At 37.7% G+C, this 72,089-nt stretch overlaps 2 protein-coding genes across 2 annotated transcripts in view; both read left to right on the top strand.

The window, feature by feature from the left end:
- The first annotated feature begins 22,874 nt into the window (after positions 1 to 22,874).
- boca (LDLR chaperone boca) lies at positions 22,875 to 51,803 on the top strand. Its single transcript, XM_089253775.1, has 6 exons — positions 22,875 to 23,110; positions 25,592 to 25,745; positions 27,808 to 27,889; positions 30,407 to 30,554; positions 44,640 to 44,730; positions 50,383 to 51,803. The coding sequence occupies exons 1-5, from the start codon at positions 22,961 to 22,963 to the stop codon at positions 44,694 to 44,696; spliced, it is 591 nt and encodes a 196-aa protein (XP_089109901.1). The 5' UTR covers positions 22,875 to 22,960; the 3' UTR covers positions 44,697 to 44,730; positions 50,383 to 51,803.
- A 13,601-nt stretch (positions 51,804 to 65,404) lies between these two features.
- Positions 65,405 to 72,089, top strand: part of LOC149065796 (uncharacterized) — a 22,366-nt gene continuing 15,681 nt past the window's right edge. The window contains exons 1-2 of the mRNA XM_089253987.1: positions 65,405 to 65,919; positions 66,016 to 72,089. The exon at positions 66,016 to 72,089 is cut by the window's right edge and continues 15,681 nt beyond it. Coding sequence (XP_089110113.1) covers positions 65,410 to 65,919; positions 66,016 to 72,089 — 6,584 coding nt within the window. The 5' untranslated portion in view covers positions 65,405 to 65,409. The remainder of the gene's footprint in view (positions 65,920 to 66,015) is intronic.

Genomic DNA, 72,089 nt, shown 5'->3' with positions numbered 1-72,089 from the left:
CCTGCAGACTGTCTACAACTGTTTGATGATCATTATAATATATCATTTTACATTCATATACAAAAATAAAATAAATGTAGATAAGAAATATCTACACCATATCATATTTTGTAACTGAGAGTAATCCATCTAACTAAGGTGGATGAATGTTACTAACTTTCAACAACTTCTTTTTTTAAAAAGAAAGATTGCTGAAGTCAAAGTTGTAGAAATTTATAACAGATAGAATCAGTAGAAGAGCTGTCAACAAAACATTACCTCCGTATAGCTATAAAAGGGGGGCGACATTACAGATAACACACGAAAAGAAGTAGAAACTATATGAAATGAGAAGTTGGTAAGGGGAAAGGATATATATACCGTGAGGCTACACTTCTCTCTGTTTCTGTTGTGGAATGTTCTGGGAAACTTCTTTTTTAGAAGTGTCACTGACAAGTTCCGTTAATTATCTGACTTTCAAGATGACATATTACTGTGAGGAGAATCACGGCACACATACAAAAAAAGGCGTTGGTGCGGAGGAAGAGGTGAAGAGATTCTGTGTTTTAACCAGAAACAAGCGAAATTAGATGTGAATCTACTTCCAACCCTCTTTCATACTTTAAAAGCAGACAGAAAGAAATCTGAAGAAGCGTGGCAACAACTGCACAGCCAAGCAAAAAATAAAAAATATAAGAAAAATCCGAATATCACAACAACAACGATGTTCTGTGCCTGCGGATCCTTTGAGATCAGGAAGGAATAAGGCATTGCTGAGAATCTAGATCAAGAAGACGGAAAGCTTTGTCAAAAGATATTCAAGCCTTTTCAAGAAGACATGTACTATATGAGAAGGTTCACGAACTTGAAAAAAAAACAAATTCATGTGATCGGATAAGATGATGTCAAAGACAAAAACGCCACTCTTCCCTGTCTGATTCACTTAAATCCCATTAAGATATCCGTCTAATACCGAAGTCTAACTTTATGTTCAGTTCATTTCGGATTCCCTGTTCCATTTCTACCACTAAGATATTCGTTCGACTTTGACTTGAGGTGAACCTGAACAAAACAGTCATCTTGAGTGCCTTAAACTTATTAAATTTCACTAAAATCTATACTCAAAATGTCAAAAATTCTTTGTCGTGAGTCTTGAAATCCCCGGAAAGTCGAATTCGGGCTCTGTATCTGGATGGGGGACCATACAGGTACAGTAGAACCTCTCAAATCTGGATTCCTCGGGACATAGGCAATTCCGGATTAGAGAATCTTCCGGATTATGGATCGATATTGTTTATTTCCCAAGTTTTCATATTGAAAGCAGTAATATACCTCTTTGAGCACTTTGATTCATATTTTCCCTTGGAAAAAAAATTAATAAAACAATATATTTTTTTGTGTATTAGTAACAAATAATTTAATTGAAACCATAATTTCTAATTTACATATCGTTACTAGTTATCACTAGGAAAAAAATTCCTGCTTCTTTAAATATTTTTGTAGTCATTGCTCGAATCCGAAAAAAATAAACTGAAAAATATTTGTTTTTTGTTTCTGAACATCGTAAAAGGTAGATTTTCCGATCTCCCATGTTCTCCATACAATATTCGTACTGGTGTTCCGCGCTTCAGCATTTTCAAATATCAACCTTCTTAACGTATGCGCAAAGCATCATGTTTCCGTTTGCAGATTGTGCTTGCCGCATCACTTGACGTTTTCGGCATGTTCGGAAATTCACTTAATCAGAAGAAAATAGAGCGCTGGAAAGTTCTAAAACACTAAGGTGTTAACAGCACAGCGTGGAGAAATGAAATGAGGAAAGAAAAAAGTTTTCTTTTAATCAAAGCTGACACTCGCAGGTCCCATCATCATTTCCCAGAAGTCCAAAAATCACAGTCAAAACCAAAAATAAGTGGTATTACAAAAAAAAAAAAAAAAATGACCGATGTGTATTAGAAAAGGCCGAAATAGAATTTGACCTTTTCTAATACACATTGGTCATAAAAAGTCAATAAAGTTCCCCGGTTTAAATAAAAGTAAAAAATTCGCCAGAAGTGCCCGTATCCATTCGGATTATGAATGTCCGAATTTGGGAGATCCTACTGTATTACGTAAGCGGAATTTTTGACTTCTTCCACCCCCCCTTATCAACAAAAGTAAGCAGAGATCTGACCTTTCTCTCCATTGCCAGCAAAACTAAATAATGCTCAATCCCAACTCGCATACATAAAACATAGTTAACTAGTTACAAAAAAATGCATTTTTAACAAATATTTTCTGTACACTCGTTGCAAAGACAAAAAATTGCGGCCCATAAAAACCACACCTTTTACACCTGCCTAACTCCGGTCAGGGCGATAGGCAGCTATCATGCATGTTGATATTTGAAAAGAAACGATTCCAAAACTGAATTGACAGTATTAGCACGTAAGCATAGCCTCAAAAAGGGTGAAATTCGGGGACTCAAAACTTTTAAAACTCTGGACGAATTCCCTACTTGTTCATGCGAAATTAGGTCTAGAAACTGAGCCATAGGCGCCGGAATCTAGAGGCTGGGGCCATTCCAGGCCCGTCATTTAGGGGGGGGGGCAGGGGGTCATTGTCCCCCGGCTTTTAAAAATACACTAAAAATGGTATATATATGCATACATTGAGTACATGTGCTTTGCCCCCCCCCCCTGGAAAAAGTTGAAATGACGGCCTTGGGCCATTTGAAGTCACCCTCCCAATAATTTCTGAAAAAACAATACAATTCAATGCAACCCTTGCTCTCCTACGTACGCGCTTGAGTCCCATATATACGGGACGACCAGCAACTTTCAGGCCCTCCCCCCAATGTTTTCTTCATGTCGGCGCCTCTGGTATGACCCAGTATATGGATTCAGAAGCCAATCAGTGTAAGTGAATAAACATTAAAAATGAGATAAAAGGATCTTTTAAAATATCTTATTCGTGCTCAGTATAAGTGACGCTAAATGCTGTTGCCATATAAAGATAGTGAGTTGAATGCTTTGGCAACTGAAAGTTTTAACAACGAAGAGGCATTTGCAATATGAAAGTCCTTTTCGGAAAATTTACTCGGGCCGGGATTACACTATAAAAGTTTGATAAGAGATCTTTCATAAAACAAAAAAAAAATGCGAAAAATAATTTCATCGGTTGCATTTGCTCGAATGTAACCGATCAGCTTATTGGTTGCATTTTTCAAGTTTTATAAATGAACTTTTGTAAAACGAACCATGCAACCAATAAGCATATCGGTCACATTCGTGCGAATGTAACCAATAGGTTCATTGGTTTTATAAAAGATAATTTATCAAACTTTTATAGTGTAATCCCGGCCTTACGCTGATTGGCTTCTCAGCCTTCCACATACTACCGTAGAAAATAAAATTATCACTTTGAAAATATGGCCTTTTTAAAATTTATTTTACGTACAGAGGGATTGGTTGATGAATATCATCACGTGTTGCTTGAAATGGATTCTCATTTATTAAAAAATAAGAATCTGAACAGCACACAAGCGAAAAGGAAAAGAAGTGATGAAGATTGAACTTCCTCACTGCCGTGTGTCATCATTCATTACCACCGAAAAGAAAACATTCTTTTAAAAAGGAATGTGTAACGTTCTCTTGCTGAAGTCCATCAGATTTTATTGCAAAACAAGCTCAGTCTAGAAGAGAAGAGTTTCTCAGAAAAACGTCGGTCTGTTTACCATCAAGAATAGGGAGAAAGACATAAACTAGGCGAACGTCTCTTGACTGCGACACTACGTGAACCCATTTAGATAGTCACATCCTTGGTGGCGTGGCATTCATATACGCTTGAAGTCTAAATCGACTGCAATTTTTTTTAGCATAAAACACATGGCCTGATGAGGTCGTATAACATGCAGTCGACTTGTGGAAAGGTCAAACTAAAAAAAAGGAATGAAAACATTGTAGCCCTTAGAGGTATGAAAAGTGTGTCTTTTAATCTCCACCCCAGACACTTTCCCTCGCGTTGATAATCTTAAAAAAAATGCCACATCTTCTACAATCATGTTTTGAAACGTATAAAAACACATTTTATAAACGTAACTTAAATCGTCAAGAACAAAATTCTTATAATAAATTAGGAATTATTTAATCCATGGTTTCTATAAAATGTTTACGCGCACCCGGTCAATCCATACATAATTTCTTTTTACCATTTAATGGAAAATATAGAGATACTGGAAAACTCCTTTTGAGAGTATAATTTACAGGATTTCTATTTGTAAATATATAAATGTATATAGCTATATAACCCTAAATGGGGTTATCAGACGTCCGTGTTTTCAAAGCCCCTACCGTGTATTCATAAAGTTAGCGAAATGCCCGTATTTTTTTAAAACATAAAATACATCAATCGATTTCAAATGAGAAAAAATTTAATTACACACACACATATATATATATAATGTAAGTCAATTAATTGTAATGCAAACAATGTGGGACACAAAGCAAAAATTGACTCTTTCCGACGTTTTTGCTACATTTCATGTTTTTTGACTTCCAGATGCTTGCCATGCCAAACGTCGAGGGAATGGATATAAATTATTCCATTTCGGCTTACCATCATCAGAAGCGTTTTGCCTTTGAAACAACGTTGAGGGTTCGCCCTTAAGAGAGAAGAGAATAGCCTCTGCATTGTTCTAATTTTTTTCAGACCTTGCACCGTTTCAATTTTAATTTTGTCTTAGTAATTTTCTTATATTTTTCATGTTATTTGTATACGCTGGGTCAAGAAAAAAAAAGAAGAAAGAAATAACGCACCAAAAAAAGAAACCAAAAAAACTTGGGATTCAAATGAAACTTGCCATGTGTAATTATCATATTAAAATGTATAATACATGACCTCATGACCATAATATCAGAACGAAACAATCATTTATTGCAGAGAACAGCACAATGACACAAAAAACTATAGTACCTTGTTAGACCGCCTCTAACCATTACCTCTTAGAAATGTATCAAGGAGGTAATGCTTTAGCGCGGATACAATATACCGTCTGGCTTTGATGCACACAGGTTGTGTACTGTATGTTGGTCTGGGGCAGATTTGTCTATGCCTGTTGCAACTGGACCTGCAAGCTCGCAAGTTGGTGAAGTCATCATCAACTGGTTCCGTATCTGCTCAATTGGTGGTTGGAGCAGGTGAGTAAGCCGGTCAAGGAAGTGATACAACTTGACGCAGACATTCTTGAGAAACTCTTACCGTACTTGGGTGCGCATTATCATGCTGAAAAATGCCTGCTGGAAGCCCTGTTATGAGGGGTAAAACATGTGTCTGCAAGATTTTCTCACCTGTGATTGGATGGCCGTTGCGGTCACAATTGGCACTGATCGGGCATGCCTACAGATTAAGCTGTGTACTGTTGGGTGACGTAGAGCGACCAGAACCTGTTTGACGCGTATATATGCGTACCTTCACACATCCACTGTTCCCAACATCTTCTAACTTCTAACAGTTTGGTCAGAACGGTCAAGTTCGTGGGCAATACGTCGATATGTTCACCCTGCTTGTCTCAATCCAAAGATGCAAAGTCGCAAGTTGCATAAAAGGTCGCAGGCAGGGCCGTAACTAGGATTTTTTCCGCCCGGGGCAAACATTATTTTTCCACCCCACAACTTTAAAATTCGATAATTCTATAACGGTGCTCTTTGTTCCCACCTAAAATTGCCACCACTTAAATTTTGCCGCCTGGGGCAGTTCCCCCTTTCTAGTTCCGGCCCTGTTCGAAGGGGTCTCAGAAGCCTCTTCAGCAATCAACAATGGCTTATTACGTGAAACCAGGGATACAATACGCAAAAGCAGTCTCTGAAGCCGTTATAGGCTTCACCGACCACAACTCAGGTCTATCGCCATCTATGGGCAATTTACTACCTAGTGAGTTGTGCCGGAAGTACCTCACAGTCTGATTGCGTATCTAGTGTTGTGCATGATTTTTCAGTGCTGCCATCTATATTTCAGAAGTGAAGTGTAATGTCTGAATACTTGTACTGTTTGTAGGACTGTTGCTCTTTTTGGGGAGACCGACTCGCATTTGCGCCTCGAAGTTAGGAACCACAGAAAACCAACTTCAGCGAACCACCCCTGTGGTGACGGTGGGGCTCGAACACGGGTACCCCCGGGTCGCTATGACCACTCGACCACCACAGCGGCCAGCAATTATAGGCTGGTCGTCCACTGGACGCTACCACAAGCGGAAGAATGAGTACCCAGCATGTCAACGGAAGCTCTGTTTGATTATTCCCGTCGCGGAAGATCTGTGTGTGTATATTGCATATTCCGTAAAAGGAAAGGGAAACAAAATTGCCCAGCACTGTGGACGGAGGCTTTGTTTTTTCATTTCCCGTCACAGTGGAGGCGCTGTATATATATTTTGTATACATTGTGTACTTAGACCATTCTGGAATCTCTCCAATTTCAACATGCCAACTTCTTTTTCTTAATTGCCGACAAGTCTTTTCCACACATCTTTTGAAATCCCCGACTGTGGTCTCCAGCCCATGTGCCACCGGACGCACGTGCAATTTTTCTCCCTAGTTATTGGATTCAGCTATACATTTTAGTCAAATGGCTTGTACGTTGCATCGAGTTGATGGCTGTCTTCATGGGGAGAAAGACGCGAGTGATTCGATACTTGCGAGCACGAGGCAAGAGGAGCCACCACTATAAATGTTTGTCAACTTTTCCGACACAACTCTGCAGGCCCGTCATTTAGGGGGACAGGGGGGCCGTTGCCCCCCCCCCGGCTTTTGAAAATACACTACAAATGGTATATATATATATATATATATATATATGCGTACCTTTAGTTGCTCTTTGCCCCCCCCCCCCCGGAAAAAGTTGAAATGACGGCCCTGCAACTATGCCTCTTTTGAGGTAACGGAAGTAAGGTGCTTTGCATCAGTCCGGGGTTGTGAGCGGTTCTATCTATCTATCTACCACAAGCGGAAACAAGTCGCGTGTATATTCACGACTAGTATAGTGGTTTTGCGAATACATGCGATTTTTTTTTCGCTCGTAGTAGCTCTCAGTGGACGACCAGGCTCAAAGAGTAACGGGGAAGCGCCAACTGAAGGGGAGGAGCGACTTTTTATCATCAAAATATTATTCACTTACACTTAAAAAGTGTCCAGAACCCCTACATGTGATATAACTGTTTGCTTGCCACGTTTCGTAGCAAGGGCTGGATTTAGGCAGGTGCGGGAGGAGGCGGGGGGGGGGGCGATCACACCGAGCCGCAAAACATTGGGAGGGGGTCGCAAAACTGTATTTTAATATGCAGTGGAACTGCAAATTTCACACATGCCATCACGCTTTTGAGTCATACCTCGACAACAGAGATGTTGAGAAAACTGAGATAATACATTTACATAGACAGGTTCTGCGACCATAGTACAGTATCAGAAAAAAGAATGTAAGCTATCATGGGCGAATCGAGACAAGATCTCTGTTTGGGATCTCTATAAGGATTTTCTCTCTCACAACTCCTGTCTATTCCCCCCCCCCCATTGCCCTAAATCCTGAATCGGGGCCCAAGCCAGATTTTCCATGGGGGCCCTTTACAGTTAATTTATAGTGTGAAAAAATAAGAATAGAGTCCCGGGCTGGAACCCTGTCAGCCCTACCTTTGTGGGTCATGCCCCACCCTCACAACTTATCCCAACAATTCCTAACAAAAAACAAACAACTTTTTTGTCCTTTCAAAATCTCGGATTTGGCACCTCTCCAGAACGGACAAAAATCATTTTCTTTGGCCCCTATATGAAACTTTTTTTACCCAATAGCCTCGGACTTAGCACCCCTCTTGAGCGACGTCCCATGCTATGGGTCGCATGGCCCAAGAGCCTCCCCTGTACTCTATCAAAAGGGGCAAGTGTGCATTTTGGTTTCCTCACCTGTATTCTTTACAGAATGGTTCGGAAACAAATGAAAAATTCGGCTTCTCTCACTTTTCTGGTCCCTGGAGTACCAGAAACACCTTTGAAATAAATTTCTTAATAAAAATAACCTCGTTATACATCATTTTTACAGGATAAGTGATGTTGGCTCACCAAAGTAAGTGCTGTTTTAAGGATTAAGTTACCTGTTATCTGGCATTATTAAGAACGGTAAAATAATTTTGGATCAAAAAGCAGGAAAATCTGCTTCAAAAGCGGGACGTATGGACACGCCAATTTTACCAGTGTGCAGCACATGATCAGTGTGTGGCTTTCTTCTCAAAAATAAAATCAGGTTTATCTCGAGGTGTCCTTGACTGAAGCCCTGTCAGTCTCCCGCCAGTGTCTCCTTTAGGGGCGGCAGGTAAGCTCGAGCAGCCCCTGCTGTGAATGTGCCACGGGCCTACTTGAGTGATCTTTAAAAAGTGCCACGGGCCACTTAAATGATCTGGAATCGTGCCACGGGTCGGGTCATTTAAGCGATCTGTAAATGTGCCGCTTAGTTCATTTTTACGAAATTGGGTTTGAGGTGGTGGGCCACATCAAATAACCCCAAGGGCCACATTTGGCGCGCGGGTCGTCACGGGTTTAGCATATATGGCTTAGAGCAGGGGTCTTTAACCTTTCTCGAGTCGTGAGAGCTGTATATGCCCATCATCAAATGAAGAGCACCTCTGATGGCAACTTTGACATAGGTATGTCTGAAATCTAAAATTGTAATCTTTGAATGAAATTTTTACAGGATATTTAATCGAAGCGTTTATGAAGTACTCGCGAGCACGAAATCGGACACGTTCACTGGGCACTCTTGGCGCTTCGAGGAGCACCATGATGGGCTCACAAGAAACAGGTTAAAGATGGCTGACTTAGCGAATGGGTTGCAATGGATTTCTTAAAGAGACATTTTGAGTTCTTAGCCTTCAAATACCCAAATACCATTGAAATTAATACAAAAATTGATTATAATAACATATGAAGGTATTTTCTTCCGAAAGTTAAACTAAAAAAAAATAATTTTTTTTTTATAGTCGCGGGTCACGGGGGGAGGAGCATAGGGAACTCGTCCCCCCCCCCCCCAGCTAAGATATCTGATCCCAATATGCATTAGGAGGTAGGGAGCAGAGCTGACTAAATTTTGCTGACAAGGGTGGGGAGTCAGAGTTTTGCTGGCTTTTGCAGACAAAGGGAGGGGGGGAATAAAAAAAATGGCTAAAAAGCTGCTGACGTAATACTTGGACAGCCCGCCCCATAGTTAGACAGGGCCGTCTTAACGCATGGGGCCCACCCGGGCATGGGCCGGAAGCTTCAAGAGAAGAGAGGGCCTCACAAAAATGAGATCTCGTTGAAATTTTCGAGAATTTCCCATATAGGGCCTCAGAAAAATCAACTTGGCCCTGGGGCCCATGATGCTCTTAAGACGGCCCTGTAGTTAGAGCTCCTTTATATACCTGTGTATATGAAGGCGTCTTACCCATAGTAGTCTTGCGCATACATGCGCCTTGTTCTGCGACTAGTTTTCGCTCCTAGTAGCTTCCAGTGTACGACCGGCCTAATTCGTTCCATGAACGCGCTCGTTATCCGAATCGTTCGTATAACGAATCACACTTGCATATAGGAAGTAAAATAAACTCTGATGGTTCGTTTCACATTCATTCACATGAAAACGACTAATAAAAACTGTTTCATCAATAATACAGGGTGATCCAAAAGTAACGCAATCCGTTCTAAAATATTTTATTTTTAAAATGGTATCAAGAAATAAATCAAAAAACTATGTTATAGTTCGAATAAAACAACATTTATATGGATATAAAAACAAAGTTTGTTTCAAAATGTCACAACATGTGTTCAGAATATGAGCTTTTTGCGTGAATGCAAGCGCGTATTTTTTTTCCAGGTTTCTGGCCACTTTTCTCAGGGTGAGCGCACCTCTTCAATCTCTGATTGAATAGTTTTTTTAAGTTCATCAATGAACTGGGAATTATTCTTGTATGTTACTGCCATAGTCGGAAGTGCGGCCAATTCACGACGGGGCCTTTCACTTCACGAATTGGCCAAGAAATTTTGCTGAAGTCCGAATTGCAGAAATGATTTGGACTTAAGCCGGCCATTTCGTGAAGTGGCCGGAGATCCCTGGCCAAAGCTCGATGTGCTGATGTAAGACGGAAGTCAATTCATATGTACGCATATACATTTATGCGTATCTCCGCCCATGCATTGGACAAATTCATTTCTCGCACACCGCTACTGCTTTACTTGGGTGGTTTTTATTCTACAAAACTTTTTCTACAACCACTAGTTCTTCAATGTCGTCCTCATTCACCTCTAGTCCCATGGTCTTTCCCAAGGACACAACCTCTTCGACACTTTAATGTTCATGAGCTAACCCCTCAAAGTCACGTTCAATAATGCAATCAGCCCACAGTTTTCTCCAAGCGGAAGTAAGGGTTCTCTTGGTGACCGCATCTCAGGCTATATTGATGATCTTGATGCAGTGCACGATGTTGAAATGATTTTTCCAAAACTCTCAGAAAGTTTGTTCCCTCAGTCATATCCAAGAATCGCTGAATTAGTGATTCGGTATAAAGATTTTTGAAGTTGAAAATTAGATATTGATAATTGCCGATTTTGGAAATTTGAGACTGAAGGGGAGAATATTACCCACAATTCCACGGTAAATGTGTGAATGAAAGCGAAAAATCTTCGGCTCAGTTGTGATAAAGTGAAACTAAATAAAACACTAAGTGCAAAATTTTTTGCTCGTAATACGAATCATTGCTCATTAATCGAATCAAAATTTGTTCAAAATTTCTGCTTGCTATGCGAATTACTCGTTAACCAAATCAGTCGTTGTCCGAAGTTTGACTGTATATTGGTTAAGTATTACATCTTGACTTTGATCATTAAAATTGTGACTTGAAATTTTATCGATTCATAGATGCGTCAAAGGAGAAAATAAGTGCCTTACGCGCCTTATTAACACACACATATAGACATGAACTCATGGCTAGAGATGTGTGGATCCTTGTGATTTTTAATAGAATCCAAAACTAAAATTTTAGGGGGCTCTTTATATTGCTTAAAAAAAACTAAAAGTTCTAGTGTAGGTTAGAGAATTGTAAATATATGTATGATCTGGGGCCCTCAGGCTGGGGTCCTGGCAGTTTTCCCACCACGTAGTGGCTATGATATTGACAGAATAATGATCCCCGGGAAAAGATTCCCTGAGGGGAATCCAGGGGTGGAGTCGACTGATTTAATGTATATATGTATATAAGAATTGACATCATCATCATCGTGCCCCCCCAGCAATAATGGCCGTGGCCCCCCCCCCAGACTTCCAAGTCTATCTCCGCCTATGGTCATCACCTTCTAAAGCAGCACCTTCTGCTTTAGAAGGTGTTGTCCGTGTCCGACCTGGTAGGCTCATGTATTAAGGACGGCCCCTGCATGCACAAACCCCTCTTGGACAGGATGTTTGACTAACCTTCAAGTTAAAACTTCTAGCGGGTTGACATAAACTAACTTGCAGTAGATGTATCGAGCAAAAATATAAAAAATTCACCCAGGACCTGTGGGATAAACAAATAGTCTTCAACCTTTCTAGCGTCGCGATCATTATTTATGGTCAGCATCAGAAACAGGACCATCTGTATGATAATTATGACACATGCTTAAACTTGGACCATAGTTTTCCAAAATTTTTTGTTCCATCCCCCTCTTCATCAGAAATTTTTTTCTCCCATCACCCCCCAACTAAAGTGAACCCATAGGATCCTATATTTAATCCGTAGCTTCTATCGCCCCCTGAACTATTACATCGCGGATCCAGGGGGATCCGTCCTCCTATGACCCAATAATACAGGGAAAATTCGTTTGTCCTTTAAAATAAGGGATGATCCGATGCACCTACAAGTCACTTCTCCGACACATCACCCTGGATCAGGGCCGTAACTAGGATTTTTCCGCCCGGAAAAACATTATTTTGCCACCCCCACAACTTTGAAATTCAATAATTTTGTAATATGGTGTTCTTTGTTCCCACCTAAAACTGACACCCCCCTAAATTTTGCCATCCGAGGCAGTTACCCCCTTCCTCTAGTTACGGCCCTGCCCTGGATCCGTCTGCCTCCACTCCATTAGAAGCTGAAGATATCAGCCTCGGCCTCATTCACAGTTGAAGATGTTTGCCTTCACTCCATCCGCAGCTGAAGATGCCTCTCTGCGGTCGGGCACGTATCCGGATATGGGCGATGGGAACGACTGCCCCTCCCGAGAACCGAATAATATGGGAAAATTTGTGTGTCCCGTAGAATACGGGACGATCAAACGAGCTTACACAATTCGCCCCTCTCGTCACATCGTCCTGGATCCGCACCTGGTGTATCCGTATTTGATGAGTTGAAAATCTGGTAAGTCCACAATCGTAAAAATAAAAATTTCGGTCTACAAGACAACAGACAAAACGTGTTGTCATATATATTTCCAAAGACGTGAAAAAAAAACAAACAAATTCAAAGTTTATAAACATTATTGACTCTGGAGAAAACACCTTTTTATAGTCCTCAGCATTGGAAAAACCAAAACCAATCGTAAAATCCTTGTTTTACCTAAACTTCCAATAACAGATTTTGTAAGAAATTCACCACCCAAACACGAAACGCACATTTCTTTTCACTCTGTAGCAGAATAATACTTCGATGAATAGCAAATACATGGGGCTGAAATATAAAAAACAAAATTTACATGTTGCTGGGGGGGGGGGGGGGTATTAATTATTCACACAAATGTTGCAAGAGCAGGAGAGAGCTTGCACCTCCGTCCAGAACTCGGCTCGGAGCGACCATATATGAGATGCAGCAGGATTCCGCATAATTCAACTCAAACAAAAAAGCATAGGGACCCGAGATATTCAACTTACCTTTTTTTTCTTATTATAGTCAAAGTTATAAATCTTAGCTATTCAAAGAAGTTGGCAAACAGGTAGCCCATAACCATTTCAGTTTTCTCAGTTTTGGTCTCTTTAACACACGCACACGAACTTGAGTTGAATGTGCCGTACATTAATTGAATAAAAATAAAGGAACAACGAGGTAGAACGAGACACTCTTTTGAAAATTTCTCACAGACAGGAAAAATATACGTATAAATTTTCTTCTAGCTTTAAACACACACCATTGTTGAATCATTTTTCAAGAACAATCGTAAGAATAATAATAAAAATATCTCTACGAAGTAAAGTGAGGTGTACAGACTAACAAGAACTGCTTGTTTAGGACGAGTCAGTCCACGTTTTGTCTGAAACAACAACCCTGATTCGACTTCTAAGCTTTTTCTGAGTTTAAACGCAATTAAATAACAGACTTTACAATAAGATGTGAAAAAAAAAACTTCAGGAAAAACGAGGGTTTTTTTTTTTTTATCTTCAGAGAATGAGTTCCATAATAATAGCTATTTCAATTTTTCAGAGGATTTATTTACGGCTAAACAACACGTTCCAAAAAAAAAAAAATACTGTGTATATATATAACTTCAAGAATTATATCACACACAGCAGAGTCGGAAGGCGGTAACTCCTTCTTTTGGGTTCAAAAGTTCGTTTTGAATTTTCACCATTGAAATCACGACTCGAGAACTTCAAGATCTTAAGATCTTTTGTGCATTTGAAAGTTAAAAAATAAATTTATAATAATAATTGAGAAATGAATATTTTCTGGGAAGGTATTTTAACAACAAAAGTCTATATGCTATTATTACTTACTTTATTATTATCTTATTTTTTTTAGACTTTATTTTATAATGTTTCCGATTCGAGATCCTGCTATAACTTGCAAAAGTACCTGTTTTTTTTTTTTTTTTAAGATTTATATGAGATTTTCAACCAGGTAAATTTCGTTATTTTGCGTTCTTAGGCCGGGATTACACTATAAAAGTATGATGATAATAGATCTTTCACAAAACTTGAAAAATGCAACAAATAAGCCAGGGATGGAACTAGAGGGGGACAGGAGGGAGCAACTGCCCCGGGCAGCAAAATTTAGGGGACGGCAGTTTTAGGTGGAAACAAAAAACACCGTTATATGTAGAATTATCGAATTTTAAAGTTGTGGGGTGGCAAAATAATGTTTGCCCCGGGTGGCTAAAATCCGAGTTAAATGCCTTGAATATACAAGCCTATTGGTTACATTTGCTCGAATGTAACCAATAGTCTTATTGGGTTTTTTTTTCAAGTTTTGTAAAAGATTTTTATCAAACTTATATAGTGTAATCACGGCCTTAGAAATTTGAGGTCGTTTTTCCGCTGCTTGTAATCAGTCGGATTCCAGTTTTATCAGATAGTCTTTGTGCGTTTTAAAAGTAAACTAAAATGTAGAGAGTTTACAACGTTTATTTCAAAAAATTAATACATATAAAAAAAATGTAAAAATATTTGAAAATTTTTAAAAAACATTTAAAAATATTTTGCTCTCTTTGCTCAAAAGAAAAATCACTTTCAACAAGTTTCCTTCTTATAATAACACGGTATTTGTACAAAAAAGAAATATCTGGGGGCAATCAAAATTACAAGGGAGAAATGGTCGCTAAAACTTCACTTACTTGCAAACTTATTAAGAATAAAAAACGGAATATTTAGTCAATTATATGTATATATATATATATATATATATTATGCTATTATATTTGCATATATATTATATTCTTTGCATATGCTATTATATTCTATTATGCTATTATATTTGCTTTAAATAGTAAAAAAAAATTATGTCTGATTTCAGTAAAAAAAACGTGACAACAAAGGGCTCCAATCTCACCCAGGAGCGAGATCCTTTCTACTTATAGCGCTCATTTTTTGAGTTAATTTATAGTAAACAAAAGTTTTAAAAATAAGGTCGATCTCCGGACCCTAAAACCAGGATTACATTATAAAAGTTTGATAAAAGTACTTTTATAAAACTTTAAAAATGCCACCAATAAGATAATCGGTTGCATTTGCGAGAATATAACCTGTACGATTATTGGTTGCATTTTTCAAGTTTTATAAAAGAACTTTTATCAAACTTTTATAGTGTAATCTCGGCCTTAGACCAGTTTAGTAACGATTCTATGCTAGACCATCTCAAAATCATGGGCCTCGAGCAATGATCTTCTAGGCTTAATGAAAATATGGGCATAGAACGACTGGCATGAAACTGGATAGAGCCCTCTCTGAAGTAAACTCGATGATCGCATTGGCAACATATTCATTTTCTTTTATTGTCGCCCACGCTCTCGAAGAAGTTAAGCAAACACCAGCTCATACATACAGAAAAATAAGATGTAGAACGAGACATTTCCGTTGCAAGAAAATTTCAGCTACGAATTAACCTCGTAAGTCAAGCTACCATTGTGTCCTGAACTTGAGAAATTAGAGAAATTATGAAGTTCTTATGAAAGATTCGGATTTTTTATCTTTTATATAAAAGAAAAATCCCGGAAGGTATAACAGATTTTTTCGATATAGACAATAAAAAAATGTAATAGTTTACGTATTGCCCAATTTCACTTTTTCTTTACTAATGTTTTTTTACTGCTATTATTATTGTGTTGCCTTTCATCTTTCTATTGAATCTTCCCCAGTAATCTTGTATTCCACGGAACTTAATTGTTTGGATCATTAATTTTAGGATGCTATCGATGTTCATGTCATTCACAGACACGTTCGTAGAAATAAAAAATAAATAAAAATAAGAAGGAGAGAGAGAGAGAAATAAATAGTTTTTGAGTAAGTATTCGGCAGTAGACAGCAATCATTTATAACCCTGGGGTCGACCCTTAATAATGCCTTACAGAGTAACTTACATAAATTCTTGACATAATTGCGCACTGGCGATGTCGAAGCAATAGAGTGGCTGCTGTTTTTCCTATTAAAAAACTTTTGAACCGTAATTACGAATACAACAAATCAATTAGATCTCGCATAGTTGGCGAATCGAGAGTGATTGGTATGCATGGAGTGAACGTCGTTTGCTTTTTCGCAATAATACTTTAGCTTCTTTTTTAAGGAAAGGAAAGGTAATAAATTGTTATTTAACTACTTCATTCTCCCCCCTTTTTTTCTTCTAAATTTAACACATCACGCAGAACTTTAATTCATATAATCGAATTTAAATTTTTTAAATAAAATATTATACAGGGTGAGAGTGGATGAAAAGACCTGAATATATTTTAAAAATTAATAAAAAAAATCAACCAATATATTAACGTAAAAAGGTGTGCGGTTCACACTAAAATGCTTATGGGGCGTTGAGTTTTTTTTGAATGAATATTTAAAAAAGTTCAAAATTTCACTCACAAATGGCATTGCATCTCGAAAAACTAACGTCATAATACATAAAATTCGACACAAACAGTGCATAATTAGTATTTATTACGATTTGCGTTACATAAAACTACTATATTTTAATATGAGAGCCCTTTAAACTTAGGCTACATCTAAACGAGTGAAAATGTGCTCATATGAGCAGGGACGGGCCTATGTATTTTTCGGCCTCTGAACAGGGGTTTCCCAATACCTCAGTGTCCATGGGTAACCTGGTGCCAGGCAGATTCAAACTTGGCTCCCGAGAATGACTATCAAACTACTATTTGATGGTCATAAAAAAAGGCATTAGGCCAGTGTTTCCCAAAGCGAGCAATATCACCTCCTATTGTGTGATGGAATGATCTAGGTAAGCGATAGAAGCTACGGATTTAACACAGGATCCTATGGGTTCACTTGAGTTTGGGGACGATGAGAGAAAACAAATTCTGATGAAGGGGACGATGGAACAAAAAGTTTGTTAAACTGTGCATTAGGCAATAAATATGTGAACAATAGTGTCCACTCTCCAGTGAGAAAAATGCAAGTGTACCTCCAGGCACTTGATGGTTGGGGCCTGTAAGCCTGGAAAACCGATTATCTACCCAGGGCCTGAACTGTATGCTCTTTTAGCTGGGTAAATGTCACAGAGAAGGTTATCAAACCTAAAGATGTATTCATATAAATATTGGGTGGGACATCGTTGAACTTTTTATGAACGGAATATATTCCTTGATACCACTGGCTGTACTATATTTTCTGAGCCCAAAATTATAGGTTTTATATATTAAATTAAGCCTAAAATTTATTTATTTATTAAGCCCAAAATTATAGGTGCATCTTCAGTTTTGAGTATCACAGCAAAATATAGCCTGTGTGCAGGACCGTCTTAACAGCATCATGGGTCCCCGGGCCAAGTGATTTTTCTGAGCCCTACCAGGAGAATTCTTGAAAACTTCAACCAGATCTCATTTTTGTAAGGCCCCTTCTTCTTTTGAGGCCCGGGTGTGCCCATGCCTTAAGACGGCACTGCCTGTGTGATACTCAAAACCGAAGAAGTATCGCACCAGTAGGACATCGTTACATTTTCTTTTACGAGATTTATCTGTTTATCTGAGATTTATCGGCTTCTATCTGAGTAGGTTACTTCCTGAGATCTAGCGTAAAATGATCTGGACTGGTACAGTCCAGTCCAGAGACGTCGGCATTAAGAATTCATTGGGGGGGGGGGGTGCTACCACTATTATTCAACTCCGTACATGCACCTCATATACTTTCCTCTGTGAAATTGTCTAACGAATCAGTACATGCCGGAATTTGTGTTCTGAATGGTATGTGTGGCCTGTAACGCATTTATGTTGTCAGAGTTGTGCTTGTTTCGTGTTCTTGCTGGTGCTACCATCTGTCTTCCATATTTCGAATTGAAGATGGTAAATGCTTAAATTTTCAAGTTATGTAAATATCATGTTGAATGTCTGCCTGCTCTCTGCGAAGAGACTTACTTACAAATGGGAACCGGCTCGCATTCGCGCTTCGATATTAGAGAACCGCAGAAAAACAGCTTCAGCTGATTGGGGGGGGGGGGGGGTGGTTGGCAGTCACAAGTCGTCCCGGGACATGAGTGCGTACAGAGGAAGAAGAGGGTGCATTGCATTATTCATCAATTATTGTCTGGGGATTTTTCACAAAATTTATTGCGGGATAGTAATAACTCAATAGCCTGACTTCCCAGATGTTGGCACCTATGATACAGCCGGACTGATAGTTAAACTTGAATATGTTTCCAAATGAATCGGTTGAGAGCCGCAACTGGGAAGGAAGGAGCAGGAAGGCAAAAGGGGGAGCAATTAACCTTGTAACCACTCCTTCAACATTACAACGGGATGCCAAAATGCGTGCTTGCTCCGGTCGACCAATTGCCTAGGTGCGACCCTGCCGTTCATGGGCAGAAGATACGGGGGCCCCAGCGTCAAAAGTAAAGCCTACTGATCTAATGTATTTGCGTATATATGAATTGACATCATCATCATCATGCCCCTCCCCCCTTCAAGACTTTCAAGTCTATTCCACCTATGCTGCCGTTGGATTAATTTAAACTTGATCTTTATCCGTGGACACAAAAAGAACTAATATTTCACGAGTTCTTGTTATCTCAAGAAGTACAGAAAATTTTCTGTAGTAATTTGAGATAACAGCGTTTCATTTACATGTTTTATCAATACAATACGTTACACCAACTTTTTAGAATTGCCGCCGGTAAAGTCAGCCGACGGAAACCTTGGTCAAGAAGGTTTCGCCATGGTTTTAGTATCTAGCACAAGTAGCTTTTACTCGAGGACATCCTGGCGTTGATGAAACACTGAGAAAAAAACAAAGGACCCCCATGGGTTATGCCATAGCCGCTCGCTGTATTTTCACTCCAACTTCAGGTTTGTTCTCAAACACATCCTATGAATAACTTTACAATTTCTTATACGGAGGGACCTTTTTTGAAAAATCGGGACATTTTGGCAAAAAAGTTTGGACAACCGGAAAGACAGAAAAAACCGGGACTGTTCTGACAAATACGGGAAGTATGATCACCCTATGTACGTAGAGAGAGAGAGAGCGAGAGCGAGGTAAAACACAAATATACTCTGAGAATAAATAATGTCATCAAAAATTAACGTTTTTGATGAAACTATCAAATTTAAAAATCTCCAACCAAAAAATAGAACAAACCGGGACTGTCCTAGGAAATACGGGACGAATTGTCACTCTACTTTTGACTAGGGTTATCTGATCCGAAGACTGCGGAAGGAGGACATCTGCGCACACAGCCTTAGTGACGTCACTTATCCCAATTTCCCCAATAGATGGCGTCACTACTCTGACCAATAAAACAGGTCACAACAATTTTTTCCAACTCTAAAAGAGAACCGCTAAAAAAAGCAGAAACAAAAAATATTCCGGGAATTGGCGAATGCGTATGTGAAAAAAAAACCCCACAAAAACACTCATATGGGAAATTTATAATTTATGCTTCAAAGCATGGGGGAATTCGAGAATTATGAAGGGTGAGCTGCCGTAACGTCGCCTTTTACAATTTACACAACAGATGGCGCCACTACACTAACAAAAAACCGGCTATAGGTTTTTCCAGTTAAAACAGAAGAAAAAACAAAAAGTATGACAAACGATCTGTCTTCCATGGAGCCATGCTTCAATAATTGTTCACAGTCTGATTACTTTGCCTGTAGCAAGGCAAGAAATTTTAGCAGGGGGGGGGGGGGCTTGGGGGTCTGGTCCTCCCCGAAAGTGAGAAAACTTTGACCGAAAAAGGGAAAAAATGGCCAAATCTATTGTTCTGTCACTTTGGTCCCTCCGAAAGAAATTTCTGGCTACGGGCCTGTAAAATATTAACAAAGGTAAAATTAAACAGGATTTGGAGGAGACCACGGACATGCGCAAGGATGCGACCGACACCGAGCAGTGATAGTAAGTAGTAATCTCTTCCAGTAAAATTTTCCTTTTGACTAAATTTTCTCCACGCATTCCAAAAATGTGCTGCCATCTAGCGGGGAAAATACGTAATCAAGTATTTTGCAATAGAAAAGTATCGCACTGCATTAACTTCTATTTTTCTAAAAAATTCTTTTGTTTGATGACCTCACAAAATTTCCCAAAAATGCCAAGAAATTTCCCACTTGGGCAAATTTTGGCCAATTTTCCCACGAATATGGGAAATTTCCCACGAGTTACCATCACTGCGACCGACTAACAATGTTTACGTCATAACCAAAGCTCTTTTGCCAGACGGCCTTGACTTTCGATTTTTGTGGTGTTGCCACAAGAAGCAATGTTAATGAGTGTGCACTGAGAATACGGAGATATGATAAATATGGAGAACCATGTGAACTCTCAAGTCTAAAACAGAACCGCTAAAAAAAGCAAAAACAGAAAAAATTCTAGGAATTTCTACGGCTATCGGTGAATGCGAGTAGAAAAAAAAAAAGCCACAGAAACACTCGTAGGGGCCTTTCAAGTATTACGCCAGCAAATGTTTAACCATTTTTGATCCCCCTTCAGCAAAGGTCAGCAAAACTCTGACCCGACCTCCTCCTTGTCAGCAAAATTTCGTCATCAGCTCTGCCCCCTGCCTCCTAACGCATATTGGTGGGATCAGAGACGTACGCGAGGGGAGGGCATAGGAAAGCTTGTGCCCCCCGACGATAAAAAAAATATTTTTTAATTAAAATTTCAGAAGAAAACACCTTATTTCAGCGATTCTGAACCCTTTTCTTTTACTCACGGAGCCCTTTTCGGTGAAAAAGTTCTATGGCGGAGCCTCTTGCTTGGCCTATTTTTTATTCTTTCATCAGAGTTACTGTGATTTATTTTCATTATTTAAAAATATCTGTAATTATTTTTTTCAAATTTACTGTTTTGTTTTTTTTCCATTTTCCTCGAGTGGCCGCGGAGCCAATGGAGAGTGTTCACGGAGCCCCCTCCGCGGAGCACTTTATGTCCAACAAAGACTTTTTATATATATTATCTTTTACTTTAATTATCTTACCCTGTGTCGGGTACCAAGTAATCGTGGGATTGGGGCTTTATCCTTCCAGTGCATGCCTGTGAAAAGCTTTGAAAGCTCACAGTGTAACTACAAAAGAAGCCTAAACCAACCTCTCTGCCCCCCTTCTAAGCACGTATTGACCCTCAGTAAAATCAACATAGAACGACAGTAAAAAATTCAGAACTTGTTTTTTTGTCACAATTTTTGAAGACTTCGTTAGTCATTTTTAGGAAGATAGGCGCCAATGTTGGCAGAATTTTGATTGAGCATTCGCTCCCTCTGCTCGCCCCTGGCCACGTCACTGTATCCCACATGTTTTTTTAATTCACAGCAATTTTTAGTGCTTCATTTCCCGCGATTGGTGTCTTTTCCGTGATTTTAGAAGAGTTAGCAACTTTGCATATTTTTGGCATCATTTTCGGCGATAATTGACGATGTCCCGTATTTCCCCCATATTTCGAAACCAAATAATATCAATTCATGGTTATTGAGTTTTGGTGTTTAAGGGTCATTTAAGTATTACGTCAGCATCGATGGGGGGAGGGGGTTTCCGATTTGCTGACTTCTGATGGCAAGGGGGGGGGGAGGAGGGGAGGTTTGGATGATGCTTACGTCATCAACCACCCTTTATGAAAATATGAAATATATAATGGCATCTTACTCGGTGCGCCAAAAACGAGAAAAATCTTTCGCTAGTTTGTGGGCACCTGAACTAACATTCTCCCTAATAATAAATTCCTTACAGAGCCACTTCAGCGATCTCTAAATGATTCACGGATCCTTCAAGTGCTCAGGAAATGTGTCCGGGCCACTTGAGTGCTCTGGAACTGTGCAACGCATCACTCAAGTGATCTGTAATTATGCCACGGATCACTTAAGTAATCTGGGAATGTTCCGCGGGTAACTTGAGTGATGTAGAACTGCACTGGAGGCCGCTTAAGTGCTCTAAAACTGTGCCACATGTGACTCAAGGGATCTCTAAATGTGCCACGGATCATTTAAGTGTTCTGGAACTGCGTTACTTAAGTAATATTTGAATGTGTCACGGCCTACTTCAGTGATCTGAAAATGTGCCACGGGCCACTTAAATACTCTGGAATTGTGCCACGGGTCATTTAAGCGATCTGTAAATGTGCCGCTTAGTTGATTTTTAACAAAATTGGGTTTGAGGGGGCAAGCCACAGAAGATAACCTTCAGCATGGCCCCCACATCCTAGAGCAGGGCCTCTAGGCTGAGATGTTTTTCGGGCCATCAGACCAGACTTTTACGGGCCTCCTTTATGATGAATTTATAGCGTGAAAAAATAAAAAATGATGAGAATCATCGCTGGCCCCAGGGCTGGAACCCTGTCAGCCCTACCCTTGTGAGGGCCCATGACCGTCAGGGTTGCATTTGGTTCGCGGGTGAAGGGTTTACCATATATGACTTGAAGGGCGTGATGCAATGAATTTCTTAAAGAGAAATTTTGAGTTGCTACCCTCCAAATAGCATTAAAATTAACAGAAATTGGTTATAGTAACATATAAAAGTATTTTCTTGCGAAATTTTAATTTTTAAAAAAATATTTTTTGCATTAAAAAAATTATTTTTTTCATCTGGGGAGGGGGAGGCGCACGATCCCCCTATGACCCCCTCCCGCGTACGTTTCTTATCCCACTGATATGCGTTAGGAGGTAGAGGGCAATGCTGACGAAATTTTGCTGACAAACGGGAGTGAGGGGGTCAGTGTTTTGCTGACTTTTGTTGACAAGGAAGGGAGGGGGTCAAAAATGGCTAAAAATTTGCTAATGTAATACTTGTACGGCCCCTTAATGAAAATAATGAATTCAAGAAAACTATGACTTTTCAACGGGAGAAGCCGGGGCATTTTTGAAAAAAGTCGGGATGGCGAGAAAAACCAAAAAATCGGGACTTTTGCAGTAAATAAGGAACGTATGGTCACTGCATATATGACGTCATCTAGTGAGAAATGAAGAACAAAATATGAAATGTGTCCGAAAGGTGAACTACAATTTTACGGTGGAAAGACCAATCATTCGCTGATTACTTTAGCAGGAAATCAATCGTTTTCAAGCGCGGTGTTTACGTTTTTATTCGGGAAGTTATTTGCTTGTAAAATGTCAATAAGAATATACGAAACTGTTTTGATTTGTTTATGCATCACATTCGCAATGGGTAAAAAGAAAGGTGAAAAACCCGACTGGGCTAAAAAAGATATTCGAGATTATAATGACGCTGATATTGAAAGATTGTATGAGCAATGGGAGGTAAAGATGTTAATTGAAATTTTTCATTTATTTAAATCAGCGTTTCTCAACCTATGGTCCGCGGACCGACTTGTGATAAAAATTATCCAGCCTTTATAACTGATATTAATAACATCCATATGTTTCAAATAAAATTATACCTTCATATCTAGGTTCACCATACATCATCCATGGAAATGCAGGAAATTGCGATCCTAAACATGGGATATCACTAAATTTTTCCAAAAACTAATTTATTGCTTTATATGCAATTTGCTAATTACTGCTAAAATTTTCTGAAGGTTGGGGTAAAGGGCTGCTATACAAATTGCAGTAAACTAAAATGTATGTCACGAAAATAATATTTAAATGATCTAATGACCATATTTCATCAAGAAAAATTAAATGGTAAACTGTCATCAAAAACATTGTCAGAATTAGGCACAATCACCAATCGTAATTAAAATTCCAAAGAAATTGAGGACAAAATGTTAAGCTAAACTTACATTAACATTATGCCAGTTGATTTTAATTTGAATGTGGAAAAAGTTTTATATGCGAAATGAATATTAATATATTTTTGTCATAATTATAATATCGTTGAAAAAACGGGACAAATGTATAAAAAAAATTAGAACAGCAAAAAAAAAAAAAATACAGGAATGTCCTGTTGTACGGGACACAAAGGGTTTGTCAAATTTTTTTTTCATTTTACTGGTCCTTGTTTTCAGAAACCTTGAGAAACATTGATTCTTATTAATACATAAGAACATACAAAAATAAATCATGGTCGTTTTCATCAGTGACGTGAACTGTAGTGTCAGACATGACCCAGGCTCTGTCCCATGGGGGATATAAGCACATTACCCCTAGGGGTTGGAAATTTAGTGACATGAACTGGTTCGAACAAATTCATGTTTTACATGTTTGATTTACATTAACATTATCTCAGTTGATTTTAAGTTGAATGTTGAAAAAAAACCATTTTATTTGCAAATGAGATTAATTATTAGAGCCTGGAAATGCATATTTTGTCCTTTTAGTATTAATACATGTAAACGCTTAAGATCAAGTACTTTTCAGAATGAGTGCATATTTTTTTATGCTTTATTTAAGCTCAGTTGCTTTTTTAAATATTTTTTAAAATAAATATTGTAATATTTTCATAACATCTTTTTTTTCTCGCAGGTGAAAATTAGTGAATCAATAGAGATGTTTAAGTAATATTGTATTTTTTCCAAATATCAACCATTTTATTGTAAGGCTGTTAGAGATAGGTCAAAAGTGTTTTTTAGTGAAAAAGTTAAATTTTTTTTCAGAAATAGTGTCAAAATTCTTTTGCTACTGGTATTTTGTTACTGAGCAGTTACAACAAACTAGAAATTAAAAATACCTAAATAAAAAGATGTGTAGAAGTTATTTGTATATGCAGTCAGGGCTGGACACATCTCAAAAGAATCTAGGTGCCAGAACAATTTTTTAGGCGGCAAAAAATTTCTACCGAAGTAAAAGTTCCAAAATAATGCTTTTTTCAACTTTTTCAGGGCATAGGGCCTAGTGACCCTTTCATGTTGGCAGATATGCTGCTATAAATTCCAAACAGTTTGTGCTGCTTTCATCCTGCAATTTAGTAACTACGCAAAGAAAATTTTAGGTGTCAATACCAGTTTTTTAATTGCCATGGTGAACTGGCGCTTGTCCAGCCTTGGCCTATATACATATGTGGGGACATTTTTTTGTAAATTAATATGTAGGGTGGTGATTTTTTTAATGCCATTTAAAAAAATATATATTTTGGAATTTTTAACTTTTTCAGGGTTTTTATGCATATTTTGACATTTTTAAGTGCATATTTCGTCACTTTTTCAGTGCATATAGTCCAGGCTCTAGTAGTTATCATATTTGGATCTATTGTGGGGATTGATAAATTGACAAAACATTTTGGTGCCAACCAAATTTCTTAGAAGCCAAGCATGGTCTGAAGAAAAACAGTCCTGAATAATGTTTTTTCTACTTTTTTCTTCTTAATGACTCTTTCTCATGTTGGAAGACACAAAATAATGAAATTGGAAAATTTTTTACAGTCCGTACACACTCCAATTTAGCAATTACAGGGAATCCTGCTCATAACATTCCCACTTCGAACATTTTCTCGCTTAGAATAACTTATTTTCTTGATCCAGACTCATACTAATACTCACAGAGATTTCCCTCCCTTTCAAAGCGTTTTCCTTCTTACAACATTTTTTTGCGATGTTTAAAAAAACATGTTATAAGTGGGATCCATTATATATATATATAAATTTCCCTTGCCAATACTGATTTTCTAGTCACAGTCGCATCCTGGTGCCTGGGATTTATCAAGTCCTGATTTAATATAGGATTCTACTCTCCTATTTCTCTTAAAATTTCCCTTTTGTGACATGGTGCCCTTTATCTCCAGCATACTCATATATAGTTTGTAAAAATGTATGTTATATCGTAGTCTTATGACTTTTGTAGGAAGATGAAGAACCACTGGAACCTGATGAGTTGCCGGAACATCTGCGTAGTGGTCCAAAAATAGACCTATCCAATTTGGACCCTTCAAATCCTGAAGAATTATTAAAAATGTCAAAGAAAGGAAGATCTTTAATGACTTTTTTAACAGTTTCAGGTTTGTTGATTCCAATGAAAAATCCTTTACAATTTTGAAAGAATAAAGGTTTCAGTATATAAAACTCAATTTCTTTGAACATAAAGTTACAGATGCCAAAAATAAAACAAAAGATTTTGTCAATTAAGATGGAAATTTCATACCAAATTTCTTATCTAAAAAAATATTGTATCTCATAGACATCATAGACATGTATAATTGTTTCAATCTCAGTAGTAATTCTTCAGAGCCCTAAAGTGTGTATTAACATATAAACTTCTTAGCATTAACTTAAAACTAAAACAAATAGCTTCTTTAATGATACCAAAGGTATATTTTGTAAGATATACTTTAAAACCACACAGGCAAATTAAAAACTAGCGGTCTAAAATCTGTCAAAAAATCTAAATTTATCTGAAAGTGTCATTTCATTTTAGTCTTTGTCAAGTTGGTGGCTTAAAGCTGATAAAATTGTTATAATAAATTGATATTAATCACATAATGTTCATATAAACACTATTAAATTTTTTAATCTTTTATTTAAAAACAAATAATTTTACTTTAAATTTTATTTTTTGTATATATAATTTTGAAGTTTCAGAAAATAGATAAAACTCGTTGACGCTCGTTATAATGACCCCCATAATCTCATTGAAAACAGACGTAATATTAGATGGTCGTTTCGAAAGAAAAACATAAAGATTCATTATACACGAACACTTTTGGGTCTTGGCTTACTGATCGTCGTAATGGAATGGTCGTTATAACGGGGGTCATTAAGCCTATGTATTTACCAGGTTATTACAATCCAAAACCTTACTAACCCTGACTTTCAGATTTTACACACTTAAGAGTTTTGAAAAAGTTTAGACAGTTTTTATATTATATTAGTGCAATCAATGTGTTTGATTTCATGTCATATTTTGGCATTTAAGGACAGCTTTTGGATAAGTTATTGACAGCTAAGAACATTTTTTTTTATGCTTTTACTCAGTTTCAATTTTTTTAAATTTGGATTTTAATAATTCACTCGTTAATTTCACTAGTTTAATAATTAATCACTCGTTAAAAGAAAATCTATTGATTTTTTCATGAAATATTGTCTATCATGCTAGAAGCTCTATGGAAGTTATTTTCCTAAAATGTTTTGTAATGTGTATCCTTATTGAAACACATAGGCGGAGATAGACTTGGAAGTCTGGGGGCACAGTCATTATTGCTGGGAAGGGGGGGACTTGATAATGTCAATTCATATATACATTAGATCAGTCGACTCCACCTTTGACTCTGGGGTGCCCCCCCCCACCTCTGTATCTCCACCCACGTTGAAACACGTTACAAAACATTTTAGGAAAATAACTTCCATAGAGTAACATGGGTAGAGTAAACATTGAAACGTTATTTCCTACATTCTTTTTCCCAAGGACATTACACATTCATGCTTCTAGCATGAGGCGGATGATGTGTTGGCTTTTCGAGGTTCTGTATAGTTAAGTGCAGTTTAAGGCAGTTTTTTTTTTGTGGACAGAGTAAAATCCATGTGAAAAATCTGCCTAAAACCCCAACCCTAGTTGATTCTCTAAGTTGCTTTTGCATAGAATTTCATGCTATCTAAACAATTTAATTTTTCAAACAATTTTTTGAGTTCTTTAGAGACATTTTTTTTTTTGCATTATGAGCTTCCCTCATTGCATTGGACTTTTACTGTACTGATCAAACAAAGAGTGATAATTAAAAGAATAAAATAAATTGAGGGAAATATATTCTATAGTGCATTTAACTTATTGAACTTTTTGTTCCATCACACCCCTTCTTCAGAATTTTTTTGTCTTATCGCTCCCTGACTCAAGGGAAGATCCTATGTTATACTCGTAGCTTCTATTGCCCCCTGGACTATTCCATCACCCACTTTGGAAACACTGCTATAGTGTTTTAGTTCAAATGTACAGTAACTTATTGTTTATATAGATTATAAAAGTTGAATAATTATAAACTTGATCTTAATCATTAAAATTTGATAATGTGAATGGATATAGGTATGTGTTTTTTTGATAATTTTATGATGAGAATATTTTTTTTCTAGGAAATCCTAGAAGAAAGGAAACAGAAGATTTAACTGGTCTTTGGCAGATGAGCTTGATGAACAATCATATAAATGTTGATAAGTAAGCTATAAGTTTTTATTTCACTATTTGTTTTTTTGCTTTGAAATTTTTGTCGTCTGTGGCTCCCTTGCCTTAGTAAACATTTATCCGCGACACCCCAGAATGATCTAAAGAGAATAGCTTTATGGCTCAAACAAGCATATATATCAATATTATCTGTGCTCAAAATACAGTGATACTCTGATTCTATAATTGCCATAGGACCAACAAATATAATTTTTAAATCTGTGATATCATTGAATGGAGGACATTAAAAAATAATTACAAATTTAACAAAAAAATATATTTTCAGCATTAATTTATATAAAAATTGACATGTTTTTAAGACAAATAAAATTTAATTAGTCAAATGGTCCACACGTTTTGGCGGAATTTTCAACACTTTGCAACAGATGGCACCCCAATTCGCATCCGAAGACCACTCGGACGCAGCAAATACAAAGGCGAACTCTCCGAACGACCAGACATAAACATCACCCCTTCACTACTCATTTGTGTGAATTCTGACCACGAGGTCTTGATGACGGCTCTCCATTGTAGAGCTGAAATGCAATTTGTGATAATCAAAATTCATTGCCAATTTGGTCAAAATTTAACAATATTTTGGTCACTATTTTCACTACTTTTGAAGCTGTGATCCATGCTGAGCCCTAAACTGTTCTTCAGTGGTTTGCTGGGATTTCCATTCACGTGTTACAACGTATGTCTTTGACTGCCAATGAACACAAAAATGGTTTAAACTATTTATTACAGTATTAAGTACAAACTCATTATACAACTTATTAGGTAAAGGAAATCTTTTCATGAATAACTGGTAATTTCAAAATATACTTATCTGTCAACAAAAGTCAATCAGGATCAGTGCCTTGCTGAAGTCTAATCCATCTTCCGGAACACCAATCTCAAGACGGTATGGCACGGCTAAGTAGAAACAGTATCCAGATAGATAGAGACCAGAGAAGTCATGCACAAAGGATCAATGATCAGCCCAAGACATAAATAAAGAAGCAACACCTGATTTGGAGGTCGGCAGAGTCATGTATGGAAGTCGAAGACCAGCTAAGATACTTACGGGAAGAAACTGCATCTGATGTTGGTGATTGGCAGAGCCATGCATGAAGATTGAAGATTGGCCCAGGCTGCTGAGGAGGAAGCTTCACCAGATTTTGGAGATTGACAGAATCACGCATGAAGATAGATGAAATCATCCAAACATGGCCGGGATCGGCAGGTCTCTGCAAGGCATTGAAACCAAAAATGACCCTTAGCAGCTTTTTTTATGAGCATCAGACAGCCTTGAATGGTAATCAAGAAGAACAGCAGTTGGCAAGGGAATTTCATAGTGGGAGCGTCTGATCAGCCGAACTACCCAGTTGACCTGCGACTCACATGCCGGTTGAGATTGAAGTGTAGTGTTAATCCATGGTCCAGTGATTGGTTAGAACCCCCAAACACTGATTATGCAAATAAAGCATAATGCACATGCGCCCCTATTGATGTCAGTGTTCCAAGCGTAAATCTCAGGAAACATTTTTTTTCCCATCAGAGTAGATTGTGATACCTTCTGCACCAAAAATTTCCATAAGTAGAAAAACTTAGATTTCTTTTTAGTCCATAGAAATTACTTATAACAAATTATAAACAAATAAACATGAAGAAACAACATATGCACAACATTATGTATACACAACACAGATTCTAATGAAACACAACATATATGCATTATATTACACACGGTCAAAAGGTCAGGCGTGCATCAACCAAAGACATGTTACAGTGTTTGACTGTCACAAAATATTTCATTGTGAGCCAAGCAATGCACATTAGACGAACATCAAACTTAGAAGGTTCCACTGACAATAGATTAGGGAGAGGAGCTAGTATTGTGTCTCTTTAATTTTGTATAGCCAAGACTGTGTTTTGAACCAAGTTCAGCAGGGGAGGGGGGAGAAAAAAGAAAAAAAAGAGAGAGAAAGAGCACTGCAAATTTGCAAAGCAAAACCACAGCAAGCAGAGGTTAGGGCAATTGAGCCTATGTAGACACACCCTAAGAATGCTCCCAAAAGTGGAATCGTAAGTACTTATCTGTAATCCCAGATTTTAGATTATAAAGTTGAAATTTTAGAGTTATGCAAGAGAATTAATTCATTAAGTACCCTGCATGTTATTTTACTGAAGTGCTCTTTCTAGAGCCATATCACTGGGTGGGCCATCTGATAATTTTAGTCATCTGCCTGGCTGGAGTTTCATTGTTAAATTAGTGAATCATAATGTGTATGCATTTTTACCATGCTCTGTTCCCAAGCTCCCAGTCAAGTGTTTATTCCCATTACTCATCTACAAAGCATTCCTGGAAAAACACTGCATTGGATAACAAGTGATCAGGTGACATTTAACAATTTTTATAAAAACCAATAAAGCAAATTAATTGCAAAATGATCAGTTATTTAATGTTGAGTAATTCAAAAGCATAGGATTTTTCTGTGCTTTTAATACAACTTTATTTGTATATTTTAGGTTCACAGTAGCTGATAACCGTGTCATTTTCATGTTTAAAGATGGTAGTCAAGCATGGGATGCAAAAGATTATTTGGTAGAGCAACCAAGGTTAGAAGTTGTCACCATTGAAAATAAAGAATATCACGGCAAATATCATGTCAAAAAGGTGTGAGATGTTTTCAACTTGAAATATAAAAAAAACATGTTTTTTTAGGATAGTCTTAAAATTAGCAAATCCCTGCGTATATGTCAGCAATTAATAAAAGTCCATTTTGTTTGACTATGATTTGCTCTTATATACAGTAGAACCCCACTAATCCAAAAACCTGCTTAATCTGAATAGCCCTTAAAAAAAAAGATGAGGTGTACGAGAAAGTTGAAGAATCAACAATAGAAAAAAACCCTTCATAAATTCTGCATAGTACCACATTACGGACAATGAATACAAATATCTCATAATGGTGAATTACATAGTTGTATTGAAAAAAATTTCAGTTTTCATTTGAAGAAGCAGAAGCGACATATATACCTAGCGAATGATGCAGTACGTAGTCAGCGCATCTCAGAAATATGATGTCTGCAGGGGTTTCATTATCATACCACTACACATATAGAAGGGCAGTTTCAAAACCTACCTCAGTTTCTGAATGAGTCTTAAGTGGTGAAGCATTGTGATCTAAGCCAGTGGTTCTCAAACTTTTGCCACCCGTGGCTCCCTTGCTATGATAATGTTTATCTACAAAGCCCCAGAATAGTCTAGGAAAGAACCACTCCAAAGCACTGAATAGGCAATCATCAATGTTTGCAGTTCACCATGGTGCTCTTGACAAAGGTTGCAACGTCTCTAGGAGACACGACGCACACTTTGAGAACCAATTATCTAACCCAGGGTTGGACAAATCCCAAGCGCCAGGTCGCAATGGTGACTAAAAAATTAGTATTGGCACCTGAAATTTTCTTTGTGTAGTTAGTAAAGCGCAGGCTGAGAGCAGCAAAAACTGTTTGGAATTTGTGGCAGTATCTCTGCCAACATGAAAGGTCACTATGCCCTGAAAACGTCCAAAGAAGCATTATTTTGGACTTTTTTTACTGGTAAAAATTTTTTATAATGCCTAGATTTTTTTTTTAGATTTGTCCAGCCTTTATGTAACATATCGCTTGATAATGAGTCATTGCCAGTTGAAACTTCTGAGACGATTTCTGTATCCGTGAAAATTTGATTGTTGTTGGAGTCTAATGATAATATTTCACATCTTTTCCTCTGCTTCCTCGCAACCATTAATTTATTTTAAAAGCTAGAGGATTTAATAGGATTTCTTTGTTGTTTCATGATTATTGCCAAAAGCAAGTCTTGGTCATAATTTTCCCCAGGTTTTCTTTCGCAAGGTTTCCATCACGTGCTTCTGCAAGCCAGTAAATGACATTTTTAATCTTTTTTTTTTTTTTTCATTTTTTGGAGAATGGAAAGGGACTCATTTTCATTGTCAATGAGATATCAAAGTTACATTTTTTTTGTAAACCTGTTTTGATGTTTATATCGTCCATTGATGGAAGCAAAGGCATAACATTGGAGGATAAAAAAAAAATCACTTTAATTTTCCCGCAATTGTTTTGGTCATTGTTTAACGGAATTATCCAGTCTGTGACTATTATCCTACCCGTAGAGATACTCACTATTTTTTTTATTACAATTTTAAAAAAGCCATGTTTAAAAGACAAACCCTGGTAATCCAAACTTTTCGTTAATCTGAACAGGTCCTGGTCCTAATTAATTCAGATTAGCGGGGTTCTACTGTGCCAAGTATAATTATACAGGGTGGGCAAAAAGTCAGTAGAAACTTTAAAAATTCATAAAAACAGGAAAAATAACCAAAATAAAAAACAGTTTGCAGGGCTAGCATTGCTAGGTCACTGGAATTTTTTTAAGACAAGAAAAAAAACTCAAAAAACAGCCGACAGGTGGCCTTGACAAACACAATTCAAAGAAAAGATACGCAAATAATATTTATTACAGCAGTATGTGTTCCACATGACCACCATCACAGGGGATAACTCATTGCAGGCGAGTTACAAATCTAGCAACGGCAGAGTGCAGCAAGTCCGGATGTATACATGGCACCTCTCGGTGGATCACATCTTTCAGTTCCGACAGATTGGATGGACCAGATCGATACACCCAGGATTTCAAATATCCCCATAACCAGAAGTCTGCCGGTCAAATCTGGAGACAGAGGTCATGGGAACCTGCAATGCCTGCTAAATGCCTGCTAATGATTTTGTCTTCCCCAAATGTCTGTATCAGGAATGCCTTGACCAGAGTAGCAGTGTGACTAATTGCTCCATCTTGAACGGTAGAAATCGTCTCTTTCATGCAAACACAGCATGACCTTCTCGCATTGAAGCGTTAAATAGCGCTGCGCATTCACCACAGCCGTTTCCCACCCATTTACTGGGCACTTTGTTTCAAAGAAGAATGGTCCTATGATGAACGAACCTGTGAACCCACACCAAACTGTTACTTTTGGGGAATGCAATGGTTTCTGCGTGTACTCACGTGGATTAGATGTCACCCAGATTCGACAGTTATGGGTACTAACGTTGCCATGAAGCGAAAAATGAGCTTCATCTGTCCACAAGATGTTAAAGACCCAGGTGGGATTCTGTTTGATTTTGGAGAAAGCCCCCACCTCCCAAATGCTTCCTTCTGTACAGTATCCACTGGTGAAAGTTCATGGCACGCCTGCAATCTGTATAGGTACAGATCAAGGATTCCATAAAGAATATTGCGTACCAAGGATGGTGGTAAACCCAAGCATCTGGCACCTTCATGAGCTCTGCTGGTCCTTGCAGCTGATTCAGACACCAACGCTCCCATTTCGGTTGCAACACATGTCAAACGTGCCTTTCTTAAACATGGTTGTCTGGCTCTCTTACACGATCCTCCAGTGTTCCAGTTTCCTCAAACCACCAAACAAACTTTATGGGGCCTGTCGCTGTTAAAGGCCCTTTTCCAGTCCTCAAATTCTTTTGAACTCAGAATTTACTCAAGGCAATGGTTGCTGATTCCTGGTTCACGTAAAACAACTTCAACAACAAAGCTTTATCCTTCACACTCAGAATCCTTGTTCACATACACAGTTTACAATGGTGAACTGGTTGTGGATTGTTTGAGGTTTTTTTCCATCTTAAAAAAATTCCTGTGACCTAGCGATGCTAACTGTGCAAACCGTTTTTTATTTCGAGTATTTTCTGGTTTTTATAAATTTCTAAAGCTTCTACTGACTTTTTGCCCACCCTGTATTTGCATGTGGAAATGATTATTTTTTTAAATTTTAATTATTTATAGATCTATATACTGTTTGATTTTATTTTAAATTCAAATAAGTTGTAGATCCCTCTCTAAAATACTGGAAATAATCATTAAAAGGTAACTTGTGAAGTATATGGAAGATAATATTTTTGTAGAAAATCAGGAAGGGCAAGTCATGTGCAACCAACCTCCTTTGCTTCTATGATCATATAATTAAGGCTCTTGGGCAAAGGTTGAAAAAATGTTGACATCGTCTATCTTGATTTCCAAAAGGCATTTGATCGGATCCAATATGGTAAACTCAAAGAATTTAGATGTGAGATTGAGGGCAACTTGTTGAATTGGATAGAATTTTTATTGCAGGATAGGTCACAACAGGTTATGGTCAATGTGGAATTTTCTGATTGGATAGGTGCCTCTAGCAGAGTTCCTCAAAGAAGTGTCCTTGGTCTCATACTCTTTTCAATCTTTATTGATAAACTCAATCGGTATTAATGGGATCATTAGTAAATTTGCGATGATGTTAAATTAATGGGTGTAGTCCGAAATCAAAGTGATAGGGAGTTGCTCCAGTCCAACTTAAATAAGTTTGCACTTCACCTGTCTTAAAGTAAACACTCAAAACTAGAAAAATTGTGTGCATGAAATTTTAGTATGCACACAATGTCTTATAAAGGAATAAAATCATGGTTTGCAGTTGAGGTTGACACTAAATATGTTTAAAAGGGATTTCCAAACCTTGGGAAGGATGATCAGCATCCAACGAATCTCTCTCATTGCGATGCAACCAGGGTTGGTAAAAAACCAAAAAAATTTTTTGGTTTAAACCAGGTTTTTTTTTGGTTTTAATAGCATTTACATTAAAAACAATAAAGTTTCTGGAAAATCATTCAAACTTCTAATAATTAATTAAAATAAAATGTTTATTAATGTAATTAACACAATTGACACATTAATTATTCTATAAATATTCGGGTGTGCAAGAGCTATGGCAAAACGGTTCTCTTGCTACATGGTACACCAAGGTGCCGAATCCCTGCGCATTTGCACTAATTCTTGTTTGTGGTTCATGGAGGTACCGCTAATACACTGTAGTGCATCAAATACCTGGAATTTAGGAAAAAGAGGCATGTGTGAAAATTTTGTTCACAGGACGCGTTCTTCCAGAGACAAGGAAAAAGATACGGAAGGGGAAACTTTTTTTTCCACTTTCCACCATCTACCACAATCGCATTATCTCGTGACCTTGGAAAGTAGTTCTATTACCTTGAAGTACAAATTCCTGTAATGTTATTGGTATAACCCGCTGGCTATCAAAGTTCCTGAATGAATATGCAGAATTTTCCGTTTTCAGAGAGAGTTTTTTCTCCTGCGGGTTATACACTGAAAATAAAGGTAATTTCGCGGCTATCAACCTGTGCTCAAAGACAGCATATCTACGGCATAAATTTGCTTTATTTCCCACAATATTGCACAGGCGTCTTTGCGAAGAATCGAAAAGGGGATTGGTTTACTCATTTAAAAAAGTTTCAGACAACTTAAGTAACTTAGCCAACTTCTCTTATTTGGAGCAATTATCAAAGTAATTATTACTTCTCTAATTTAGTGAACTAGGAAAAAGAGAAAAGTAGGTGCAAATCTGGGAGCGTTGATGGAGAGACCTCCCCCTGCCCAGAGAGTCCGATAATATGGGAACATAAATCAGTCCCATATTTTAGGGAACAGTAGTGACTAGCAATAAGTAATTAATTTCCCCCTCTGACACATCACCTTGTATCAGCGCCACAGGAGTGGGGGGGGGCACAGACTGCTGGTTTTGCACAGGGTGCCACTTGGTCTAAGACCAGCCCTGACTCAATCCAAAGCAAAATGACAGAAATGACTTGGTTACAAAAACAATTTTTGGCAAAAACATAAATCTTTTTTGTCTCTCCTCACAATACATATTACATTTTTTTTGGAGTCTTCTAAAGTGCAGAGTCTGTCAACTCTCTTCAACAATGCACAGCAAATTATAAAGACATTCACGTTTTTTTAACTATGACGCTCTTTTGAGACCACTTTCAAAAGCACCGCAAAATTTATAAATTGCAAGGTCCAATGTAAATAAGTGAAGGTGAACTGGATGTTTTTACTATGTTGTCGATCCTTTTTTTAAAGGGATTTATTTACATTTTAATGTTCAATACCAGTGTAATTGTTTTTGAAAAATGAAGCACTTTCATTTCTAGCTTTTTGCTGAGCATTGTAAATATTGTTTATGCCTCTTCACGCCTTAAAAATACAGAAGACAATTGAATGCTATTGGGTAGCATCAGAATCACCAAACCTAGAATAGGCCTATGTATCCAACTGCTTTGAAATGCAAACTGTTGTTTCACCTATACACAAAATGTGGACTATAGTTTTGAATGATGAATGTTAGTTACTGTCCAAGACCATGAAGTAGTAAATATAGAATTATTTTTTCCATCTAGACAGAAGTTTGTAATGACTACTCTACTTGTTGAACCCTCAAACTAAGCAAATGAAAAATTAATAAACCAAATGGTCCACATACACCCCCAAATAACCTTGAAAATGATAAAATTTCTGCTTTGGTAGAGTCATTAATTGCAACCTGCAAAATTTTTAATATTTGACAATATATATATTGATGATTCACTGCTCAATCAAAATCAATAGCGTGGATTTTGTTGATAGGATTTTGTAGAAAAGTAGGACATTTTACCAGAAAGTAGAAAGAGCAGGATGAGTGGGAGCCCTGAGAGATTAACAGATAGAATAAGAATATGTTTTTTCCAATATTTTAAGTTTCTACAAAAATATTCTTAATTTTCGATCATCTCTGGGAGAGGGCACGGACCACCATACCCCCTTCCCAGATTTCATCTTTGGTGAAAATCCGTGTTTGGATCTGCGATTGTGCTCAGTGGTAATCGGCTAAAAATATGATTTTCTAAGGTTTTCCAATTTTGAGTTGGCTATTCCTTTAGAAAAAGCTCTGGTTGTCACAACGAAAACAAGCCTACAACACAAATATGTATACATTAAATTTCAAATCCCCGCATTACTATTTGGAGGATAGAAGCAGGGCTGCATCTGGCGGAAGCACGAGGATCTGATGCCCAGGCTCTGGACTAGAGGGAGCACCAAATTCACCCTTTATAAGTGCTGCTTCTGCATTACATGGCGCAAAATGTATGCTTGTCCCTGTTTGAGAAAGTATCTACGTGAGGCACTGGATAGATGGCAGCACCTACTGAACAGAAAACACATCAAACGCTGAGCACACAAGCACATTAAGTTTCACCAACACAAATCTGACATAGCTCCCATATGCTGATGTGAAAATATGTGGTAGTTAAATGATGATAGGTCAGAATGGTGGACCATCAGGGAGGGAAAAAAATCATTCCACCATAAAATTGCTTTGCAAGAATTTATATGAATAGGGAATCACAGAAGAGAGATCAGTGCCAGAATCTCCTTTTGTTCAAATTTATAATGACAAGATATTATTAAAAGAGCTAAGGTTTTTATAACGAAATGGAAAATCAATCACATAAGGGAATTTATAGATTGATTTATTGATAAATATATAAATGTGTGTGTGTGCTCCTAACTTTTAATCACAGTGGAAGCAGCAGGAAAACACTTTGAATGGAAAATCTTAATGAGAATTACTTAGAGTCGGGATCACGAAAGTAAGTCGTACTAAGTGAGAAAACGTTCTAAATGGGAACATAAGCGGGATCAACTGTATATTTGTTTTACATTTATTACATGTTTTAAATTCCATATGTTAAATTCTCAGTGTTAATGGACTTCTTTGCTAGCCTGGGAGTGATGAAAAGCGTACACAAGCATGTCAGTGACCAAAAGAGTATGTAAGAGTATGAGTGATGAAGAAAGTATGCAAGCACATGAGTGATGAAGAGAGTATGCAAGCACATGAGTGATGAAGAGAGTATGCAAGCATGTGAAAAATCAATAGACAGTGCTGTCTTAATGCATGGGTCCACCCTGGCATGGCCCAGGGGCCTCAAGAAAAGAGGAGCCTCTCAAAAATGAGAACCAGTTCAAATTTTTGAGAATTCACCAGGTAGGGCCTCAGAAAAATCACTTGGCCCAGGGGCCCCATGATGCTCTTAAGACAGCCCTGCCAATAGAGTAAGCAAGCATGTGTGTGACCAAGAGAAAGGGGCATACTTACAGGGGTGAAGGCTAAGTGGGCTATGACTCATATTGAAAAATCTGAGGAATGAGTCAAGAAAATTAGACCAGCATAGGAGAAGAGCAGCAAAATCATAAATGCGCCTGTGAGCATGCCCCAGGTCTTTGATCACCTGCTTATATCTCTTCATTGAGACAGCGGCAAGCCATGTTCTGGGTAGGAGAAGGAGGTATCTCTGTGAATCAAATAATTCATTTCTAAAAACATGTTCTATCCAAAGGTTTATTTTCATTGTCTACTAGTAGGAAAAGCTTGCAAAGAAGCCCATTAACAACACAGAGAATTTACCATATGGAATTTAGCACATGTAATAAATCTAAATTTTTAAGTCTAAATCTAAATTTTTAAGTCTAAATCTAAATTTTTAAGTCTAAATCTAAATTTTTCTAAATTTTTAATTTTTAATTCTGAAAAGTCGTTATAGTGACGGACTCTCGACGGGTTCGAACCCCACAGTGGTGGTCGGCTGAAGTTGGTTTTCTGTGGTTCCCAACTTCAAGGCGCAAATGCGAGCCGATCTCCCCGTTAAAAAGTCTCGCCACAGAGAGCAACAGTCCTACAACGATAAATCATTCAATCATAACACTTCACTCATAGTCAGAAAAACTAGTGGCAGATGGCAGCACTACACATAACAAGGATTACAGAGAAACAACAAAACTTCACGTCAGGTTTCACTACACGTACACACACATTCCCGCATGTACCGATTCGTTGGGGGGTTCCGCGGGGGGAGGGGTGTGGGCGGGGCGCATGTATGGTGTAGTAGTAGTAGGTAGGGCCTCCAAAAAATGGCTCAGGGATCCATGATGTTCTTAAGTCAGCCACCTCGTTGGGCAATTTGCCTGTTGTGGCGATGTATTTGTATTGTAATTTGTAAAAGAAATATACAGTCGATCCTGCTTATAACATTCCCATTTGGAACATTTTTCCACTTAATACGACTTATTTTCATGGTCCCAACTCTTAAGTAATTCTCATTAGCCTAAGATTTCCCATTTAAAGTGTTTTCCTGCTTATGTTTTTTATGACAGTTTTTGAAAAACGTTATAAGCAGGATCCACTGTAATTAAAAGTTAGGCACGCACACACACACACACACACACATTTATATATTTATTAATAAATCAATCTATAAATTTCCTTTTGATTGATTTTCCATTTCATTAAAAAAATATTAGCTCTTTCAATAATATCTTCCGATTAAATTTAAAGCAAATGAGATTCTCTTTCTCTCTCTCAATACACACACTCTCAGACATTTATCTTCTGATTTGCTATTCATATAAATCCTTGCAAAGCGATTTCTTGGTAGAATGATTTTATTTTCCCTCCCTGATGGTCCACCACTCTGATCTGTCGCCATTTAACTGCCATATATTTTCACACTTGAATATGGGAGCTATGTCAAATTTTTGTTGGTGAAACTAAACAGTATGCTTGTGTGTGTGTGTGTGTGCGTGCGTGCACTCACCCAGCATTTGGCGTGTTTTGTGTTCAGTAGGTGGTGTCATCTGTCTGGGGCCACAACTAGATACTTTCTCAAACGGGATAAGCACACATTTTGGCACCCTTTGTAATATAGAAGAAGCAGTTTTAAAGGGTGAATTCAGCACCCCTCTATTCCAGAGTGCACTAGACTCACCTGCTCCCTTTCCCCAGTTGTAGCCCTGCATCTGTCCTCTGAATTGGTAATGCGTGGATTTGAAATTTAATGTATACAATGTATACATATTTGTGTTGTAGGTCTGTGTGATGGCAACCAGAGGATAGGCAACTTAAATTAATAAATTGGAAAACCTTAGAAAATCATATTTTTAGCCAATTACCACTGCACAATCATGTTTTCCAAACCCAGATTTCATCAAAAGCAAAATCTGGGAATGGAGGGGGTTATGGGGGACAGTGCCTCCCTCCAAGAAGATAAAAAATGAAAAATATTTTTGAAGAAAATTGAAGTATTAGAAAAATTACATTCTTATATTATATGTTAATTTAAAGTTATTTTTGAGTGCTGGTGTCCATAGTTTCTGTGAAAAAAATCCTCGTGTTTCTCCAAAACCAGATTCTGCATATACAACCCGTGATTTTTGCAATGCAAAATGGTGACTACCACACAGCAGCTAGATGACAAAGCTGTGGCTATTCAAGGTAGAGTTTTTGCAGATTTTTTTTCTGTACAATATTGGAAAATGTTTTATAATTTAAACAGGCATTCCAAATCCTTTAAGATTGTTCAAAAATGCACATTCACAATTTTGTAGGAACAAGGTGAATTTATGCCATATAGACGCTGTCTTTGCATGCTGGCAAATAGCCGCGAAAGTACCATAATTTTAGACATGTAACCGGAGGGGAGAAAATCCACAGGGGAATAAAAACTCAAAAGTTTGAAAATTATGTACGCGGCCCTCATTTAGGGAAGCAACTAGATATCCATCATCTTATTCTTCAACAACCTGCCTGTATATCAATACAACACAGTACAGTATACAAAGTAGTAAAACCATTTTTTCAAGGTCACACGATCTTGATAGACCGTAAAAAGAAAGGGAAAAAAGTTAGGGGAGAGAGGTTTTTACTTTCTACTTTTTTTCTTTCTGGAACTAACACGTTCTTTCCTGGAACCTAATTTTTATGCGTCCTTTTCCAAAATTCTGGTTATTTGATGAGCTATAGTGCATCATTGGCATCTCTGTCCATCTAGCATTTATACCCAGGAAAATAAAGCATCCAAAATCTTTTTTTTGTCCCAAAGTTCGGGGGGGGGGGGGACTCCCATGAAAATCTGCTTGAAAATAATTTTTCTCATATAGCAATATGTGAATTTTTTCTGTTTTCATGCTCAAAGTGGCCGTTGTTCAGAAATTATTGTTCAGAAGTTACTTTTTTTTTTAATAAGTCTATGGGATGCTTTCGGTTTCAACAAAATGTGGCTGTTGTTTGGAGGTGGCCATTAGAGGAGGTTTTGTTGTATATTAAGCAAATCATAAAGAAAATACAATTGTAGTAGTTATAAAACCTCTTTAAAAAATAATGTTTAGGAGTGGTTTAATGTGTGCATAGTGAAGAGTATAGTTTTGAGAAAAGTTTGATGCCAGATTAAAGACAATTCCAAACAATACTTGAAAAAATATAGTTTTACAAATATTTATCATTATATCAAGAATTATGTAGCAAGGTATCACTGTATAACCTTTCTGCTGGTTGATGTTTCAGTGGTCATTAGTGCCATGCATGTGACATCAACCATACTTATATGCAATTAATGCAAGACTTTTGACTCACCCTAGTAAACCCTAGGATGTATTAATTTTTCTGCTCTTACAGTAACATATAATAACTAGATGACTCAAGGAATTGATGTTGAAGCAATTGGAAGAAATATCAATTTGATACAGCCAGACCCACTTGTAATAAAGTTTTTTCATGTCCTTTTGATTTAGAGTTGCTTGCTTATGAAATTTTGCTCATTTTTATGAACTCTACAGAATTTTTTTTTTTTTACTAAGAACTTACAATTTTTTCCACACCTCTAATTTTTTTTCTCCATGCTTTTTTGATCATGCTACAACATAGAGAAATTTTTCATAGCTCATAATGAATACTTTTGTTCATTCAAGGATGTGCTTTTTTCAAAGAAAAGTTTATGGTATCGCAGTAATTTTTTTATAAATAATTTTCTCCAAAATGTTTAAATTGATGTGCTTTTGAATTTTTTTACCAAGTACAAATTTCAATACTGTTTTAAACGTAGCATGATTTGTTCTTAGATGACATTGGTATGAAGAATGGGATTTTTTAGTAGTTTATATATAGTATAGATGAATTTTTTTTAAAGCAAAATCTCTAAAGCTTGATATAGTCTATAAGTTAAAATAAAAACTAACTGTTGCAAAAACTATTTAATACCCCAACTAAGTTGGCATTTCAAACTTGGATTGAAAAATGAATAAATATAGAATTTAAATTAAAAAAAATCTGATTCAAATAAAAAAATAGAATTTATTTGATTTTTTTAAAAAAAAAATCATGATTTTTATCATCCCTGGACTTAATAAAGGGTAAAATTAGCAGAAGTTTTACAACAATGATTTTCACTCTATTCATATGTCTGTTCCATGTATGACTACTAAACCAGACATGCACCTCGTCCATATTCCTCTGCGGAACTTCTAATGAATTGGTACATGTTGGAATGTGTGTATACATATAGTGAACCTTCCATGTAGTTTGCTTCTGTGTAATGCTTGTTATGTGTAGTGCTGCCATCTGCAATGCATTTTTTGAACTATGATTTTTTTCTGAACTCGTAGTGAGTGAAGTGTAATGAATGAATAATTGTACCGTTGTAGGGCTGTTGCTCTCTGCGGTGAGACTTTTTAACAGGGAGATCGGCTTGCATTCGTGCCTCAAAGTTAGAAACCACTAAAAACCAACTTCAGCCAACCACCACTGCGGCGACAGTGGGGTTTGAACCTGGATCCTCGCGATGCAAGTCCATCACTATGACCATTTTGACCACCACAGCGGCTCCATGTATGACTATGCACTTATTTTAATATTTATCAAGTTCAATATTCTCTGAAAAATTGGTGTTCGGATTTCTATGCTTAAAAAGTATACTTATCTTTAGAATTTAGTATTGTTCAGCCATATTTTTAACGACACAATATTTAAACCACTAACTGTTAATAAAATAAAAATTTGATTATGTTTTAATCGGCAAAAAAGTTGATATTTTAAAGTGAAAAAAAATCTGATTTAAATATTTAAAAATAACTGATTTATAAATAATAAATCTGGTTTTTTTTATTTAAAAGAACCATGATTTTTATCAACCCTGCTGTTTGAGACCAGAAGCCTAGTTTGTACAAATGCATCAGTTCATAAATTGCAGGTTTGTAAAGTCGAGCTGTGACTAACAATTAACTGATTTGGAGAAACACTTCTGTAACAAAATTTTTTGAACTGGTTTCAATCAAACATCATTGTTATGTTTTTATTGAATTCTTATCTAATATACAAATGTGTTCTTATCTGCCAATACCTTGCTAAAATTGATTTACTTTTTGTTTTTTACCTGAAAGACATCAGCTTAATATTTGGCTTTGCAAATCTGGTCATTAGTCTCTTAAGGTGTTTTCGACTTGATTTGGATCCTTTTTGCTTCATGCTTTTCTTTTTAAAATTCTGTTCTACTAAGAGAAAACCTTGCAACAGAAAGTATGAGATACATAGATTGCGAAAGTTTGCAATTCATCTTTTACATTCATTGGTGCAGTAAAAATATCTTGTTAATGATGCCCCTTGGTAACATATGTATATAGATTTTTAAGGTTGTAATAAATATGCTACTGGAACAAACAAATGAGAGAACAAAGTATTAAAACTTGTCAATATTTCGCACAGTATTTGTGGCTTTGAAAAATGATGCAAAGATTTGATTTTGACATGAAAATAAAATTTATTCCACATTTTTATGTGGAATTGGCAAAAAGTTTTTAGTATCTTCACAGTAGGGTACGATGTAAATGCTTTTTTTATTCAACAAAATCCAAGTCAAATAATGTTGAAATAAGTAGAATAACACACATTGATGATAGTGATAAAGCAAATCCAATGCATGAAATTACTAAATTATAAAACAACTTTTTAAAAAGTGCTGAGGACAAAGATAGTTTAATATGTAAATTTTTTAATAGTTATAGTTAAAGGTGTGGGTGTAGTGTTATTAAGGTATCCGAACGCGTTGAAAACGCCCTTTTGGAAGAAATTTTTTATTTTTATTTGTTATGAAAGCCATATTTTTTGTGATTCTAAAACAGCCCTTGTTTTGTTTATATGATGCTCAGAACCAAAGTCACATCCACTTTAGTGTTGCGTTTTTACATACAAGTCAGGAATAAAAACTCCAAACGTGTTTAACGGAGAATGCTATTTTTGACATTTTACTTGAGTTTGAAACATGATTTCTAAAAGTCTATCCATTGTATCATACCCAAATTTTAGTATGATATTCTGCTATATATTGTGGAGGTTATGAAGCAAAATCTATCACATGTATTTGTCTAATTACACTGTTTTATAGATGATATCTAGTATAAAATTTCAAAAAACACATACACTAATGAATTTGACTGTAATTTATGAATATATCATACAATCCTTGAAATTTTAATTCATAATCTGCAGCATTACTATCTTAATATACTGTGAAAATAAAACATTCCATTCATAGAGTTTTTGCAATTATTGTTGTAAAACTTCTGCTAATTTTACCCTTTATTAAGTCCAGGGATGATAAAAATCATGATTTTTTTAAAATTTAAATTCTATATTTACTCATTTTTCAATCCAAGTTTGAAATGCTAACTTAATTGGGGTATTAAATAGTTTTTGCAACAGTTAGTTTTTATTTTAACTTATAGATTATATCAAGCTTTAGAGATTTTGCTTGGAATATCACATTAATTTTGTTTAAAATTTGACATAAAAATGACTTTTTCATAGAAAATGACATAGGTAGTCCAAAATTTAAATTGTTTTCATCATTTTGTGAAACATTTTGTCAAAAAATGTTATTAAAGTTCACTCCAGTACCATTTTAAAGAAAAGTAACAAGAAATGTAGTCGGATACTTTAAAGTAACTTCTCTTATTAGTACCAGTATTTATTTATAATATGTCTTTTTTTTTTTCCAGGCTCAAAGTCAAGAGAAGATTTCAGGCAAACCAGTTGAAAAGAAAACAGAATTATGAAACTATGGAAAACTGCTTGTTATTTTGACTAAAAGTATGTATAAGAATACAAAGTAAAAGTGGAAATGTATGTTTTTTATGTGACCATGACGACATAGAATGCTGTTTAGCTTAACTATTTTTTTATGATATTCACTCACTTCATACATACGTTTATATCACTAAAATATGACTACAAGTTCAGATCAAAAAGCTAAAATTTTACCAGGGGTTTTGGAATTAATTTAATCCACCAGACCTGCCAACTCTCCGGATTTAGGCGGGACTCAGGATTTTTTATCCTTCCTCCTACTCTCCGGATTTTTACATAAAATTTGATTTTACAGGAGCTTTTATTTACGTTGTCGTGACGTCAATGACTGCCGTCGTCGTTAGGGAAAACACCCATAAGGGACAGCCATGGTCATTTTCATTGAGCAGCCGTTAAAAAAAGTCTTGGTGACCGCATTTAAGCAAAGACGCGACTTTGTTTACGTAGCGCTTATCGGCAATCATTTATCAGGGGGAAGCCCATGGTTGCAGAAATCCCTGTATAATCGTTATTGTATTCCATTAACAGCCATGCGGTATATATAAATACGAGTTTTTTCGTCAGCAGCTTTGCATTTTGAAGTTTTTTAATTGTTTCCTCTGATTAAATATGTCTTCAGAAAGAAAATATAAAACTTTAAGCTAAATATAAAGCTTTAAAGAGTTCATATACCCAAGATTATCAATCACTGATGCAATCCACGAAAGGAAACACTTGTGTTTCATGAACAGTATATGTAGATGTGATTTCTCTATTCTGCATGGAAAGACAGAGGGCAATGCTAAACCTGCATTGGGGGAAGGAATAGAACTTTTTCTTAATTGATTAACAATTTTTTTTGAAAAAAATTTTTCTAATGAAATTCAACATTCCCCCTCGGGAGAAATCCGGAGATTCCCCCCCCCCCCCGGCATTCAACACTTGATCGGAAAAAAAAAAAATTCACAAAAAATTTTTTTTACCCCCCTTGGGAGAATCTCCGGATTTCTAGATTTCAAAAGTTGGCACGTCTGCACAGTACCAAAAACCTATTACTGAATGAAATAAATTGGTAACTACTTATGTATATATACGGGGTGATTATAAAAAAACTATCCCGACATATGGGCCCCTAACTATCATACCATTCACAGAAACTGAATGAAATTTTGGCATAAGGTATTTTGAGGTATGCGCTCAAGAATGATATGGAAAACAACAGTGTCACTCTAACAGTTACGGTTACAGTGAGAAAATTTTGAAAATATCAAATGGCAACACCAAGTTTTTTGTATTGGAATGCAATCTCCATACTGAAAAACACTAAATAGCGTTGGAATGGCACCTGTAGCACGAAAATCCCCGGAGCTAGGCAAGGAAAAAGTAAAAAGGACTTTGCCGTGCACCAGAGCATTAATGTTCGTTTCATTCGTCACACCGTTTCTTCGGCTGAGATCCCAGCCTGATTAGTCCTCCACAAGGTCATGTGGAAAATTTGTGAAACACAATAAAATGCTTTATTTTATGCTGCTTCTCTGTCCTTATTGGTTGTCCTCACTTTTAGCCTATCTACCGCCGATGATTTTCATGCTACAGTTGCCGTTCGAATGCTATTTAGGGTTTTTCACAATGGAGATCACATTCCAATACAAAACTTGGCAATACAGCCATACTTCCAATACAGCAACTTGGTGTTGCCATTTGATATTTTCGAAATTTTCTCACTGTAACCGTAACTGTTAGAGTGACACTGTTGTTTTCCTTATCATTCTTGAACGCATACATCAAAATACCTTATGCCAAAATTTCATTCAGTTTCTGTGAATGGTATGATAGTTAGGGGCCCATATGTCGGGATAGTTTTTTTTATAATCACCCTGTATATATATATATATATATTAATCCACTAATAATCCACATATATAAAATTGATTTTGTGTGTGTATGTTCTGTATAGAAATGCAAAATTTTTGATGATCATCGCCAAATTTTGCATATATACCAAACAGGGCCCAGATTGAATAATAGGTTATTTTAAAAGTTCATCATAGCTGGGCAAATGCCCGAAATAGGCAAAAAACTGTCGAACAACAATGATTTCTCAACCTTAACATGATAGAATGTTTATGAAAGGATGACGTCACTCCGCTATCCTTGCAAGGATTTTAACAACTGGCTGTTGCAAAAATGAATTTTTGGAAAGAGAAAATTCAACTGCCTTTGTAGTCTAGTGGTCTAGGGCATCCACCCAGAAAGTGAAAGGATGTGGATTCGATTCCCCACAAAAGCAGTTGAATTTTCTGTTTTCAAAAATTCATCTTCACAACAGTCAGTTGTTAAAAACCTTGCATGAATAGTGGAGAGTGATGTCATAAGTCACCATGTGGTGGCAGTGTCAGCAGTTGTGAGCTTGGCCTGGCCATCTGTGTACTGTCCATTTCAGTGTATACGACCACCAATGAAAGATTGAGAGATTTGTAGTCTAGTGGTCTAGGGCATTCACCTGGAAAGTGAAAGGACACGAGTTTAATTTCCCACAAAGGCAGTTGAATTTTCTCTTTCCAAAAATTCATCTTCACAATAGCCAATTGTTTAAAACCTTGCATAGATTGTTTACTTTGGTTATCATGGTTCCCTAACAATGGGTTTTAGACATGTATATTCCTTTACAATGGTTTGTTACTTCAATGCTGCCAGTATATGGGGAAAGTCTGGACAGTGCCGGGTATTGTAGTTATTTAACAAATAATATGAACCCTTAACTGTCTGGGTGGGTCATCTTGACCCTGTACATTGTTCATCTTGCCACCCATTGAGAAAGAAATACATCTGGACAATCTTATGTTCAGTACCTTTCGAGCTAGTTGTTTACACATGTTTGACAAATTTATGATGTTTTTATACTTTTTTCTCCCTCTATATCATTGATGAAAGTTTCCGTGTGGTCAAAATGACATCATCACACCACTTGCATAAGACTTTTTGTCTGATGGCCAAAGTGTTCAGATCGGAATAGCGTCTCGTAAAAGTGACAGTTTTCTTGATAATGGCTTTGAATTGATCATGAAACATCGGATATCCACGGTTGAGCATGAGGATAGTGCTGTTAATATGCAAAATCTGTGTGATTGACATGTTGTGTTGTTGTTTACAAGGACTGTCTTTCCGACTTTGAGACTAATTTTGGTGCTTGTGAAAATATAGTAAATATTATTTGTAAATTTTATTTCCAATCATGAAAGTTGAGTTGAAAAAATGTAACATATTATTTAAAAAGAATTTCAAAAGTCACATATAGCTCCATTTGTTTTGGACGTGTATCTTATTAAAAGATCATTTTGAGAAAATAATTGAAGAAATTTGAAAAAATTTTCAGTGACTTGATTGATGGATGACGGGAGTCATGTGAAAAACCCATTGCTTTCATGAAAACTTTTTGTTGATTTTTTTTAATGCATTAACACTTGCTGGGGTCAAAATGGCACCACGATACCACTTATGCACAGAATTTTCACAATGCTAGTTAAGGGTTAATAATTGATAAGCAATGTGCTTTTTGATGCAGTGAAATAATTCAAAGCCATGAAGTTGGTAACTTTGACTGTACTTTTTTTTAAATCATAAATTAGAAAGGTGTCAGAGTTTTCTATACACATTGATATCTCTGCTAATAAATGCCTTTGGCTTACAAAGATTTTTTTCATAGTTTTTCAGCCTCAACTATCAAACATTTTTTTGTTGCATATGCCATCATAATGCAGTCACGTTGTGAGCTGAATTTTTGTGTCAATAATCAGAATGAACTCAATTAATTCATGTCTGATTCAGAATCACTTTCCAGATATGCCTTTATTTTCCTTTCTAAAAAGCTTCTGAGCTATTTCACTTGAAATGAAAGATTATGCTAAGAGAAAATGTGTTAAAAAACCTTAGACTCTAATAATATTTATTGCAAAACCCATCTTTTTCTATATGCATGCATGGGACAGAGAAATGAACTGACCACATCATATTAAAATTTTGCAATGATACAGTCAATAGATTTTTAGAAATCATGTTTCAAACCTAAGTAAAATGTCAAAAATAACAATCTTCAAAAAACATTCTTCTTTTTCATTAAAATTTTCATTCAGAGATTACTTGATGTAAAAACGCAACTCTAAAGTGGATGTAACTTCGGTTCTGAGTGTCACATAAACAAAACAAGGCCTGATTTAAAATCACAAAAATGGGGCTTTCATGAAAAATGGGAAAAAAAATTTATGATTAATAATGAGTGGAACCATTTCCACCATTTATTGGCAAAGAAAAAACGTAAAATTTAAAATGGCAAATCATCTTACTAACCGGCGTTAATGGGATATATATATTTTATATATATATTTATTTATTTTTAGTACATTGTTCTCTGTGCAGTTTTTAGAATTGAGAAGTGGAAGCTCCTCCTATGTATCTTTTTTTCCTTCCCAAGTAATGCTAGAGAAAATTAATTTTTCAACGAATATTTCCCATTGATTTTTTTGAAAATTTTTTGTATTCCATTGCAAGTATTACTGTGTTGCAAAAGTATTTTTTCTGATTTTTCTGGAATTTTGTTCGGGATTTCGGGAAATTGTAAAAAAATCCTGCCTGGAAACCCTAGGTGTTACATTGACCTGTTGGAATTGCCCAAGCCTGTCAGAATGCATTCAGGACATGAATAGAGAAATGATGAGAAAGGATGTTGCTAAACAGAGTTGTCTGCGGCCTTGTCAGGGGCACCATGTAGAAACTCTATATATGTGCTATACTATCTAAACTCCTATCTGTGCCAACAACACACACCTCATACTATGACAGAGCTTCCACTAACTTGAACAGTTCTCTGTTGACATGCAGAGTCCATGGCTTCATGGAGTTTTCTCCATACCTGTACATGTCCATCAGCTCGATAAAACTGGAACCATGACTTGTCAGACCAGGTAACGTGTTTCCAGTCCTCAACAGTCCTGGCAAGCCCAGGCAAGGTGCATAGTTTTATGCATTGCAATCATCAAAGGCACTCTAGTGAGGCTTCGACCTCAAAAGCCAGTGATAAAAAGGTACAGTTTGCATGCTGACACTTTCTGATGCCCCAACAGTGAAATCTGTAGCAATTTGAGGCAGTGTTGTGTATGTCTATCTCAGGAAACGATTCTTGTCTGCTGTCGATGGTTCTGTGGGCGGTCTTTTCTCACCCGTACCTCTGTTGGAGATTTGATGTGTTTCTAGATTCTTTATATTCATGGTGGTTGTGCACGAAAATCCAAATTTCATCTCTACCTCAGAAATGTTGTGACTTATCTCATGAGCACAGACTCTGAAGCCTAGTCACTTATTTGTGATAACCTGTCATTGTAGCAGCAGAAACTAATCTAACAGCTTCCCTAGCTACCTGTTGTCTTATGTAGGTGCTGTTGAATGCATCAAGTTGTGTTGATTGGTTACATTTCTCCCTTATTTGCATACGCTTGTCTGTACCAGTTTTTCCAGCTTCTCAGTGTGAATATAAATTATTATAATCCAATTTTGATATATTTCACTGTGGTACAGTGAATAAACTCAGTTGTTACCCACATGGAAGATCACATAAATTAACTTAATCAACTCACTGCTAAGACTCAGAAGTAAAAATATTTTTTCTTTTTATATTTGTAGGTTGCTATCAGGAGCTACTTTGGGAGCTTTTGTCATTTAATAAAGTGATCAATCATCAGTGCTGCCTGGTTGTGAGAGTTTTTATTGAACAAGCTAGCAAACGTGCAGTGTTTCGATTGAATTTTTTTTTTGTGAATATGTACAGAAATATATAAAATAGTTGTTTAAACTATAAATAAATAATTCGTAAATAAATAATAATAAAATAATTCACACCAGTGCTGTAAACAGCACTGGTGTGAATTGTCTATTTTCACTAAGTTCACTTTATGGTAAATAACTTTTGTTTTTGAAAATTAATCTTTTTTTTTTGTTACTGTATTATTTTTCCTTCTAAAAACTGATTTTGTTTATAACTTTTAATGTTTTAATGTTCCTGGAATGAGTCGGATCTGAAGTTTTTGTAACATAGTTAGAACTTCTCTCAATATCATATATTCAGATGGTTTTGGCTAGTGGATCTATTTAAAAAGTTTTATTTGCATATTTATTATTTTTTCTATTTGAATGACTTGAATAGAAATAAATAACTGTCTGAATAATATAAAGGAAATGTTTCATACCATATTTTCATTATTGAGCCCTTTATTATTATTCTAGACGATGGTGTTAAAAAATTGTGCTCATTCAAAATATGCAACAACATAGTAAATGCTTAGTTATTGTGTTCTGATTATTGCAAATGCAATTAAAGATTTTAAAGACAATTTTTTTCCCTAAATGTTGGAGTTTTCTATGTGTTAAATATTTCTGGTGTATTTCTCATTTTTAAATTTTTTGATAAACAATATGTAAATTAGAATTAAATTTAAAAGTTTTCTGGTTTTTTGCTCAACGTGAAGTACAGTTTTTGTCTTTCAACGTTTCATTCGCACGAGTGGTGAACATTTTCAAGAATTATGTAATGGTGGGCAAAAGGCTGCTACTTATGCCTTCTCCCTGCTTCAGCCACACTGCCTCATCATGATTGGTCTGTTGAGCCAGATTTTCCCCATTGGCCTAAGTTGTTCTAAGGTCTCTGGATAATGCAAGCATTATGCTGACGAGGCAGTGTGACTTAAGCAGGGAGAAGGCGTAAGTAGTAGCCTTTTGCCCGCTTTTACGTAATTCTTGAAAATGTTCGCCACTCGTGCAAACAAAACATTGAAAGACAAAACTGTACTTCACTTCGGCTAAAAAACCCAAAAACTTTTAAATTTAATTCTAATTTACACAATGGCCACAAAAAGCCTTTTTTGTTTCAGACAATAATTTCGTACTTCTTAAATGCTTAGTTTCACACACTTTGTAAAGTCGAAATGGGACTTTTCTATATTTTCTGTTGTACTTCACTGGCCATAATATAGGCACTGTATTATAAAAGAATAATTCCTAATATATTTTTGTATGCATTTATTGATTAAAAACTGTTCTTCAAAGTCAAAAAGAATTTTGATTTATTATGTTTCTATTGTAGCCTTATATTTTATCAACCAATTTAATGTTTTAGTTCCCATGCCCTCACACGGTGAAATGCATTTCAGTTTCTCCTCTGCAGATCTTGGTAAAAATGGAATCTTTTAAATCTTGGAAACTGTGTGGAAAAGAGGTGATTGTGGAGCTCAGAAAAAGTGTTTTACACCTTTTCTTTCAAGACTTTTTTTTTTTTTAACACAAATTTTGCAATGGTACAATTCCGTTTACTCAAGTACACTAATGTGCTTGGGTAAGTACAATATGTGCTTAAAAATACTTGAAGAGAAAATAAAAGATAACTTTGGGGAAAAAACACATCCTATAAAATATTTTTTCACTCATTAAACTTCACGGGTTCCCATATCACTATTGTTTAGTGGGAGGGTTCTGATATAAAGCTCTTCCATTGCTGATAATTTTAGAGTATTTTTCTATGGTAAGGTGTATATATCGTAATCACAAAAAATATAGTAACTGAAATCAAAGATCCATTCCTTGACTATGTATTAATATTTTTCTTTTGACTCAATAACTGTAGGAGAGTTCTTGAATCTGCCACAAAGTTGGACAGGAAGAGACCTCAGCATCTGGTCAAGCCTGGTGGAAGAGTTCTGGTTGTTAAATGTGCATGTAGCCATTGATTTTTGAAAAAATAAGTCATGAAAAATGTTTCAAAATTTTTGTGTGTAGTTAATTAAATGGAATAATTTTTGAAGGGTTGTATGCATAATAGATATATATAAACATTTGATTCTCAGACCCTATTTGCTAAAACTTCCAAATAGTGAAATTGCAGGTCTTATTCTGAGATGCCATTTCAGGAAAGAAAAAAAAAACTACAGTTCTCATTTTTTTTTATAAATATTCAAGATAATCAAAGATGTAAATTTACAATGTTTCAGAGATTTATTGTCTTGCTGGCAAGATTGTATCCGCTTGAAAATATCCATGTTTAGGAACTGTACACAAATGGAATGAAACTTTTAGAAATGAAGTTTTTAGTAAAAAAAAACTTCAAGACGATGCTTTTTCTGCATAAATTAAAAAAAAAAAAACCTTTAGTTTTTGATATCTTCTATTAGGCACCATCAAATGATGCCCTTTTGACATATGAAATGTAAAGGCATGTATTAAAATGGCAGGAAATATCAAAAAGTGAATTTTGTGTAAATGGACTTTGCATGAATCATACAAAACAAGGTCACAACAGGCAAAATGGCCAATGAGGTGGCTGAGGCATATCATGTATGATTTACATCATTGTTACTCAACCTTTTAGAGAGCACTGGACACAGAACTGATTTGATAACATGTTCTTAGGCCATAACAAAATTAAAAATGTTTAAGAATTATATAATTTTTTTTTCCAAATTTTAAATAGGTCAAGTTTTAAAACATAAATCAGTACCGTTTTCGGGGGGGGGGGGGGGTAGGTCTAATCTCCAATGAACATTTTTGCGGTTTTTACCAGTGGCTGTCTCGGTTGTATCTAGTGTAGGCCCACCAAGCATGATTCTCGAATCACTGCAGAGCCAAATCGAAAATTTGACTAAAGTCGAAAGACTCGTTCTCGTTTTCAAAATCGAGATAATCAAAGTGATCGCAGCCGATCAACTGCACACAACAAGAAAAAATTTAACGATCACTTACAAAAGGGATATTTATGTTGGTACCACAAAAAGTCAATAAATGCGTAGAACCATGTTAATATTCGGAAAACTGACTAGCCCCCCCCCCCCCCCTGTTAGTGTGACTGCAGGTCAAGGGCAAAGTCACCTTTTTGTTTTTGACAAAAATTCTGGCTTATGTTTCCTCGTTGACAGTGGTGCAGCTATCAGTTGCTATCCGAAGGCTTATACAAAATTTAATGAGCCGCAACAATCATGCCTTTTTGCCGCCAACGGATCAAAAATCCTCACTTACGGCAATAAAGAATTTGAGCCAGATCTAGGCTTACACCGCAAATGTTCATTTGCATTTATTATGGCAGATGTTTCGCATTCTATATTGGGAGCGGATTTTCTGGAAAAATGTGGACTTTTGGTAGAAATAAAAACAAATGTCTTATTGACAAATTAACTACCTTGACCACCACCGGTCTAAAATGTCCAGGACCGAGTTTAGGACTCGCATTGATTTCCGGAACATCGCCGTATGTGTGTACCACAAATTGTTAGAATTTCCACAATTAACAAGATCTATACTCAATTTTGATCCCAAATCCCATAATGTCACTCACCATATCGAGACGAATGGTCCTCCCGTCTTCGCTAAGGTTCGGCGACTTTCACCTGAAAAACTTTTAGCCATGAAAAAAGAGTGACAATTAAGCTGGGCATCGTTCGTCCGTCAAAAAGTTCATGGGCGAACCCAATCCATCTCGTCCCAAAAAAGAATGGTGAGTGGCGGATTTGTGGAGATTATACCGTAGGATCAACGCCATAACTATACCAGATCGCTATCCCCCTACCACATTCAAGATTTTTCATTTGGTCTTGCTAGAAAATCAATTTTTTTCTAAGATAGACCTCGTAAAGGCCTATCACCAAGTTCATGTCGAACCAAAAGATGTTCCGAAAACAGCAGTGATCACATCTCTCACTGCCTTTTTGAGTACATTTGCATGCCCTTCGGACTGCGCAATGCTGCTCACACAGACATCCCAGCGATTTATCGACAGTATTCTATCTGATCTAGATTTTGTCTATGCGTACTTAGACGATTTGCTCGTCGCATCCGCTGATGAAGAAAGTCACAAAAGTGTTCTCAAAAAAATTTTTCAACGATTAAGCGATCATGACTTAGTCATTAATTCTGAAAAATGTGTTTTTGGTGAATATAGAATCTATTTTTTGGGCGTAACTGTCACTGTTGAAGGGATTTCTCCCATTCCCGATAGAGTTCAAGCATTACTTGATTATCCTTTGCCCCAAACTGTGGATAAGATTGAGAAGATTTCTTTTTAATCAATTCTTACCACAGATTTTTGAAAAGCGCTGCTCGCTTAGGCCCCTTTCACGCGGATGCGGACGCGGGGCCGCATAACCTTTCACACGAGCACTAAAGATGCGGGTGTTTCGCTCGCATCTTTAGTTTGAAATTCGTGCATAAAAACTATTTTTTCGCAATTTTTGTAATTATTTTTCTCCTTCACCCCTGATTCAGTGCCCATAGGCATTCTTTGGTGGTTTAGTCTACAGCCCCATAGAATATGGGTCTAAAGATGATCCTCACAAGTAGTCGATGAGAGAAAATGTCTTAAAATATTTTCAAAAGATTTTGAAAAAAAATCTGCCTTTTCGGAAAAATATGAAAAAAAAATTCCAAAAACATCCAATGTTCGAAAAATCCAATCCAAAAACATCCAAAACATTCGATGTTCCAAAAAAAAAAATTCAGGAGGTATCAAAGAATTTGCAAGTAGAATAAAAGGGGAGGGGTGGAGACTTTCACAATGTCTGTGCTTAGAAATATTCACATCACAATTCTGTATAATTCAAACTATTGGTTGAATTTTTCAACTTTTATAAAAGTTATTTTATAAAACTTTATAGTATTATCCCGGCCTTAAGTCCGGATTACACTATAAAAATTTTGTAATAATTCTTTTAAAAAATAACTTTCATAAACCTTGTATAGTGAAATCCCATCCTTAGATTAGCCACTTCTGAAATACAAAATTTCATTTTTTTAAGTTTATAAACTGAATATCGAGTAAAATATACTTGTAGGTATCGGGGGAACCACCAAAAATATTCAAGTGCTAGGGTCTTCAAACGTCTTAATCCGGCCCTGAGGGAACACCGTACGTGGATAACATTGTTTAATAAAAGTATTTTTTTTAAAGTTTAAAAAAATTGAAAAAAAATAATAAATATTTAAAATAATTCAAATATTTATATTTTTTAAATAATTTTAAAAATTTAAAAAGAAAAAAAAATTAAAATTTTTAAATTAAATTTAAAAGTTATTAAAGTATGTAGTCAATTAAATATTCGTAATGAACAGAACGGCTTATAATTTTGGTCCCGTCAGTGGCCGTTGTTGGCAGGTTTTATTGTATAAAATTGTAAAGTATGGACAAAAGGCAGTTAAAGTTGCTATATCTCCATCTCTGAAGGAAACAGAGGGATAGACGTATGTGGGTACATCATATGGTGTTTTTAAGGGTATTTATGGCAAATAATTAAAAAAATTCCGTAATGTCCCATGCTACAGAACGATGGGTAGCCGTCCTACCAATGGTAATGCTTGTTATCCGTTCCAGCTTCAAGGAGGACATAAGTTCCACTCCAGCAACAATGGTCTATGGTACTACTCTACGTCTTCCATACTATTTCTTCAGAGACTCTAGCCAAAATGTGTCTCTCTCAGATTTCGTTCTGAGACTTCGCAAAAAGATGTCCGAACTGCGTCCGGTTTCTTCTAGCCACCATAGTTCATCCAAGGTGTTCATCAACAAGGACCTGACGAAATCATCACACATTTTCGTCCGAGTGGATTCCGTTCGCCTTCCTCTTTCAGCAACCATATCAAGGACCATACAAAGTCAGGGCCGTCTTAAGAGTAACATGGGCCCCCGGGCCAAGTGATTTTTCTGAGGCCCTACCTGTCAAATTCTCGAAAATTTTAACCAGTGCTCATTTTTGTGAGGCCCCTGGGCCGTGTCCAGGTGGGCCCATGCGTTAAAACGGCACCACTGTACAGAGTTCTTTCAAGGACTGATAAATTTTTCAAAGTTCAAATCAATAATGATATCAAAACTATTTCAATAGATAGGTTAAAACCTGTTTATATGTTCAATAATGAATTTGTTCCTCTAATTTCAGACCCCGTTACTGAACCTAAGCCCTACGTCACGAGATCCGGCCGTAAAGTTAGATTTGTACTGAAATAATATAATTTTTCATGTATCGTCCTCCGGACTCGTGGAGGAGTATTGTAGGTGTCACTGTGAAAGTTTTATGTTGCTGTAACATCATCGCACCTTATGTCGATGTGACGTCACCAGTATTATTGTATGAAAGGAAAAGGCAGGAATGCATTCACATTTTCAATTTTTTATTTTTAACGTTATGTATTCCCGTTATCCTTTTAAGTTATATAATTTTTTAACATGTTATTGTATATATAACCAGTTTGTTCTCAAGTTATATTTTTAATAAATCAATCGTTAAATTTATCAAGATCTGGAGTAGTGACAATCAATGGAGCCAGATGAGTAAATTAATAATTGTTATCACCATGCGGTTCTGAATAGCGATAATTCTTGAGGCCACACCCATGGTGGTACAGTCCCATGTTAAAAATTTTGTGATTTCACAATCTAGTGGAGGACTATTGAAGCTGAGACTTGGTTCATTTTTTTTTTCAATAGTTTAGCACTTCTAGATTGTATTTCTGGACTTAAGGCCAAGATTACACTAGTTTTATAACGTTCTTTTATAAAACTTAAGAAATGCAACCAATCACATATCAATTACATTCGATAAATGCAACCAATCACATATCAATTACATTCGATAAATGCAACCAATCACATATCAATTACATTCGATAAATGTAACCGATAAGCTTATTAGTGGCATTTGTCAAGTTTTATAAAAAAATATTTTTAAAGCTTTTTTAGCTACATCCATATTTTTTATGGGCATCTTTATCTTTTTTCCAGCCACCTCGTTCGACATGTTGTCTATTGTGGCTTTTGTACTTGTAATACCGGCCTAAGGTCGGGATTACACTATAAAAGTTTGATGAAATCTTTTATAAAACTTGAAAAATCCAACCAATAAAGCTCATAGGTTACATTAGAGCAAATGCAACCGATATTGGTTGAATTTTTCAAATTTTATAAAAGAACTTTTAGAGAAATTTTATAGTGTAACACCGGACTAAGTCAGAATTGTTGAAAATGTCACTAAAGCCGGGATTACTCTATAAAAGTCTGATAAAGGATCTTTTACAAAACTTTAAAAAACAATCAATAAGCCTATGGATTACATTCGCTCGAATGTAACAGATAGGCCTACCCTTATTGGTTGCATTTTTCAAGTTTTATAAAAGAACATTCGTGAAAGTTTTATTGTGTAATCTGCAATGCCTTCTTTACAGTCGAAAAACCTGTAAAGCTTGAAAAGTGGCTGTTGAAAACTGAAACTAATACAGTAATCGATTATTGTGTGTCAATTTAATGTCTTCAGAGTAGATAAAGATGTAGCCTAGTTACTTGTCTGGTTTTGTTGTACACGTTTGGAAATGAGTACAGTCGCTCACGAAAAATTCTTGCTTCCTTTATTTCGAAAGACTAAACAAATTAGCGAAGGTTAGTACCGTGATTTCCCGTAATAAAGCCGCTGCTTACATAGCTTTAAAAGTTAATTTTTAGCTATTGCAGCTAATTCAAATCAGCGGCCTATCCAAAACTTTTTTTTCCGACGTTCTAACTTTGAGAGATTTCTATTTATTCCTGTAGATATTTTTTATACATTTCTTTTTTAATCGAATTGAAAAACAAAATTTTTACTCCAGAATATTTTCTTATGTCACGTCATACAGTATATATCATAAAGTTTCAATTTTTTTTTTCTACTTTTGAATGGAAATTACGAGGTACCCTGGTCCAGTGGTTCTCAACCTTTTTGGAACCGCGGCCCGGTGAATCAAATTTCTATGAGTCTACGGCCCGGTTTGGAATAGTTTCCTCGTTCATAAGATAATAATTGATATACAACCAACTACTTTTTAATTGTGTGCTAATTAATTAATTAAAATTGAAATGATAAAATTTGACGAAGGATGATTCGGTTTGACACACAGTAAAAATACATATACAGTGAAACCCCGCTATGACAACCTCGAATTGTAACGACATCTCGGATATCATGTCAACATTCAGCGGCCTCGGTTGATTCCTATGAAGAATAATGTAAATACAAATGCGGGTAAAACGATCTACCCGTATTTAACGCTGTTTTTTTCCTTCAACTTTCCTCCGTTTTTCGAACTCAAATATCTCAGTGAATATTGCACTTAGAAACGTGGTTTTTTGGGACAGGACAACAACTTTGTAATTGGGTTCTTGAGCACAGGGTGTCCGTATAAAAAGTTAATTTTTGTATTTTAATAACTGTGCAACCCCTTGCAACATGAATGGCATATATGAGTACTAGACGTTATTTGGGTACTTTTTCTGATTGGAAGTATGCCTCTAGGATCAACGTTCGTCAATAAATTACCATACACCCTGTAATATTTCACAGTTCTTTTTCATTTAACCAACATATTAATTATATTGTGTCTAAAGCATCCACAGAAGTCTTGGTTTTATAATTCGTAATAATAAGCTTTTTCACAATGTCGAAACTATTTTGTTACTTTTCAATTCCTATGTTCGATCTGTTTTGGAATACTGTAGCATAATTTGGAATCCACATTGCTTATTTAATATAGTTAAAATTGAACGTGTTCAAAACAGGTTTTTACGCTATGTATATTTTAAGAAACATCACTCATATAATCACTACTTACCAAACGAAATACTTCGCTCATCGTTCAATTATGATTCCCTTGAAACTCGCCGTCTCAGGGCCCTTACTAGGTTTTTTGTAAAAATTCTTCACTTTGATATTGATGCACCTGATATTCTAAATCTTATTACTTTTTACTGCCCTCGAATCAATCTTAGATGCCGTAATCTTTTTTATGTTCCTCCATATCGTTCTGATGTTTTGAAAAATTCCCCATTGTACCTATTTCTGAGATGCAGTAATACTGATGATGTATATTTTAAACTTTTAATTTTGTATATACATATGTTTTTATCTCTATCTTGTATTCATTTATGCAAACTGTAACTGGGCTTTTGCCTGTAGTTTGTATTTTTAAATAAATAAATAAAATCTCTTAACGGTTACTTATTCAACCTGTAAATATAAATTTTATATAAAAAATAAAGCAAACCAAAAGAGCAATAAAAACCAATAACTATGATAAAATATAAATATACATACTGCCCATAAAAAATTATGGTTGTCTGATCTAAGTGTGGATAGCTTTTCGATTTTTCCCAATATGTTTATCGTATTTCTTTTTAAACGTGGCAATCGTGTTAGAAGTTACGACCCCCGGAAGTAACCTATTCCATTTATTCACAACCCTATTATAGAAAAACTCCTTGCGACACCGCGACCTAGAATTGTTCCTTACCAATCGATACTGTTGTCCTCTTGTCGAAGCAGTTGATAGACAATAAGTCAAGGTCCATTCTATCCATTTCTTTGAAAATTTTAAGCGCATCATATCCCCCTACTCCTGCGTTCCTCCAATGTAAACATATTTAAGATATCAAGTCATAGCTCACTCTCTTCATAGCTCAAGCCTTGTGCGCCAGCAAGAGCACGCGTAGCTCTTCTCTGCACCTCGTCGACCAAGTCAATGTCCGTTTGTATGATTGTATGTATGGTCTCCAACACGTAACGGCATACTCCAAACCAGGACAAATTAAGCCCAGTGCCGTCTTAACGCATGGGCCCACCCGGTCACGGCCCGGGGGCCTCAGAAAAATGAGATCCGATTGAAATTTTCTAGGATTTACCAGGTAGGGCCTCCGAAAAACCACTTGGCCCGGGGCCCCATGATACTCTTAAGACGGCCCTGATTAAGCCCCTGAAAAACGAAAGAATAGTTTTAGGAGAACGGCGGAGAGACTTTTTTAAGAATGAAACCGAGCATTCTATTCGTTTTTTAAGCACTGCCGAACAATGTTCAGAAAACCTAAGCCGCTCGTTAATGAGGATTCTCAAATTGGTGATTCTAGTTTCATCCGGAATGACACCACCATTCAACTCATAAGTGAACCGTGGATTGTTCGAACCAAAATGAGTGACCATGCACCAATCATTAACCCATGTTGCAATCATATTCAAGTTCGTCTGAGGCCTCTCCTTTTCTCTTTGATTCCCGACTACCCTCATAAGCTTCACGTCATCTGCAAATTTGCTCATAATCCCATCGATACCCTGATCGAGCTTATCGATGAAAAGTGAAAAAAGAATAGGATCAAGGGAACTTCCTTGAGAGAGTCTCCACTTTTAACACTTGTCTAATCAGGAAAATCCCCGTTCACCATAACCCGCTGTGACCTACTTCGCAACCACGGTTGGATCCATTTCAACGAGTTGCCCCCAATCCCGATCTCATGTAAATGCTTCAATAATGTTAATGAAACTTGTTTATAACTTCGATGTACGCAACGACCTCGGATATAACGACACATTTTTCACCAACTTGATTGCGTTTCCAAGGAACTCCTGGAAAATTCCTAAAGAAATGTTTAGTTTTCCCACAAAGCTCGCTTTACTTCAAATACTAAAATCAGGGGTTGAAGATAATTAGCATAATTTATAGATTATATCATAAGGATATGATTATAAATACAAAAATCCTCGCATATTTGTCATGTAGAACTTTCTTTTATTGTAAGATAATTTTGAATTCCTCGTGGACTTGCTGTTGCACTTTATTTCAAGCCAAGCGTTATTTATAGGCAATAATTAGTGTTATTTTAATTCACCAAAAATTAGAAACATTTTTGACAAGAATTGGTGACGTCCTGTGTATATTATTCTAGTATTTTTTCCCCATAATATGCGGTCATCCTAATCATAGTGGAATGACTTCATTTTTGTATTTGATTGCATCTGAATGTATTTTTCATATTTAAATTGACTTGGATAATATCGGCAAGATTTCAAGAAGTCATTTGACCATTTGGATCATTTTTGTCGTACCATGGTCATTTTCTGCACACGAGGGCTAATTAGACCGGGACCTACAATTTATTGCCGATTCCGAACGGCGGTCTTTTTTTCTTATATTCACCGGAAGGTTGGTGCACTAACCCCTCGGTGTGGGACTCCCTGCGGTAGCAATCTTTTTCTGTAGTCATGTCACCGTTTCTGTTGTACCCCTGTGTTAGTAAAGTTCATTTCAAGAAATCTTCGATGTCGTTATAAACCGAGTTTGACTGTACTCCCGCGTCACTTGTATCAGCTGCAAATTCTAGAATAGTATTTTTCAACATATTTTGACCGGTTCTCTCTTGATCCCGTTTTCTTTCTGTGGCTCATCCGTGCGCCCCCTTCCCCACCGGTAAAAAGTAGTCAGCAATTTATATGCTTTGTCTGCAAACATAGAGGCCAGAATTGGGGGTTCGAGGCTATTCAAGTCCCCCAATAAATTTTGTGAGGGGAAGGGGCTGAACCCACAATAAATAATGAATATACAATATACAAAGTAACGCATCCCTCCCCTCCTACATAAGAGCTTAAGTCCCGTTTACAACTTTCAGCCCCACCCTCAATGTTTTCTTCATGTCGGCTCCTCTGTATGTAAACATATTTTATTATGAGTTTAATGGCTGATATTATACATATACAGGGTGAATCCGACCTATTCTGTCAAACGAAACTGGTGATAGACAAGCCCAAATGGATCATGAAACACCCACTAACCCTGTCCTATCTCAAACCGTTTTCGAGTTATATTGGATAATCGATCATGAAAAAAAAAAAATCGTCAAGTCTGAAAAAAACCCCCCCAGATTTGTGAAGTTTCTGAGAGAACTACATGCAAACTAAGCACGTATTTGGAAAGCGCAGAAAAAATCCTATAAGGCCACACCAATTTCATTGAAATATCTGGATTTAATGGCGAGCTACAGGATTTGAAAGATTGGCGAAGTTTTCAAAATCGAATTGTCGCCAAAATTTTTAATTGCCAATTCTGCAAACATACTTTTAGCTACAATCGGTTAAATTTGATCAACTTCCCCGAAAGACCTTGCAATAAATTATATCGGTTTTCCAGTTCAGGTTAAGTTATTTTTTTCTCAAAATATAACTGAAATCAGTGTTTGACGAAGTATATAGATATTCGACGAAAATTCGGAATTGGCGGTTGCAGATTTCGTCGACAATTTGATTTTGCACAAAAAATCCTATAAGGTGACACTACGTACTTCTATCTACAGGATATCAGTATTTAAGTACGAACTATATACAAGCGCTGAGAGATCGGTTGAAATGAAAAATCGAATTTCCACCAAAACCTACTAAAATTACTTCGACGAATGGATTTCAGTGATGTATTGCAAACAAACTACTAAATTTCTCCTGAACTAGATGATCAATTTGGTTTATTCTAGGCTCTTTCGAAATATGATGGAATGGACAAGTTTTTGGCAACTTTGACCGATTGTAGCTAGAAGGGTGTTTGAAGAATTGGCAATTAAAAATTTTGGTGACAATTTGATTTTGAAAACTTCGCCAATCTTTCAAATCCTGTAGCTCGCCATTAAATCCAGATATTTCAATGAAATTGGTGTGGCCTCATAGGATATTTTCAGCGCTTTCTAAATATGTGGTTAGTTTGCATGTAGTTCTCTCAGAAACTTCACAAATCAGATTTTTTTCAGACTTCACGCATTTTTTTTCATAATTGATTATCCACCATAACTCGAAAACGGTTCAAAATAGGACAGGGTTAGTTGGTTGTTTCATGATCCACTTGGGCTAGTCTATCACCTTCTTTCGTTTGGCAGAATAGTTCGGATTCACCCTGTATAATGCAAAAATGAAAAAATTATACAGTATTTTAAATACTTTTCAATTAAAGTGACCCTTGTGCTTGATGGCGAGAAAAAAACCTTTTATCATGCTTAATACTGTTGATAGTAAACATGAATGAACCCCATGATAAAATAACTGGATTATATCACTTTTAAAATGAAAGTGTTTACAAAATAACTCTAAATAAAATTTCAAAATGTGTCGTGAAAATGCCTAGATGCATGAGGGCCATTGCCCCCAGCGTCAAAGGAGGAGTCGACTGATCTAATGTATATGTGTATATATGAATTGACATCATCATTATCATTGTGCCCCCCCCCGACTTCCAAGTCTATCTCTGCCTATGCCTGAATGGCTCACCAAAAAGCTATTTGATGAAGATTCTGGAACCTCGATATTTTGTGTGAGATTGACGAGGCGTTTTAAGTTTTTACTAAATTGTTTTCATCAGAGCGAAACGTCAGCCAGAGATTCAAATGTGAATGGTGTAAAAAAACATTTCACGAGGATCTGGAAAAGTATTCCAGGGTTGAAAAAAACACATGGTTCAGAAAATACATTATGAATATAACCATGCCGCCCACATCCTGCCGCAGTGGCCCCTAGGTTAGGATCTTTGGCGGACCCTTCTGTAGCGAATTTACAGCTTGAAGAAACAATAAGTGATAAGGATGGTCCCAGGCCCCCAGATCTGAAGTCCTGTCAGTCCTACCCTTGTGGAGGCCATGAGCATAAATATTTTATATACTATGCGTATGTTTGAAATATACAACACCGCATAATAAGTTGGAAACGATTTATTCGTTAAAAACATTTTCCTGGTCAAAAATATGTCCCATTTGTGTCTCTGGTGTATTGGTTCGCGCACTTTCCTGGTATGCAAGGGGATCTGGGTTCGATTCCTGGGGAAGACAAATCACTTAGTGCTGTTGTGGTGGGTTGGTGTGATACGGAGTTACAGATGGGAAGAGTTCAGGGTACATGGGTTCATAAACCCACCCACCTACAGAAAAATACACTTTGAAATATATGACATCCATGTTTTTATGGGCATCTTTTTCTCAGCCACCTCGTTGGGCATTTTGCCTCTTGTGGCGTTGTATTTGTATTATTATAACTAAGCAATAGATTAAAAGAAACATATATGGGTCGAATGAAATGAATCCAGAAGATTATTGTTATATTGAATTCACATTCCATACACCGTATTTGTCCATACAGAAAATTCCTCTATTTTGCATAATCATTTACGAAGAAAGAGGTTGGACGTGGAACGTCACGAGAAAATAAACCATCTCTCTCTATTTCTTAATAAAAAAAAAGAACAATCATTCTATCATTAGTATAGTATAAAAATAATATAAATCAAATAATTGCAGGAGCATCTTATACAATCTGAAAATAAACAAACTAATGGCCTATAAAACGTTTTTTAAGAGGCTTGGAAAAAGTTCCGCAGTGCATTTATAATGAAAGTTAAATACTCTTGGGTATAAAATATTTTTTTGAAGCCGTAAGAGAATAATTACCCCCTTCGATATTTCTTCATCTTTTTAAAATCACAAGCGTATGAACAAAAAGCGATCAAATTTCATTTCTTTATTTTATAACTTGGTTTATCTACATCAGCGCTGGAAAATAAATATTTAGTGACGACATACGGAAACCAAAAAATGTAATTATATTCTGTATTTGTGTGTTCATTAAAGCTAAAGTATTCATTATTTTTTGACTTGATAGGATAAAGTACGTGAAAGATAACAAAGATGAAATTCAGCAAATTCGAAACGTAAAAATTGAGGCTATTAACTCTTGAAGAAATTAAGTTTTATTAGCGATAACATTATGTTATTGCCATCTGCAACAACTGTAAGGTAGTGTATATAAAGCACCACCATATTTCAGAGAATCATCACACTCTCATTTCGAAGAGTGGGATTTCGAGATGTCTCCAAGCAAGGTAACGTTCCTGATTCTTGCATGCTGTTGCATGCACTTCTCTGAAGTTACGGGGCAAACCGAAGCAAATCCTTGGTCTGACGATGACAAGACTCAAAGGTTCATTCAATGCGTAGTTTATAAAGTGACAGAGTCAGAAGATTTCCCGCAAGAGCAGAAAGAAGATATCGAGACTATTGTGGAGGCAATGACAAGAGCAATGGCAGGGATACAAATGAAAACTGGCCATACAGCGAAGCTTAAAGCGATGAATACCGCATTTGCATCATCCATGGCAGAGTCTGTTATTAAAGGTGACGGAGATGTACGTCGTAAAAGCCTTTCACTGATTAAATATCTGGGAACATGCTTCAAAGAAACTACGGGAAAAAGGAACGATGAGTTTTTGTCAGAAATGAAAAAATTTATTCGCATGTTTACAGAAGAGACAGCAGAAGAAACGTCGAAGAACCAAGATCAATCAATAATCCAATCCCCATCTCAGTCTTCTTCGAAGGTTGTGACGATTACAACAGTGAAAACATACTCCCGAGAAGAACCACAGGAAAAATACCCTCAAACACTGCCTACAGTCCAAAAGTTTCCTTCACAGGCATCAGCAAGGGCAGTATCTCAGTCATCAACTAGTCTTTCAAGCGCATCTCAAAATACAGAAAGCAATACTAACGGTTCACCAGGTGGATCAACTGGGAATGGGGTATCATCTATTGATGGATCCCAGTCTTCAGCGATGTCCATGTCATCCGCATCCTCCAGTGCATATCAAGGTGTAGGCGGTGGATCAAACTACAGAGTAGGTGGTTCATCCGGTGGTGGATCACAGTCTTCGAATACGGTAACGTCTGCAGCTTCCTCATCATCAAGTGCAAATCAAGGTGGAAGCGGAGCATCGGACTATGGTTCTGGTGGAACTTCCGCCGTTGGACCGCAGTCTTCAGTAATGTCGATATCATCAGCATCGTCATCATCTTCCAGTGCATATCAAGGTGGAGGAGGACGATCAAACAACGATAATGGCGGACAATCCGGCGGTGGACAGCAGTCTTCAGCTATGGCGATGTCCACATCTTCCACATCCTCCAGTGCATATCAAAGTGGAGAAGCAGAATCAAACAACGGTAATGGTGGACAATCCGGAAATGGACAGCAGTCTTCAGCTATGGCAATGTCCGCAGCTTCCGCATCATCTAGTGCATATCAAGGAGGAGGCGGAGGATCAAACAACGGTAATGGTGGACAATCCGGTAGTGGACAGCAGTCTTCAGCTATGGCAATGTCCGCAGCTTCCGCATCATCTAGTGCATATCAAGGAGGAGGTGGAGGAGGCGGAGGATCAAACAACGGTAATGGTGGACAATCCGGTAGTGGCCAGCAGTCTTCAGCTATGGCGATGTCCACATCTTCCACATCCTCCAGTGCATATCAAAGTGGAGGAGGAGGATCAAACAACGGTAATGATGGACAATCCGGTAGTGGACAGCAGTCTTCAGCTATGGCAATGTCCGCAGCTTCCGCATCATCTAGTGCATATCAAGGTGGAGACGAAGGATCAAACAACAGTAATGGTGGACAATCCGGCAGTGGACAGCAGTCTTCAACTATGGCAATGTCCGCATCTTCTGCATATCAAAGTGGTGAAGGTGGATCAAAATACGGTTCAGAAAGATCATCTGGGTTTAGAAAAGGTCAACAAACATCTGCTGCTGCAATAGCACAAAGTTCGGCAATATCTAAATCTTCACTACCACAGCCAAAACATTCCCAGCCTCCTACGCAGTCTACTTCTACATCTTCAGCAGTAACTTATACTCAAGGAGAGCAGCCATCACAACAAGTATATTCTGAAGAGCAAAAATTGCCAAGCAAATCCGCATCTCAGTCCTCTTCGAAAGTTGTAACAATAACAACAGTAAAAACGTATTCTGAAGAAGAACCACGTCAACAATCGTCACAATCGCAGCCACAAAATTCAATGAGTAGTTCTGGTGGATCACAGTCTTCAGCAATGTCGATGTCACAGTCTTCCGCCGCGTCAAATGAATATCAAGGTGAAGGTGGAGGGTCAAACAACGGTAATGGTAAACAATCCGGTGGTGGACAAAAGTCTTCCACTATGGCAATGTCCACAGCTTCCGCATCATCAAGTGCATATCAAGGTGGAGGAGGAGGATCAAACAACGGGAATGGTGGACAATCCGGTGGTGGACAGCAGTCTTCAGCTATAGCAATGTCTGCAGCTTCCGGTTCATCAAGTGCATATCAAAGAGGAGGTGGAGGCGGAGGACCAAACAACGGGAATGGTGGAAAATCCGGTGGTGGAGAGCAGTCTTCAGCTATAGCAATGTCCTCAGCTTCCGCATCATCGAGCGCATATCAAGGAGGTGGAGGATCAAACAACGGGAATGGTGGACAGCAGTCTTCAACAATGGCAATGTCCTCAGCTTCCGCATCATCGAGTGCATATCAAGGAGGTGGAGGAGGCGGAGGATCAAACAATGGGAATGGTGGACAATCCGGTGGTGGACAGCAGTCTTCAGCTATGGCAATGTCCACTTCTTCCGCATCATCGAGTGCATATCAAGGAGGTGGAGGAGGCGGAGGATCAAACAACGGGAATGGTGGACAATCCGGTGGTGTTCCTACGTCTTCAGCAGTAGCATATGCTCAACGCGAGAAGGAATCACAAGTATATTCTGAGAACAAAAAATTGGAAAGCGAATCCGCACCTCAGTCCTCTTCGAAAGTTGTAACAATAACAACAATAAAAACGTATTCTGAAGAAGAACCTCATCAACAATCGTCACAAACGCAGCCATCAATGCCGATAATTAGTTCTGCAAAGTCTTCAGCAATGTCAACGTCCTCAGCATCATCCTCATCGAACAGTGCATATCGAGGAGGTGGAGGATCGAACAACGGTAATCGTGGGCAATCCGGTGATGAACAGCAGTCTTCAGCTATGGCAATGTCCGCAGCTTCCGCCTCATCGAGTGCATATCAAGGAGGTGGAGGAGGCGGAGGATCAAACAACGTGAATGGTGGACAATCCGGTGGTGGACAGCAGTCTTCAGCTATGGCAGCTTCCGCATCATCTAGTGCATATCAAGGAGGTGGAGGAGACGGAGGATCAAACAACGGGAATGGTGGACAATCCGATGGTGGACAGCAGTCTTCAACTATGGCGATGTCCTCAGCTTCCGCATCATCGAGTGCATATCAAGGAGGTGGAGGAGGCGGAGGATCAAACAACGGGAATGGTGCACAGCAGTCATCAGCTATGGCAATGTCCGCAGCTTCCGCATCATCTAGTGCATATCAAGGAGGTGGAGGAGACGGAGGATCAAACAACGGGAATGGTGGACAATCCGGTGGTGGACAGCAGTCTTCAGCTATGGCAGCTTCCGCATCATCTAGTGCATATCAAGGAGGTGGAGGAGACGGAGGATCAAACAACGGGAATGGTGGACAATCCGATGGTGGACAGCAGTCTTCAACTATGGCGATGTCCTCAGCTTCCGCATCATCGAGTGCATATCGAGGAGGTGGAGGAGGCGGAGGATCAAACAACGGGAATGGTGGACAATCCGGTGGTGGACAGCAGTCTTCAGCTATGGCAATGTCCGCAGCTTCCGCATCATCTAGTGCATATCAAGGAGGTGGAGGAGACGGAGGATCAAACAACGGGAATGGTGGACAATCCGGTGGTGGACAGCAGTCTTCAGCTATGGCAATGTCCTCAGCTTCCGCATCATCGAATGCATATCAAGGAGGTGGAGGAGGCACAGGATCAAACAACAGGAATGGTGGACAATCCGGTGGTGGACAGCAGTCTTCAGCTATGGCAATGTCCACTTCTTCCGCATCATCGAGTGCATATCAAGGAGGTGGAGGAGACGGAGGATCAAACAACGGGAATGGTGGACAATCCGGTGGTGGACAGCAGTCTTCAGCTATGGCAATGTCTGCAGCTTCCGCATCATCTAGTGCATATCAAGGAGGTGGAGGAGACGGAGGATCAAACAACGGGAATGGTGGACAATACGGTGGTGGACAGCAGTCTTCAGCTATGGCAATGTCCTCAGCTTCCGCATCATCGAGTGCATATCAAGGAGGTGGAGGAGGCGGAGGATCAAACAATGGGAATGGTGGACAATCCGGTGGTGGACAGCAGTCTTCAGCTATGGCAATGTCCACTTCTTCCGCATCATCGAGTGCATATCAAGGAGGTGGAGGAGGCGGAGGATCAAACAATGGGAATGGTGGACAATCCGGTGGTGGACAGCAGTCTTCAGCTATGGCAATGTCCACTTCTTCCGCATCATCGAGTGCATATCAAGGAGGTGGAGGAGGCAGAGGATCAAACAACGGGAATAGTGGACAATCCGGTGGTGGACAGCAGTCTTCAGCTATGGCAATGTCCGCAGCTTCCGCCTCATCTAGTGCATATCAAGGAGGTGGAGGAGACGGAGGATCAAACAACAGGAATGGTGGACAATCCGGTGGTGGACAGAAGTCTTCAGCTATGGCAATGTCCTCAGCTTCCGCATCATCGAATGCATATCAAGGAGGTGGAGGAGGCGCAGGATCAAACAACGGGAATGGTGGACAATCCGGTGGTGGACAGCAGTCTTCAGCTATGGCAATGTCCACTTCTTCCGCATCATCGAGTGCATATCAAGGAGGTGGAGGAGGCGGAGGATCAAAAAACAGGAATGGTGGACAATCCGGTGGTGGACAGCAGTCTTCAGCTATGGCAATGTCCACTTCTTCCGCATCATCGAGTGCATATCAAGGAGGTGGAGGAGGCGGAGGATCAAACAACGGGAATGGTGGACAATCCGGTGGTGGACAGCAGTCTTCAGCTATGGCAATGTCCGCAGCTTCCGCATCATCTAGTGCATATCAAGGAGGTGGAGGAGACGGAGGATCAAACAACGGGAATGGTGGACAATCCGGTGGTGGACAGCAGTCTTCAGCTATGGCAATGTCCTCAGCTTTCGCATCATCGAGTGCATATCAAGGAGGTGGAGGAGGCGGGGGATCAAACAACGGGAATGGTGGACAATCCGGTGGTGGACAGCAGTCTTCAGCTATGGCAATGTCCACTTCTTCCGCATCATCGAGTGCATATCAAGGAGGTGGAGGAGGCGGAGGATCAAACAATGGGAATGGTGGACAATCCGGTGGTGGACAGCAGTCTTCAGCTATGGCAATGTCCACTTCTTCCGCATCATCGAGTGCATATCAAGGAGGTGGAGGAGGCGGAGGATCAAACAACGGGAATAGTGGACAACCCGGTGGTGGACAGCAGTCTTCAGCTATGGCAATGTCCGCAGCTTCCGCCTCATCAAGTGCATATCAAGGAGGTGGAGGAGGCGGAGGATCAAACAACGGGAACGGTGGACAATCCGGTAGTGGACAGCAGTCTTCGGCTATGGCAAGGTCCGCATCTTTCGCATCATCGAATGCATATCAAGGAGGTGAAGGAGGCGAAGGATCAAACAACGGGAATGGTGGACAATCTGGTGGTGGACAGCAGTCTTCAGCTATGGCAATGTCCACAGCTTCCGCCTCATCAAGTGCATATCAAGGAGGTGGAGGTGGCGGAGGATCAAACAACGGGAATGGTGGACAAACCGGTGGTGGACAGCAGTCTTCATCTATGGCAATGTCCACTTCTTCCGCATCATCGAGTGCATATCAAGGAGGTGGAGGAGGATCAAACAACGGGAATGGTGGACAATCCGGTGGTGGACAGCAGTCTTCAGCTATGGCAAAGTCCGCGTCTTTCGGCTCATCGAATGCATATCAAGGAAGTGGAGGAGGCGGAGGATCAAACAACGGGAATGGTGGACAATCCGGTGGTGGACAGCAGTCTTCAGCTATGGCAATGTCCGCAGCTTCCACCTCATCAAGTGCATATCAAGGAGGTGGAGGAGGCGCAGGATCAAACAACGGGAATGGTGGACAATCCGGTGGTGGACAGCAGTCTTCAGCTATAGCAAAGTCCGCGTCTTTCGCCTCATCGAATGCATATCAAGGAGGTGGAGGAGGATCAAACAACGGGAATGGTGGACAATCCGGTGGTGGACAGCAGTCTTCAGCTATGGCAATGTCTGCAGCTTCCGCCTCATCAAGTGCATATCAAGGAGGTGGAGGAGGTGGAGGGTCAAACAACGGGAATGGTGGACAATCGGGTGGTGGACAGCAGACTTCAGCTACAGGAAGGTCTGCATCTTTCGCATCATCGAGTGCATATCAAGGAGGTGGAGGTGGAGGAGGATCAAACAACGGGAATGGTGGACAATCCGGTGGTGGACAGCAGTCTTCAGCTATGGCAATGTCCTCAGCTTCCGCCTCATCAAGTGCATATCAAGGAGGTGGAGGAGGCGGAGGATCAAACAACGGGAATGGTGGACAATCCGGAGGTGGACAGCAGTCTTCAGCTACGGCAATGTCCGCAGCTTCCGCCTCATCAAGTGCATATAAAGGAGGTGGAGGAGGTGGAGGGTCAAACAACGGGAATGGTGGACAATCCGATGGTGGACAGCAGTCTTCAGCTATGGCGATGTCCTCAGCTTCCGCATCATCGAGTGCATATCAAGGAGGTGGAGGAGACGGAGGATCAAACAACGGGAATGGTGGACAATCCGGTGGTGGACAGCA

The sequence above is a fragment of the Pholcus phalangioides genome, unplaced genomic scaffold (genome assembly GCF_987345545.1).
Source record: "Pholcus phalangioides strain wild (caught in Gottingen) unplaced genomic scaffold, Ppha-v1.0 ptg000039l_1, whole genome shotgun sequence".
NCBI classification, from domain to species: Eukaryota; Metazoa; Arthropoda; class Arachnida; order Araneae; family Pholcidae; genus Pholcus; species Pholcus phalangioides.
This window is presented reverse-complemented; position numbering and strand designations above follow the sequence as displayed.

Excerpts from the sequence above, each read along its gene's own strand:
- boca (XM_089253775.1), top strand. The coding sequence starts at position 22,961 with ATGTCAATAAGAATATACGAAACTGTTTTGATTTGTTTATGCATCACA. Across the intron at positions 25,746-27,807 it reads GACTTTTTTAACAGTTTCAG|GAAATCCTAGAAGAAAGGAA; the intron begins GTTTGTTGATTC and ends TTTTTTTTCTAG. Across the intron at positions 30,555-44,639 it reads GCAAATATCATGTCAAAAAG|GCTCAAAGTCAAGAGAAGAT; the intron begins GTGTGAGATGTT and ends TTTTTTTTCCAG.